The sequence below is a fragment of the Triticum urartu genome, chromosome 4 (genome assembly GCF_003073215.2).
Source record: "Triticum urartu cultivar G1812 chromosome 4, Tu2.1, whole genome shotgun sequence".
In the NCBI taxonomy this organism is placed as follows: domain Eukaryota; kingdom Viridiplantae; phylum Streptophyta; class Magnoliopsida; order Poales; family Poaceae; genus Triticum; species Triticum urartu.
The window spans coordinates 403930860-404002948 of record NC_053025.1 but is presented as its reverse complement, the minus strand read 5'-3'; the positions used below and the strand labels follow the sequence as shown (position 1 = coordinate 404002948).

General features: G+C 44.2%; 1 long non-coding RNA gene across 1 annotated transcript; it reads right to left on the bottom strand.

Moving 5' to 3' along the window:
- Positions 1–14950: 14950 nt before the first annotated feature.
- On the bottom strand, positions 14951–18807 carry LOC125551792. Its single transcript, XR_007303222.1, has 8 exons — positions 18420–18807; positions 17701–17787; positions 17003–17109; positions 16520–16900; positions 16305–16433; positions 16160–16222; positions 15974–16074; positions 14951–15201 (listed from the first exon to the last, which is right to left on the bottom strand). It is a non-coding gene; the product is annotated as an uncharacterized LOC125551792 (long non-coding RNA).
- Positions 18808–72089: the final 53282 nt, after the last annotated feature.

The following is a 72089-nucleotide window of genomic DNA, read 5'->3' as shown; positions in this document are numbered from 1 at the left end:
GATTAAATTGTTGAAGTGGCTCTTATATGCATTATTGTTGATCTGACAAAAGATCCCATATTGCCTTGTCTTCTCCTATTTATTGAATGCTTGCAGATTCCAGCTTTGTCCAATGCACGCGCACTATTATTATTACTCACATCATTCGGTCGTGCAAGTGAAAGGAAATTATGATGATATATGATGGACTGACTGAGATGAGAAAAGCTGGTATGAACTCGACCTCTTTTGTTTTTGTAAATATGATTAGTTCATCGTTCCTGATTCAGCCTATTATGAATAAACATGTTTGCAATGACAACTAGAGATCATAGTGCTTATGCCATGCTTGATTAGCTATGAGTTATAATGGTTTACCTCACGTGCCAACATGCTATTAAAATGGTTATGATGTGGTATGATAGGGTGGTATCCTCCTCTAAATGATTTAAGTGACTTGACTTGGCGCATGTTCACGCATGTAGTTGAAACAAAATCAACATAGCCTTCAAGATATTTATGTTCATGGTGGATTATATCCTACTCATGCTTGCATTCGGTGTTGATTAATTTTAATGCATGTTCATGACTGTTGTCGCTTTCTAGTTGGTCGCTTCCCAGTCTTTTGCTAGCCTTCACCTGTACTAAGCAGGAATACTGCTTGTGCATCCAACTCCATAAACCCCAAAGTTATTCCATATGAGTCCACCATACCTACCTATATACGGTATCTACCTGCCGTTCCAAGTAAATTTGTATGTGCCAAACTCTAAACCTTCAAATAAATATCCTATTTTGTATGCTCGAATAGCTCATGTATCAACTAGGGCTGTCCGTATCTTCCATGTTAGGCGGGTTATTCTCAAGAGGAGTGGACTCCGCTCCTCACTCACGAGAAAGTGGCTGGTAACCAGGATGCCCAGTCCCATGCTTTATGCAAATAAAATCAAAATAATTGCCAACAAAACTCCCCCCTGGGACTCTTGTTAGTTGGAGGCACTCGTTGTTTCGAGCAAGCCATGGATTGATGCTTGTTGATGGAGGGGGAGTATAAACTTTACCATTCTGTTTGGCAACCGCCTATAATGTGTGTAGCATGGAAGATATTGCCATCTCTTGGTTGTTATGTTGACAATGAAAGTATACCGCTCAAAATATTATTCACCTCTATTTCAAAACCGAGCTCTGGCACATCTAAAAATCCCTGCTTCCCTCTGCGAAGGGCCTATCTATTTACTTTCATGTTCAGTCATCATCTCTTATTAAAAAGCACCAGTTGGAGAGCACCGCTGTCATTTGCATTCATTATTGTTAGTTTACAATGAGTATGACTTGACTGGATCTCTTTTACCATGAATTACAATGTCTAGTCAGTCCTTGATCTTTAAAGGTGCTCTACATTTATGTTTTGCGGTCTCAGAAAGGGCTAGCGAGATACCATCTTGTTATATCATATTATGATTGTTTTAAGAAAGTGTTGTCATCCGAGATTTATTATTATTGCTCGCTAGTTAATTATGCCATTGGTATGAGTAAACTTCAGACCTAAGTGTTATTTTGAATGTGGTTAGTCATAATCTTTGCGGAAAACTTGAATGCTCGCTTTACATATTTACAACAACAAGAGCAAACAGAGTTTGTAAAAGTTTTTCGTTATCACTTTCAGTTTATCAACTGAATTTCTTGAGGACAGGCAAAGGTTTAAGCTTGGGGGAGTTGATACGTCTCCATCGTATCTACTTTTCCAAACACTTTTGCCCTTGTTTTGGACTCTAACTTGCATGATTTGAATGGAACAAACCCGGACTGGCGCTGTTTTCAGCAGAATTACCATGGTGTTATTTATGTGCAGAAACAAAAGTTCTCGGAATGACCTGAAACTTCACTGAACAACTTTTCGGAAATAATAAAAAATCCTTGCAAAAGATGAAGACCAAGGGGCCCAGCACCTGTCCATGAGGGTGGGGGTGCGCCCCCTACCTCGTGGGCCCCCTGGAGCTCCTCCGACCTCAACTCCAACTCTATATATTTGGTTTCGGGGAGAAAAAAACCAGAGAGAAGAAATCATGACGTTTTACAATACGGAGCCGCCGCCAAGCCCTAAAACCTCGCGGGAGGGCTGATCTAGAGTCCGTTTGGGGCTCCGGAGAGGGGAATCTGTCGCCATCGTCATTGAGGAGACCGCACCGGCAACCGCTCCGACCCTCAATTCGGAGCCAATTGCGCCATCCATGGACGGGTGGATAGACCCCGCCACGGAGGCTGCATTCTCAGCGTCGATCGAGCCGAGTATCGACCTTACCCTTCACGAGAGTCGTGACGCCAAACTGCCGGATTCTTCCCTGGCCACGGACTCCGAACCGCCTGCGCCCATGCCTATCAAATCCGACTGGGCGCCGATCATGGAGTTCACCTCCGCGGATATCTTTCAGCACTCGCCCTTCGGCGACATACTGAACTCATTAAGGTCTCTCTCCTTGTCAGAAGAGTCCTAGCCGAACTATGTCCGGCAGGATTGGGATGCGGATGACGAAGAAATTCGCCGCCCACCCACCACCCACTTAGTAGCCACTGTCAACAATTTGATCGACATGCTCGACTTCAACTCCGAAGACATCGACGGTATGGACGATGATGCAGGAGACGAACAAGAACCACTGCCCACAGGGCACTGGACAGCCACCTCATCATATGATATATATATATATATATATGGTGGACACGCCCAAAGAAGGCAATGGTGACGGGACAGCGGAGGATGGCCCCTCCAAAAAGCAACCCAAGCGCCGACGTCAGCGCCGCCGCTCTAAGTCTCACCAAGGCAAAAGCGGTGATACCGGCACATGAGATAATAGCACTCCAGACAGTGCCGAAGATGACGACAATCCCCTCCAGCAAGATTTAGAGTAGGAGGATTTAGAAGCCAACCCTCCCGAGAGAGCGGCAGATGGAGAGGCAGAGGATGATAATTACATGCCTCCCTCCGAAGATGAGGCAAGCCTCGACGGTGACGAATTTGTCGTGCCTGAGGATCCCGTCGAGCAAGAGCGCTTCAAGCGCTGGCTTATAGCCACGGCAAATAGCCTTAAGAAAAAGCAACAGCAGCTTCAAGCTGATCAAGATTTGCTAGCTGACAGATGGACTGAAGTCCTTGCCGCCGAGGAATATGAACTTAAACGCCCCTCCAAGAGTTACCCAAAGCGCAGGTTGCTACCCTGACTGGAGGAGGAAGCATTAAAACCTACATCTCCAGCGTATGACGCGGCTGATCGGCCACCTCGTGGCCGCGACAGAGAGGCATTTCAGCCAAAAGCTCAGCCCGCACCCCGACGCCACTCAAATAAAAATGTCAAGGCATGGGGAAACACGCTAGACCTGCGAGACGTATTGGAGGACAAAGCAAAACATGTAAGATCGATCTACGGATCACGAGGGCGCACCACTACGCGAGACGATAACCGTCACGCCGGATACAGTAAAAGTAAATCCGGCCAGGCCGAACACAGCGAAAAAGACTCATTTGAGCTACGTCGCGATATAGCCCAGTATAGAGGCGCCGCACACCCCCTATGCTTCACAGACGAAGTAATGGATCACCAAATCCCAGAGGGTTTCAAACCCATAAATATTGAATCATATGACGGTACAACAGATCATGCGGTATGGATCGAGGACTTCCTCCTGCACATCCACATGGCCCGCGGTGACGATCTACACGGCATCAAATACCTCCCACTCAAACTCAAAGGACCAGCTCGGCATTGGCTCAACAGCCTGCCAGCAGAATCCATTGGCTGTTGGGAAGATCTGGAAGCCGCATTCCTTGACAACTTCCAGGGCACTTATGTGTGACCACCAGATGCCGATGACTTGAGCCACATAATTCAGCAGCCAGAGGAATCGGCCAGGCAATTATGGACACGGTTCCTGACAAAGAAAAATCAAATCGTCGACTGTCCAGCTGAAGAGGCCCTAGCAGCTTTTAAGCACAACATCCGTAACGAGTGGCTCACCCGACACCTTGGCCAGGAAAAGCCGAAATCTATGGCAGCCCTCACGATGCTCATGACCCGCTTTTGCGCGGGAGAGGACAGCTGGCTGGCTCGCAGCAATAACATATCAAAGAACCATGGTACTTCGGATACTAAGGATAGCAATGGCAGGTCACGTCGCAACAAACACAAGCACCGCATCAACAGCGACAATACCGAGGATACGACAATCAATGCCGGATTCAGAGGCTCTAAACCCGGTCAGCGGAAAAAAGCCATTCAAAAGAAGCACTCCGGGCCCATCTAGTTTGGACCGTATACTCGATCGCTCGTGTCATATACACGGCACCCCCGACAAGCCAGCCGACCACACCAACAGAGAATGTTGGGTGTTCAAGCAGGCCGGCAAGTTAAATGCCGAAAACAAGGATAAGGGGCTACATAGCGATGACGAGGAGGAGCCCCGGCCGCCGAACACCGGAGGAAAAAAGAGGTTCCCCCCACAAGTGCGGACGGTGAACATGATATACGCAACCCACATCCCCAAGAGGGAGCGGAAGCATGCGCTAAGGGACGTATATGCGTTGGAGCCAGTCGCCCCAAAGTTCAACCCATGGTCCTCATGTCCGATCACCTTCGATCGCAGGGACCACCACACTAGTATCCTTCATGGCGGATTCGCCGCACTGGTCCTAGACCCAATCATCGATGGATTTCACTCACTCGAGTCCTTATGGATGGCGGCAGCAGCCTAAACCTGCTTTATCAGGACACAGTGCACAAAATGGGTATAGACCCCTCAAGGATCAAACCCACAAAAATGACCTTCAAAGGCGTCATACCAGGTGTAGAGGCCCATTGCATAGGCTCAGTCACACTGGAAGTTGTCTTCGGATCCCCGGATAACTTCCGAAGCGAGGAGTTAATCTTCGATATAGTCCCGTTCCGCAGTGGCTATCACGCACTGCTCGGGCGAATCGCATTTGCGAGATTCAATGCGGTACCGCATTATGCATACCTCAAGCTCAAGATGCCAGGACCTCGGGGGGTCATCACAGTCAATGGAAACACAGAGCGCTCTCTCTGCATGGTGGAGCACACTACGGCCCTCGCAGCAGAAGCACAAAGCAGCCTCTTAAGGCAATCCACTAGTTTGGAGATTAAACACCCGGACACCTTCAAGCGCATCCGGAGTAATCTGCAGCAAGACCGGATGGCACGTTCCAAGCTCGCATAGCAATGCGGCCCCCACCCCAGTCCCAGCCAAATGGCGAAATCCGTGCCACACGTACATAATTACGCATTGAAAATACCATGGGCATAGGTGGGGGGCATGACTGCGACATGCCCCAAAACGCGGCTCAACCGCACTAGGGGCTTCCCGCTTTGTTATTTTTTCTCTCTTTCAGGACTTTACTCTCTGGAAACCCCGTTCGGCAGTACGATTGCTGGACACACGATACAACAACCAAGGAGGCATAAAGCTACGTCGCACCATGGAACTCCCAGGTGGTCTCTAATAATGAGTGAAATACCTGCTTTAAATACCATTCCGCAGCTTGCCCTTGGAGGGGACATGTCAAATAGTCCTACTTTTTGCTTATCGCAGACGCACCTTTTTGAATAAACAATGCATAGCACTAGTCTATTACCGCATTCTCTATTCTTTTTCATATATATGTTCATTCATGACATTCAGCACCCGTACACTCTGGTATGGCCAATACGCCAGGGGCTTAAGCGTACCCCATAATACGACGTGAGAAGTCCAAACACTTTCGACAGTGTGGCACCCCGAACTTATAGCATTATATGCATCAGCTCCGAATCATGTCTTGGGTCAATAGTTGGGTTTGCCCGGCTCCCATGTTTTGGTACCTTACGTTCTGCTATATCGGTTAAGGTAGCACTGGGAGAACTACTGTGATTGTGCCCCGGTTCATCTGGGCAAGCACCTCAGTAGAGAAAGCTAAAACTTACTATCATGATAAGGCGAGAGCTGGTCGCTGTTCGAGAGGTCTCGAGTCCCTAAAGACTTACGCCACTTAGGGCGAGGAGTCGGCTTTGTCCGGCTTAGGCGTGTATAGCACCCCGAATTCGGCCTTCCGAATACTAGGGGCTTCGCCAAATTTAAAATTGTAGACTTCTATGGCTAAGTGAGAGTGATAAAGCATTATAGTCCGATTGCCTTGTTCGTTGCGCTGAGCACCTCCCTCGAAGGACCCAACAATGGGAAAAAGAGTGCTCAAATTTATCCCGAACACCCCAGCACTCGTGGCATGGGGGCAGAAGCCGACGACTGGCCATCTCTCAGATTTGATAAACAGCCGCACAGAAGGTAATATTTTAAATTCAAACAAGCATTGCATAGCGCACATGAACAAGTTTTCATAATACATGATCACACGAGCAAGTTCATTCAAAAATTACATCCTTCGCACACTCGTCCGCCACAAGACGGGCACCCTTCAGGACACCCTAATAATACATTTCAGGGTGGCGATGCTCCTTGCCCTGCGGCGGCCCTTCCTTCACCAGCTTCTCGGCGTCCATCTTGGCCTAGTGCACCTTCGCACGGGCATGGTGTGCACCTTCGATGCAGACAGACCGCTTTATGACTTCCAGCCATGGGTAGGCATCCACAAGCCGCCTCACCAGGCCGAAGTAGCTGTTGGGAAGGGAGTCGCCAGGCCACATCCGGACTATAAGGCCCCTCATGGCCTATTCGGCCGCCTTGTGCAGCTCAACCAGTTGCTTCAGCTGGTCGCTCACAGGCATCGGGTGTTCGGTCCCAGTATATTGAGACCAGAACAACTTCTCCATCGAACTTCCCTCCTCGGCCTGGTAGTACTTTGCGGCATCAGACACGCTGCGAGGCAAATTTGCGAATGCTCCTGGAGAGCTCTGGACTCGGGTAAGTAACAAGTAATTTACTTTCACATGCTTGCTTTGCATAATGAATGCCTTACCCGTTGCTATCTTCCTCATCGCCTCAATTTCCTGGAAGGACTTTTGGGCTTCAGCCTTGGCACGCTTTGTGCTCTCGAGGGCCGCGGCAAGCTCGGACTCTCGCGTCTTCTAGTCAAGCTCCAAAGTCTCGTGCTTCTTCATGAGAGCCTGGAGCTCTTGCTGCACCTCGCCCACCCGTGCCTCCTGTTTCTCCCGCTCGTTGCACTCCTTGGCTGCTTTGTTTTCAGCCTTGGACAGTGCTTGCTTCAGGGTCACCACTTCGGTTGTGGCCCCTGGCACATCCATGATGATCCTATCATTTTGCAACCACATCTTTTTTTATATATATAGACAAGGTATTACTTAACTTTGTTCTCCTTGAGCTGCCTCTTGGCAAGGCCGAGCACTTTCTCGGACCGCTCGAGGTTCTACTTCAGTGCGGCGACCTCCGCAGTCAGTGCGGCAGAGGTCAGCAGCAAAGCCTGCATACGGATATAGACATACTTGTATTAGACTCCTGCAGATATTATTTGATCCTCTATTCGGCTTTTCTTTGTGAACACCAAACAGAGCATCAGGGGCTACTGTCTATGTGGTAATATTTTCCTATATTTTAAATACTTACCTCAAAGCCTGTTAGAAGGCTGGCACAGGCTTCAGTCAGTCCGCTCTTGGCGGACCGAACCTTCTTGATCACCGCACTCATAACAGTGCGGTGCTCTTCGTCGATGGAAGCGCCGTGAAGTGCTCCCAACAGGTTGTCCGGTGCCTCTAGATAGACAGAGGTCACCGGCACGGGTGGCTTGCCCCTCTTGGTAGGGGGCCGCCTGCCGGAGTTCGGAACCACGGGAAGTTCCGGCGCGGTGTTCGGCTGAGGGCCGAACTTGGAGCCCTTGGGAGTCTTGCTCCCTTTGCGCCCGGAGTCCGGAAGGTCGCCTTGAGGCGCCTCCAGGACTACCTCCCCTCGGTTCGGTGCCCCTTGAGACAATACCTCGACATTGTCCATAGGGCGAGGAGAGGAGGTGGTTGGAAGTGATTCGCTATTCATATCCGACGAGTCCAAGGAACCGTCCGACGAGGATACGTCGATACGGGCTCGGGGCGGACTGCATAATCATATTCAACGTTAGGAGAAGCAGTGCAACAAAAGTATGCTATGAGTTACTCTGGTATCCGAATACTTATGACTTCGCCAGGGGCTTGGCCCTGAGTAACCACTCGTCTTCGCTGTCGGCGGCGGTGGTGGAACAGTCCGGAAGGAGAGTCCTTCCCTTCTTGGACCCTCCGGCCTCCCCGGTTGGGGCGGCCTTCCTTTTCTTATCTCCCCCGGCTGGAGGGGGAGAATCTTCATCTTCCTCCTCCTTGTTTTCACGGAGGAGTTTGTCTCGGAGTTATCGAACGATGAGTCCGATACCACCTGGCGTCGGGAACTCTTTCGGGTTCCCGTGGCCTTCTTCTTGATCTTCTTCTCCGGCACCTCATAAGGAGCCGGGGTCCGCATCTCCGTCAGGAGAGCGTCTGCAGGGTCTTCGGGCAGAGGGGCCTGGCAGTCAATTTGCTCCGATGTCTCCACTCAGTCCTGTCAAAGGCATGGGAGCTCAGATCCCGCACTGGAAAATAAATACCCTATGAGATGTACAGAACTTACTTGATTCGCAGGGCGCGTCGCGCTTAGCCCGCAGTCCTCGGTAAGGGGAGGGGGGACCTTGGCGCCCTTGAATAGAACCTTCCAGACGTCCTTATGCGTCGTGTCCAAGAGCTCGCGTAGAGTCTGGTGTTGGGCCGGGTCGAACTCCCATAAGTTGAAAGCCCGTTGTTGACACGGGAGGATCCGGCAGAAGAGCATGACCCGTACTATGTTGACAAGCTTGAGTTTCTTGCCTATCATGTTCCGGATACACTTCTGGAGTCCGTCCAGCTCCACCGATGAGCCCCAGGATAGGCCCTTCTCCTTCCAGGAAGTGAGCCGCGTGGGGATTCCGGATCGAAACTCGGGGGCCGCCACCCAGTTGGTGTCGCGTGGCTCGATGATGTAGAACCACCCCGATTGCCACCCCTTTATGGTCTCCACGTAGGAGCCCTCGAGCCATGTAACGTTGGGCATTTTGCCCACCATGGCTCCGCCGCATTCCGCTTGTTGGCCGCCTACTACCTTCGGTTTGACATTGAAGGTCTTCAGCCACAGGCTAAAGTAGGGCCGGACGCGGAGGAAAGCCTCGCACACGACGATGAACGCCGAGATGTTGAGGATGAAATTCGGAGCTAGATCATGGAAGTCCAGCCCATAATAGAACATAAGGCCGCGGACGAATGGATGGAGGGGAAACCCCAGTCCGCGGACGAAGTGGGTGAGGAAAACCACCCTTTCGTAAGGTTCCGGGGTAGGGACGATCTGCCCCACGGCTGGCAGCCGGTGCGCAATATCCGCGGCTAATTATCCGGCCCCGCGCAACTTTTTAATATCTCCCTCCGTAATGGAGGAGACCATCCACTTGCCTCCCGCTCCGGACATGTTTGGAGAGGGTTGAGGAGAAGGATGTGGACTTGGGCACTGGGGCTCGAGTGCGCGAGAATGGATGAGCAAGGAGGAAGAAGGCATGGGTAGAAAATGGTGAACCCTTATCCCTTTATAAGGGCAGACTAAACTATGCGCCCCCACCAGCCTGGTAAAACTCGCATATCTCCCAAGCGCCGTAATTGATGGCGCGGTTGGGTTACCCACGTCCGTGTTGATGAGAATCCCGTAATAAGGGGACACGATCTCTGCTTCGACAAGACGTGCCAAGGAAACCGCCTCGCGAAACACGCTGAGGTTGGTTGTGAAAAACGATTCGAATGGTGACCTGGCTATGGTGTGATGTCACACTGCGGAATGCATCGACAGATTAGATCTGTGAAAATATTATTCTCTCTATGGTTGTATGTGGAACTTGTTTTGCAGAGCCGGACACGATCCTCGTGTTCCAAATCTTCTATGAAGTATTCGGAGGAGGAACCCGCCTTGCAATGCCAAAGACAATCTGCGCGCCGGACTCATCGTCATTGAAGTCTGGTTCAGGGGCTACTTAGGGAGTCCTGGATTAGGGGGTATCCGGACAGCCGGATTATATCCTTTGGCCGGACTGTTGGACTATGAAGATACAAGATTGAAGACTTCGTCCCGTGTCCGGATGGGACTCTCCTTAGCGTGGAAGGCAAGCTTGGCAATACGGATATGTAGATCTCCTTCCTTGTAACCGACTCTGTGTAACCCTATCCCCCTACGGTGTCTATATAAACCGGAGGGTTTAGTCCATAGGACCAAGAACAATCATACCATAGGCTAGCTTCTAGGGTTTAGCCTCTTCGATCTCGTGGTAGATCAACTCTTGTAATACTTATATCATCAAGATCAATCAAGCAGGAGTAGGGTTTTACCTCCATAGAGAGGGCCCGAACCTGGGTAAAAACATCGTGTCCCCCGTCTCCTGTTACCATCCGCCTAGACGCATAGTTCGGGACCCCCTACCCGAGATCCGCCGGTTTTGACACAGACAGTCATCATCAATGATCCTCCATCACCAATTTCATGATGCTCACCACCGTGAGTATCAGTAATTCCATCGTAGGCTTGCTGGACGGTGATGGGTTGGATGAGATCTATCATGTAATCAAGTTAGTTTTGTTAGGGTTTGATCCCTAGTATCCACTATGTTCTGAGATTGATGTTGCTATGACTTTTGCTATGCTTAATGCTTTTCAATAGGGCCCGAGTGCCATGATTTCAGATCTGAACCTATTATGTTTTCATCAATATATGAGAGTTCTTGATCCTATCTTGCAAGTCTATAGTCACGTATTATGTGTTATGATCCGTTAACCCCGAAGTGACAATAATCGGGATACTTACCGGTGATGACCGTAGTTTGAGGAGTTCATGTATTCACTATGTGTTAATGCTTTGGTCCGGTACTATATTAAAAGGAGGACTTAATATCCCTTAGTTTCCGCTAGGACCCCGCTGCCACGGGAGGGTAGGACAAAATATGTCATGCAAGTTCTTTTCCATAAGCACATATGACTATATTCGGAATACATGCCTACATTACATTGATGAATTGGAGCTAGTTATGTGTCACCCTAGGTTATGACTGTTACATGATGAACCGCATCCGGCATAATTCTCCATCACCAATCCATTGCCTATGAGCTTTCCATATATTGTTCTTTTCTTATTTACTTTTCCGTTTCTATTGCTATCATCACTACAAAATACCAAAAACATTACTTTTGCTATCATTACCTTTTGCTACCGTTACCACTATTATCATATTACTTTGCTACTAAATACTTTGCTACAGATACTAAGTTTCCAGGTGTGGTTGAATTGACAACTCAGCTACAAATACTTGAGAATATTCTTTGGCTCCCCTTGTGTCGAATCAATAAATTTGGGTTGAATACTCTACCCTCGAAAACTGTTGCGATACCCTATACTTGTGGGTTATCAAGACTATTTTCTGGCACCGTTGCCAGGGAGCATAGCTCTATTCTTTAAGTCACTTGGGATTTATATCTGCTTATCATTATGAAGAATTTGAGAGATCCAAAAACCAAGATTTATCCCTCAACTACGAGGGGAGGTAAGGAACTGCCATCTAGCTCTGCATTTGATTCACCCTGTTTTGAGTAAGCTTGCGACACCTAAACCTGCTTCTGCTATTCGTTCTGATATGTCGCATGTTATTGATGATGCCACTTCTGCTATGCATGATACTTATGATGAAACTACTTCTATGCTTGATACTACTGTTACCTTTTGCTACCATTACCACTACTATCATATTACCATGCTACTAAACACTTTGTTGCAGATATTAAGTTTCCAGGTGTGGTTGAATTGACAACTCGGCTGCTAATACTTGAGAATATTCTTTGGCTCCCCTTGTGTCGAATCAATAAATTTGGGTTGAATACTCTACCCTCGAAAACTGTTGCGATCCCCTATACTTGTGGGTTATCACATAACATAATTCAAAGATATGATGACTAACTAAACAGGATCACATGACATAATTCACATACATGTTATCTAAGTAATCTGGATCGCATGGTTTAATTCACATATGTGATTTATATGCTAAGTAGACGGCATTTGCATATATGATGTCTGAACTAAGAACATGGTGTTGAATATTGTGTATATGATGTCTGAACTATGCAATGCAAGAGACCATATGCATGATATGAGAAGTATAACCATGCCAAGTTAGAGCATACAACTTGGTGGGGGAATAGGACTAGTCATCTGTCTCCGAATCCATCTCTGAGGATCTATCGGGACCCAGCAAGAGATCTGCTTCGACAGGTAGCACTGTCTGCTCTGAAGGCCTTGTTTTCACTCCGGATTTTTCCATCACCCACTCAAATGGCTGCTACCTCTTGAGCACTACGTTGGATTTCCCCGAAGAGGAGAGGATGATGCAGCAAAGTAGCGTAAGTATTTCCCTCAGTTTTTGAGAACCAAGGTATCAATCCAGGAGGAGGCTACGCACGAGTCCCTCGTACGTACACAAAAACAATAGCTCAACGCAACCAACGTGCTTAGGGGTTGTCAATCCCTTCACGGTCACTTACGAAAGTGAGATCTGATAGAGATGATAAATAATATTTTGGTATTTTTGGTATAGAGATGCAAAGTGAAAAGTAAAAGGCAAAGTAAGAGCAAAGCAATAATAAAGTGATGAAGATTGATATGATGCGAAAGAGACCCGGGGGCCATAGGTTTCACTAGTGGCTTCTCTCAAGAGCATAAGTATTCTACGGTGGGTAAACAAATTACTGTTGAGCAATTGACAGAATTGAGCATAGTTATGAGAATATCTAGGTATGATCATGTATATAGGCATCACGTCCGAGAAAAGTAGACCGACTCCTGCCTACATCTACTACTATTACTCCACTCATCGACCGCTATCCAGCATGCATCTAGAGTATTAAGTTAAAAACAGAGTAACGCCTTAAGCAAGATGACATGATGTAGAGGGATAGTTTCATGCAATATGATAAAACCCCATCTTGTTATCCTCGATGGAAACAATACAATACGTGCCTTGCTGCCCCTTCTGTCACTAGGAAAGGACACCGCAAGATCGAACCCAAAGCTAAGCACTTCTCCCATGGCAAGAAAAACCAATCTAGTAGGCCAAACCAAACTGATAATTCGAAGAGACTTGCAAAGATAACCAATCATACATAAAAGAATTCAGAGAAGATTCAAATATTATTCATAGATAGACTGGATCATAAACCCACAATTCATCGGTCTCAACAAACACACCGCAAAAAGAAGATTACATCGAATAGATCTCCACGAGAGAGGGGGAGAACATTGTATTGAGATCCAAAAAGAGAGAAGAAGCCATCTAGCTACTAACTATGGACCCGTAGGTCTGAAGTAAACTACTCACACTTCATTGGAGGGGCTTGGATGATGATGTAGAAGCCCTCCGTGATCGATGCCCCCTGCGGTGGAGCTCCGGAACAGGCCCCAAGATGGGATCTCATGGATACAAAAAGTTGCGGCAGTGGAATTAGGTTTTTGGCTCCGTATCTGATCGTTTGGTGGTACGTGGGTATATATAGGAGGAAGAAGTACGTCGGTGGAGCAACAGGGGGCCCATGAGGGTGGAGGGCGCGCCTGGGGGGGCAGGTGCGCCCCCCTACCTCGTGGCCTCCTGTTAATTGGCTTGGCGTAGGGTCCAAGTCTCCTGAGTTGTATTCGGTGAGAAAATCACGTTTTCGAAGGTTTCATTCCGTTTGATATTCCGTTTCTTCGAAACCCTAAAACAGGCAAAAAAACAGCAATTCTGGGCTGGGCCTCCGGTTAATAGGTTAGTCCCAAAAATAATATAAAAGTGGATAATAAAGCCCAATAATGTCCAAAATAGTAGATAATATAGCATGGAGCGATAAAAAATTATAGATACGTTGGAGACGTATCAAGCATCCCCAAGCTTAATTCCTCCTCGTCCTCGAGTAGGTAAATGATAAAAACAGAATTTTTGATGCGGAGTGCTACTTGGCATAATTTTAATGTAATTCTTAATTGTGGTATGAATATTCAGATCTGAAAGATTCAAGACAAAAGTTCATATTCACATAAAAATGATAATACTTCAAGCATACTAACTAAGAAATTATGTCTTCTCAAAATAACATGGCCAAAGAAAGTTCATCCCTACAAAATCATATAGTTTAGTCATGTTTCATTTTCGTCACACAAGAATGCTCTCATCATGCACAACCCCGATGACAAGCACTACAGGAAACATCAGTTTTGCCGTCTGGCGATTACAGACGGCAAAGAGCGAAATACAGACGGCAAAGACTTTGCCGTCAGCTGGTTGACGGCAAAGTTAGACGGCGAAGCATAAATCGGCAAAGCAAAACTTTGCCGTCAACTTTTTGTCGGGCAGACGGCAAAGACTTTGCCGTCAGTGAAAGCAGTTTGCCGTCAGCCATACAGTGTAGACGGCAAAAAAAAGTCACCTAACGGAGACGGACGCCGGTACAGGTTTGCCGTCAGGCTTTAAGCTCGGCAGATGGCAAAGTCAGAATGTTTGCTGTCAGGTTTCCGTCCACGTAGACAGCAAAGTCTAGCGTTTTGCCGTCAGGCGGGCCAGGAGGCAGATGGCAAAGTCTAGCGTTTTGCCGTCAAGCGGGCCAGGAGGCAGACGGCAAAGTCTCCAGGTTTGCCGTCTAGCGACAAAAGGCAGACGGCAAACCCCTCGGCTAGGCTGCAGCCCAATTGCGCAGGCTTCCGCCACGTGGGTACTTTTGCCGTCTACAATCCCATTTGAATGACAGCAAAAGCTGTGCACTTTTTCTTGGCATTATATATATTAATTTGGCACACAATATATATCATAATTTGGCACAGTTTGTATACACAATATATATATCATAATTTGGCATAGATATAAATTGGCACAGTTTGTATACACAATATATATCATAATTTGGCACAGATGACACATAATTCATAGCACTGTTCCATAGAAAATATGACACAGTTCATAGCACTGTTCCATAACACATTCATATCAAATACCACACAGAGTATACCAAATGCCCATAGCGAGCTAGTCCATAGCAAATATAAGAGTACAAAGTTTTCCATAGCAAGAGTACAATGTGTTCCATAGCAAATGAACAAAGCAGGCATCAGTACGTAATATTTGGCACTACAACAAATGTCTTCATGTCCATATCATAGTCCAAAGAGCATCTGTGTGGCAACCTACAAGATGAAATCATCAACATGTCAAATTTTGGCATAATAAAAAAGGGCTTTAAATCATCAAGATGCTGAATAGACAAAAGAAAGTACTTGCAGACCTTGTCCAATTTTGAACATGTCAATTTAACATTCTGGATCATGAAGATCTTCAAGAATGGTCTCTAAATCATGAAAACAAATAGCTACTTGTTTCTACTTATAAGATTGATTCATTTTAACACTCTAAATCATGAATATCTTCGAGTGCTCTCTAAATCATGAAAAAAAATAGCTTCAGCTGGTCTCTAAATCATGAAAATAAATAGCTTCAAGAATGCATATAGCTAATTAAGATCATGGTTGAAATGGTTCAAATCTATCATGGTTTCAAATGGTCTCTACTTGTCTCTATTATAAGTTTGATCTTCAAATGGTTCAAACGGTCTCTACTTACAAGTTTCTAAATCATGGAGATCATCAAATGGTCTCTAAATCGTAAAAATAAATAGCTATGTGTCTCTAATTATAAGACTGATTCAACTTAACACTCTAAATCATGAATAAAAAGAGCTTCAAGTGGTCTCTAAATCATGAAAATAAATGGTCTCTACTTGTTTCTACTTAAAAATTTGATCTTCAAATCGAATGGTCTCTACTTGCAAGATTCTAAATCATGGAGATCTTCAAATGGTGTCTAAATCATGAAAATAAATAGCTGCTTGTCTCTAAATCATGAATATATTCAAGTGTGGTCTCTAAATCATGAAAATCATGGAGATATGTAGGCACTAACCATACTCGATCTCAAAAGTTCGGAGAACCACCATGGTCATTGGCATTTGGGCCTGGTGCATGTGAAGATCCATCATTATTTGACCCATGGCTTGATTGATGCTGCAAAGCATTACATGGTTAATTAGCACAAAACTTAGATTAAGAAATGCAATAATGGTGCATGCAAGTATTTTAGATAACTAACCATAGGGGGCAAAGCAATGTCAGGCATTTGCATAGCGGGCATACCATTCTGGGTACAATAAGCCTGCAAATTATGTTTGAGGAGTGAAAGTTAAGTACTGGTAGTAAAAGACTAGATGTACGTGCAAGGCTATTAAGGAACTAACCGCAAACATTGCAAAGTTCAGTTGCATCCTCTCATCCGCTAGTCGCCTCTCCTCCGCCCTCTTCTCATCCGACAGTCGCCTCTCCTCCAACTTCTCATCTAGCAGTCGCCTCTGCTCCTCCAGTCGAGACTACAGAATATGGCATTGCAATCACATCTTCAAATCCAACACTAAGAATTAGAATAAGCATACATAGAAGGACTTGGATAGAATACCTCCATCGCAACCATTGCTGGAGTCGAGCGTTGACATATAGAAGATGTTGAGATACCTGACCGAGCTTTGTACTCAGGGAGAGTGCGACGGGAGGACCTAGGAAACATGCCACCTCCAATCGCTTCCTTGCCATGTTTCCTACCACCTCCAGATATCATAACCACCTCGTGGTCAAGGAGCTCTGATGTCACATCATACTCAGGCCCTCTCATCTCTTTTGCCTTCCTTTTAAATTTGTCCATTCGATCGTAGGCGGTCTTGCTGGTGTAGGCAGGTAATGTGTCATTCTCATCATAAGGCGTGGCAGATCAGAACGATCCCTTATGGGCCAAAGCATACGCCACAAAAAGGTTGGGCTCCGGAGCCTTATTGTGAGACGCCTGCAACCAAAGCAACATGATTAAGACTTCATCACAAGGATTGGCAACATGTATGACAAGAAAAAGCTTATGAAGAACAAATCGATGGGAAGAAAGACATACCCAATGCTCACCGAACCCCTTAAGGTTCAAGTTGCCTTGATGGTGTGGTGGATCCTCCATTGCGGCTCGTCGATTTTTATAATATAGGTTTTTCACCCATACTTGCACTAACAGTAGGTACACCAAATTTATATTCATCAATTTATGTAAAATGTAATTGCGACTAGATACACAAGTAATTACTTTTGTCATATTATTTACGCCTTAGTTTTATTTTTTACCATACAAAAGAGAAACAGGCATTCATGGGTTGAATCCTATCTCTAGTAGGTAAAGATGGGTCCTAATCCCACCCGAGTGCGTGTAGATTGGGTTTGTTTCCCGTGCTCTACTCCGGTCTAAGGAAAAATTTCGGCAGCACCTCCCCGCTGTTCTCCAGATACACGTATCGGCAACAAGCCAAGAGAATGTGTACCCGGAGAACAATGGGGAGGCGCTGATGAAATTTTTCCTCGGACCCAAGTAGAGCACGGGAAACAAACCCAATCTACACGTACTCGGGCTGTCCATGGATAACCTGGACAATTCGAAAGGACGACGGTTATAAATATGCAAATACATGCATATTTATAAATGCCACCCTTTCGAACGGGAGACGCCTAGGTTACGCGACTTAACATGAAAATAAAATCTAGTGGCATTGGCACGACGACCGGAACATAGTAAATAAGGGGAGTGGGGATAATAGTTGAGCTCACCCCTAGATGATCCATAGAGGAGGTAGTGGACGGTGATGGCGACGGCAACAGGACCAACAGTGCTCCTAGAGGTGAAAAGATTGATCCCTGTACATCAAAGCACCAGCACAACCAACATAAGCACTCGCGGAAAATTTGAACAGAAACAAAGATGAACAAGTATAAAGAAAGGATGCATCAATCTTCTTCATATAATTGGTTTACCTGCAGATCTTATGGACAAGCATTTGAACAAAGGCAACACTCATAAAAACAAAGATATATAGTATCTACATTTTAGTTACAATATGGATCAGATTTACCTATATTTAATCCACATCATTATTGTAAATGTACTACGGCAGTAAGCATGAAATCCTTGTGGCCATTAATTATTTTATATGGTAGGCAACAATGTTACAGATACAATTTTCACTTGAACTTTTGACATACTCTAATTGCTCAAACAAGATTTCCTTTAGTTATAACAACAATACTATTTCCATGCTAACAATCATCAACAGAACTAGATTACAGATTCTTTTTCCCCATCTCATCATGCTAAGGAGTGCAAAATCATCAACAAAATAGAATTTCTAACAAATGCGTGTAGAAAAAATGAGCACATAATATTTTCTCCAATTACAACATCCATTCATCCATCCATCGATCAATACATCCATCCATGTAGCCATGCATCCATCCATCTGGGGCAGAGGGGTAGGAGAAGGAATGCTCACCGTGGGGGCTGATGGGGCAGAGGGGGAGATGGTGCCCGGCGGCCGTGCAACTGCCTCTCCTTTGCAGTCCAGCAGCGACGGAGGTGGTGCCCTGCGGCGGCGGCGGCAGCGGAGGTGGTGCCTGGCAGCGGTGGTGCCGGCGCGGCGGCGCTAGGGCACGGGAGGAGATTCCGGCGACGGTGCGGCCATTGGAGGAGGGTTAGGGGCGCGGTGTAGGAGGGGGCGGCGGCGGCGCTGGAGAACGACGGCGGCAGCGCTGGAGAACGGCAGCGGCGGCGCTGGAGAACGGCGGCGGCGCTCGAACCCTAGCGCTGCTCTCTGTTCTGGTGGTGCGGGGCGAGGGGAGGGGTGGGGCTGCGATCTGTTTTTTTTTCGGCGCGTCCGACCGGGCTATCAGTGGGCTTGGGGTCTCGCGATCTGTTTTTTTTGGGCGCATCCGACCGGGCTATCAGTGGACTAGGCTGTTTGCCGTCTGCCACTGGTCTCGCTGACGGCAAACCCTTTTTTTCCTCGGGGCCATGTACTGCGTGGCCGTGTTTTTTTGCCGTCTGCAAGTTAGCGAAGCTGACGGCGAACTCACAATCTTAGCCGTCAGTTAACAGATGAGATGACGGCAAAGTACACTGTAACTGACGTCCGTCCAGGTGCCGTCTTTACCGTCAGTAGTGTCAGAGATGACGGCAAAGAACACGTCTTTGCCGTCTGCCTCATTTTTGCCGTCACCTTTTGCGTACGTTCGCCGTCTGTAATTCTTTGCCATCTGTTATTCGTCTGTTTTACCGTCAGTTATTCTTTGTCGTCATCCACTAACGGCATAACAGCTCTTTATCGTCTGCCCCGACGTTATGCTGACGACAAAGAACCTCACTGACGGCAAACTAGCTTATTCCTGTAGTGAAGCCAAGCAATTGTTTCATACTTTAGTAATCTCAAACATATAAACTTTCACGCAATATATGAGCGCGAGCCATGGACATAACACTATAGGTGGAATAGAATATAATGAGGGGGTTATGTGGAGAAGACAAAAAAGAAGGAAGTCTCACATCAACGAGGCTAGTCAATGGGCTATTGGGATGCCCACCGATTGATGTTAATGCAAGGAGTAGGGATTGCCATGCAACAAATGGACTAGAGCTATAAATGTATGAAAGCTCAACAAAAGAAACTAGTGGGTGTGCATCCAACTTGCTTGCTCACGAAGACCTAGGGCACTTGAGGAGGCCCATTGTTGAAATATACAAGCCAAGTTCTATAATGAAAAATTCCCACTAGTATATGAAAGTGATAACATGAGAGACTCTCTACTATGAAGATCATGGTGCTACTTTGAAGCACAAGTGTGGTAAAAGGATAGTAACATTGTCCCTTCTCTCTTTTTCTCTCATTTTTTTGGGCCTTTTCTTTTTTTATGGCCTTTCTATTTTTTGGGCCTTATCTTTTTTTATGGCCTTTCTCTTTTTTTTATTCCTCACTTGGGACAATGCTCTAATAATGATGATCATCACACTTCTATTTATTTACAACTCAATAGTTACAACTCGATACTAGAACAAAGATGACTCTATATGAATGCCTCCGGCGGTGTACCGGGATATGCAATGAACCAAGAGTGACATGTATGAAAGAATTATGAACGGTGGCTTTGCCACAAATACTATGTCAACTACATGATAATGCTAAGCAATATGACAATGATGAATGTGTCAAGACAAACAGAATGATGGGAAGTTGCATGGCAATATATCTCGGAATGGCTATGGAAATGCCATAATAGGTAGGTATGGTGGCTGTTTTCAGGAAGATATAAGGAGGTTTATGTGTGAAAGAGCGTATCATATCACGGGGTTTGGATGCACCGGCGAAGTTTGCGCCAACTCTCAATGTGAGAAAGGGCAATGCACGGTACCGAAGAGGCTAGCAAGGATGGAAGGGTGAGAGTTCGTATAATCCATGGACTCAACATTAGTCATAAAGAACTCACATACTTATTGCAAAAATCTACAAGTCATCAAAAACATCGGCACTACGTGCATGCTCCTAGGGGGATAGATTAGTAGGAAAAGACCATCGCTCGTCCCCGACCGCCACTCATAAGGAAGACAATCAAATAACACCTCATATTTCAAATTTGTTGCATAACGTTTACCATACGTGCATGCTACGGGACTTGAAAATTTCAACACAAGTATTTCTCAATTTCACAACTACTCAACTAGCATGACTTTGATATTATTACCTCCATATCTCAAAACAATCATCAAGCATCAAACTTTTCTTAGTATTCAACACACTCATTAGAAAGTTTTATTATTAATCTTGCATACCAAGCATATTAGGATTTTGAGCAACTTACCATGCTATTAAGACTCTCAAAATAATCTAAGTGAATCATGAGAGTTCATCTATTTATTCAAAATAAAACTACCACCATGCTCTAAAATATATAAGTGAAGTACTAGAGCAAACAACAAACTACTCCGAAAGATATAAGTGAAGATCAATGAGTAGTCGAATAATTAGGCAACTATGTGAAGACTCTCCAACATTTAAGAATTTAAGATCTTGATACTTTATTCAAACAGAAAGCAAAACAAAATAAAATGACATCTAATAATAGCAAACATCATGTGAAGAAGCAAAAACTTAGGATCAACCGATACTAACCGATAGTTGTTCAAGCAGAAAGGTGGGATGCCAACCGGGGCATCCCCAAGCTTAGACGCTTGAGACTTCTTGAAATATTATCTTGGGGTGCCTTGGGAATCCCCAAGCTTGAGCTTTTGTGTCTCCTTAATTCCTCTCATATCACGGTCTCCCTAAATCTCAAAAGCTTCATCCACACAAAACTCAACAAGGACTCATGAGATAAGTTAGTACAAACCATTGCCAAAACCTTATCATACTCTATTGTGGCAAATTACTAAAATTATTATTCAACATTGCATACTAAATGCCTCTGCATATTTAATAGTCCTATCATTAAATAGAATCATTAAAGAAGCAATCATATGCAGACAATGCAAACATAACAGCAATCTGCCTAAACAGGATAGTCTGTAAAGAATATAGCAACATCCACACTTCCCTAGCTCCAAAAATTATGAAATAAAATTCCCACTGTATTAAATTTATCAGATCATAATATTCAAAAGGTTTCAACATTTTATCACATTCTGACTTTTCTAGGGAATTATTGCAACAGCGGTAAACTTTCTGTTTTCAAACAGCGACATGTATACTTGTAACATAGGCATAGTAAAGGCTATCAATGCCACCTTTATTGGAATAAAAGATGCAAAAAATTGTTCTAGATAACAGCAAGAAAATCCTAACAAAATAAATTGACGCTCCAAGCAAAACACATATCATGTGGCGAGTAAAAATATAGCTCCAAGTAAAGTTATCGATGAACGAAGACGAAAGAGGGGATGCCTTCCGGGGCATCCCCAAGCTTAGGCTCTTGGCTATACTTGAATATTACCTTGGGGTGACTTGGGCATCCCCAAGCTTAGGCTCTTGCCACTCCTTATTCCATGATCCATCGAATCTTTACCCAAAACTTGAAAACTTCACAACACAAAACTTAAAGTAGAAAACTCGTGAGCTCCGTTGGTATAAGAAAATAAATCACCAATTCAAGGTTCTGTAATGAACTCATTCTCTATTTATATTGGTGTTATACCTATTGTATTCCAACTTCTCTATGGTTTATAAACTCTTTTACTAGCCATAGATTCATCAAAATAAGTAAACAACACATGAAAAACAGAATCTGTCAAAAACAGAACAGTCTGTAGTAATCTGGATCAAACGTATACTTCTGGAACTCATAAAATTCGCACATAAATTGCTGGACATGAGGAATTTATCTATTAATCATCTTCAAAAAATAATTAACTAAATAGCACTCTCCAAATAAAAATGGCAGCAATTCTCGTGAGCGCTAAAGTTTCTGTTTTTTACAGCATGATCAACAAGACTTTCCCAAAGTCTTCCCAAAGGTTCTACTTGGCACAAACACTAACTAAACACATAAAACCACATCTAAACAGAGGCTATATGAATTATTTGTTACTAAACAGGAACAAAAAGCAAGGAACAAGAATAAAATTGGGTTGCCTCCCAACAAGCGCTATCGTTTAACGCCCCTAGCTAGGCATGATGATTTCAATGATGCTCACATAAAGAATGAGAATTGAAACATAAAGAGAGCATCATGAAGAATATGACTAGCACATTTAAGTCTAACCCACTTCCTATGCATAGGGATTTTGTGAGCAAACAACTTGTGGGAACAAGAATCAACTTGCATAGGAAGGTAAAACAAGCATAGCTTCAAAACTTTAAGCACATAGAGAGGAAACTTGATATTATTGCAATTCCTACAAGCATATATTCCTCCCTCATAATAATTTTCAGTAGCATAATGAATGAATTCAACAATATAACCATCACCTAAATAATTCTTTTCATGATCTACAAGCATAGAAAATTTACTACTCTCCACATAAGCAAAATTCTCTTCATGAATAATAGTGGGAGTATACTCAACAAAATAATTATCATGTGAGGCATAATCCAATTGAAAACTAAAATCATGATGACAAGTTTCATGGATATCATTATTCTTTATAGCATACAAGTCATCACAATAATCATCATAAATAGCAACTTTGTTCTCATAATCAATTGGAACCTCTTCCGGAATAGTGGATTCATCACAAAATAAAGTCATGAACTCTCCAAATCCACTTTCATCAATATAATCATCATAAATAGGAGGCATGATTTCATCATAATAAATTTGCTCATCAAAACTTGGGGGATAAAAATTATCATCTTCATCAAACATAGCTTCCCCAAGCTTGTGGCTTTGCATATCATTAGCATCATGGATATTCAAGGAATTCATACTAACAACATTGCAATCATGCTCATCATTCAAATATTTAGTGCCAAACATTTTATATATTTCTTCTTCTAGCACTTGAGCACAATTGTCCTTTCCATCATACTCATGAAAGATATTAAAAAGGTGAAGCGTATGAGACAAACTCAATTCCATTTTTTTATAGTTTTCTTTTATAAACTAAACTAGTGATAAAACAAGAAACTAAAAGACTCGATTGCAAGATCTAAAGATATACCTTCAAGCGCTAACCTCCCCGGCAACGGCGCCAGAAAAGAGCTTGATGTCTACTACACAACCTTCTTCTTGTAGACGTTGTTGGGCCTCCAAGTGCAGAGGTTTGTAGGACAGAGGTTTGTAGGACTTGTAGATATCAATAGTTTCTATAAAATGAATCCACCACCGTGCTCTAAAAGATATAAGTGAAGCACTAGAGCAAAACTATAAAGCTCAAAAGATATAAGTGAAGCACATAGAGTATTCTATCAAATTCCAAATTATGTATGGCTCTCTCAAAAGGTGTGTACATAAAGGATGATTGTGGTAGGCTAACAAGCAAAGACTCAAATCATAAAAGATGCTCCAAGAAAAACACATATCATGTGGTGAATAAAAATATAGCTCCAAGTAAAGTTACCCATAGAAGTAGACGAAAGAGGGGATGCCCTCCGGGGCATCCCCAAGCTTTGGATTTTAGGTGTCCTTAGATTATCTTGGGGGTGCAATGGGCATCCCCAAGCTTAGTCTCTTGCCACTCCTTGTTCCATAATCCATCAAATCTTTACACAAAACTTGAAAACTTCACAACACAAAACTTAAAGTAGAAAATCTCGTGAGCTCCGTTAGCGAAAGAAAACAAAACACCACTTCAAGGTACTGTAATGAACTCATTATTTATTTATATTGGTGTTATACCTAATGTATTCCAACTTCTCTATGGTTCATAAACTATTTTACTAGCCATAGATTCATCAAAATAAGCAAACAACACACGAAAAACAGAATCTGTGAAAAACAGAACAGTCTGTAGTAATCTGTAGCTAGCGCAAGATCTGGAACCCCAAAAATTCTAAAATAAATTGCTGGACGTGAGTAATTTATCTATTAAACATCTTCAAAAATAATTGACTAAATAGCACTTTCCAAATAAAAATGACAGCAGTTCTCGTGAGCGCTAAAGTTTCTGTTTTTTACAGCAAGTTCAACAAGACTTTCCTCAAGTCTTCCCAACGGTTCTACTTGGAAAAAACACTAATTAAACACAAAAACACAACCAAAACATAGGCTAAATAATTTATTTATTACTAAACAGGAGCAAAAAGCAAGGAATAAAAATGAAATTGGGTTGCCTCCCAACAAGCGCTATCGTTTAACGCCCCTAGCTAGGCATAACAAGCAAGAATAGATCTAGGTATTGCCATCTTTGGTAGGTAATCCATAAGTGACTCTCATGATAGATTCATATGGAAATTTTATTTTCTTTCTAGGGAAGTGTTCCATGCCCTTTTTTAAAGGAAATTGAAATCTAATATTCCCTTCCTTCATATCAATAATTGCACCAACCGTCCTAAGGAAAGGTCTACCGAGAATAATAGGGCAAGAAGGATTACAATCTGTATCAAGAACGATAAAATCTACGGGCACATAATTCCTATTTGCAACAATAATAACATCATTAATTATTCCCATAGGTTTCTTAATAGTGGAATCCGCAAGATGCAAGTTTAGAGAGCAATCATCAAAATCACGGAAATCTAGCAAATCACACAAAGTTTTGGGAATAGTAGAGACACTAGCACCCAAATCACACAAAGCATAAAACTCATAATCTTTAATTTTAATTTTAATAGTAGCTTCCCACTCATCATAAAGTTTTCTAGGGATAGAAACTTTCAAATCAAGTTTTTCTTCATAAGATTGCATCAAGGCATCAACGATATGTTCGGTACAGGCTTTATTTTGACTATAAGCATGAGGAGAATTTAGCATGGATTGCAACAAGCAAATACAATCAATCAAAGATCAATTTTCATAATTAAATTCCTTGGAATCCAATATAGTGGGTTTAGCATCATCTAGGGTTTTATTTCTTTTAATCCCACTTTTATCAATTTCACCATCAAGATCTAAATACTATGAATTTTTAGAACGCCTTCTAGGCAAAGGTGGATCATATTCAGTCCCATAAATATTAAGATTAATATTTCAAAACAAGGATTTAATAGGGGACACATCAATAACTTTTAGATCTTCATCATTATTTTCATAGGAAGTAGAAGAACACGCTTTAATAAAGGCATCTTTCATAGCACGCGTCCTAGCGGTTCTTTCCTTGCACTCATCAATGGAAATTCTCATGGCTTTGAGAGACTCATTGATATCATGCTTAGGAGGAATAGGTCTAAGCTTTAAAGAATCAACATCAAGAGAAATTCTATCAACGTTCCTAGCCAAATCATCAATCTTAAGCAATTTTTCTTCAATCATAGCATTAAAATTCTTTTGTGAAGAAATAAATTCTTTAATATTATATTCAAAATCAGAGGGCATCTTATTATAATTTCCATAAGAATTGTTGTAGGAATAACCATAATTATTAGAGGGATTACTAGGATAAGGCCTAGGATTGAAATTTCCTCTATACACGTTGTTACCAAAATTGTTCCTACCAACAAAATTCACATCCATAGATTCATTATTATTCTAAATCAAAGTAGACAAGGGAATATCATTAGGATCAGAAGAAACGCTCTTATTAGCAAATAATTTCATAAGTTCATCCATCTTTCCACTCAAAACATTAATTTCTTCTATCGCATGCACCTTTTTATTAGTAGATCTTTCAGTATGCCATTGAGAATAATTAACTATAATATTATATAGGAGTTTAGTAGCTTCTCCTAAGGTGATTTCCATAAAAGTGCCTCCCGCAGCCGAATCCAAAAGATTTCTAGAAGCAAAATTCACTCCGGCATAAAAATTTCGTATAATCATCCACAAATTTAAACCATGAGTAGGGCAATTATATATCATTAATTTCATTCTCTCCCAAGGTTGTGCAACATGTTCATGATCAAGTTGCTTAAAATTCATAATATCGTTTCTAAGAGAGATGATCTTAGCGGGAGGAAAATACTTAGAGATAAAAGCATCTTTGCACTTGTTCCATGAATCAATACTATTTTTAGGCAAAGATGAAAACCAAGCTTTAGCATGATCTCTAAGCAAAAAAGGAAATAGCTTCAATTTAACAATATCATTATCGACATCTTTATTCTTTTGCATGTCACACAAATCAACGAAGCTATTAAGATGGGTAGCGGCATCTTCACTAGGAAGGCCGGAAAACGGATCTTTCATGACAAGATTCAGCAAAGCAGCATTAATTTCACAAGATTCGGCATCGGTAAGAGGAGCAATCGGAGTGCTAAGGAAATCATTATTGTTGGTATTGGTGAAGTCACACAATTTAGTATTATCTTGAGCCATCATGACAAACAAGCAATCCAACACACGAGCAAACAAAAAGAAAATGGGCAAAAAGAGGCAAATAGAGAAAGAGAGGGAGGATAGAGAGAGAGGGCGAATAAAACGGCAAGGGTGAAGTGGGGGAGAGGAAAACGAGAGGCAAATGGCAAATAATGTAATGCGGGAGATAGGGATTGTGATGGGTATGTGGTATGTTGACTTTAATGCAGACTCCCCGGCAACGGCGCCAGAAATTCTTCTTGCTACCTCTTGAGCACTGCGTTGGATTTCCCCGAAGAGGAGAGGATGATTCTTGGTGTCAAAACCGGCGGATCTCGGGTAGGGGGTCCCGAACTGTGTGTCTAGGCCGGATGGTAACAGGAGGCATGGGCCATGATGTTTTACCCAGGTTCGGGCCCTCTTGATGGAGGTAAAACCCTACGTCCTGCTTGATTAATATTGATGATATGGGCAGTACAAGAGTAGATCTACCACGAGATCAGAGAGGCTAAACCCTAGAAGCTAGCCTATGGTATGATTGTAAGTTGTGGTTGTTGTCCTATGGACTAAAACCCTTCGGTTTATATAGACACCGGAGAGGGTTAGGGTTACACAAGGTCGGTTACAAAGGAGGAGATATCCATATCTGTATTGCCTAGCTTGCCTTCCACGCCAAGTAGAGTCCCATCCGGACACGAGACGAAGTCTTCAATCTTGTATCTTCATAGTCTAACAGTCCGGCCAAAGGATATAGTCCGGCTGTCCGGAGACCCCCTAATCCAGGACTCCCTCAGTAGCCCCTGAACCAGGCTTCAATGACGATGAGTCCGGCGCGCAGTATTGTCTTCGGCATTGAAAGGCGGGTTCCTTCTCCGAATACATCACAGAAGAATTTGAATACGAGGATAGTGTCTGACCCTGCAAAATAAGTTCCACATACCGCCGTAGAGAGAATAATATTTTCGCAAATCCAATTTGCTGACTCGTTTTGGCAGCATGACGTTATGTCATGGCCTGGTGATTATTCGAACCATTTTTCTTCAATCAGCTCCACACATAACGCAAGGCGGTTTCTTGACACGTCTTGTCAAAGCAGAGATCGTGTTCCCCCAATTACGGGATTCTCATTAATACGGGCGTGGGTAACCCAACCGTGTCTAGGACTCCTAGATTATAGGCAAGTCCCAAACGGCTACGGAGAGGATGCTTGATATTCATCCTCTTTATAAAGGGTAACCCAATCTAACCCTTCCCCTTCCTCAAGTTCTAACACCCAAAGCCCAGGTCAGGTGCTCCGGATCTTCAATCATGTCCGGATCCAGCCTTCAAGGCCGATGGATGCCCTCCTCCGTTACGGAAGAGGATATCAAGAAGTTGAGGGAGGCCAGATACCTGACCGCCGAGGTTTCGCATCGGCTGCCTGCTCGAGGGCAGGTCGTCCCTACTCCCGAGCCCAACAAGAACGTTGTGTTCATATCCCACTTCCTCTGAGGAATAGGCCTCACTCTGGATCCCTTCGTCAGGGGTTTGATGTTCTATTACGGGCTAGATTTCCACGATCTAGCTCCGGACTCCTTTCTCCACATCTCGACATTTATTGTCGTGTGTGAGTCCTTCCTCCACATTACTTTGGCCTGTGGCTCAAGACCTTTGAAGTGAAGCCGAAGATGATCGAGTGGCGACATGCAGCGTGCAGAGGTGCATCAATAGGCAAGATGGCAGGAGCTCCATGGCCGAGAGGTTCCTTTTCAGAGGTGTCCGAATTATGGCAACGGGAGTGGTTTTACGTCACGACTCCCAGAAGTGCCAAGTGGGCGGCTGCCCCCACTTTCCGCTCGGGCCCCCCACCACAACTGATGTCATGGATTAGCAGAGGTCTGAGCTGGGGTCCAGCCAAGGACGTGCCTATACTGCAAAGCCACATTCAAGATCTCTTTGAGGGAGATTTTAATTTGGTTGTGGTAATGCAAGTTATGCTGGTTCGTCAAGTCCAGCCTTGCAAACGCCGGCCCCTTCGCTTGTGGGAGTTCAACCCAGAAGGACCGCGTGCCATTCAAAGTTTCCTCGGCCTGACGCACGAGGAGATGTACAAGTCATTCTTCGGACCTCAAATAGAGTGTCCGGATACTATCGAGGACGTGGGCCTGAGCAGTAACCACACCACCGAACAAGTAAGGAATCCTCTAGCCGAACACACCATCTTTTATTCATCATGAAGTTATTTCTGAGAGTTCGCTCTTTGACCAGGACTGGCTAACAAAGGCGAAGATGATTCGGTGTTTGGCCCCCCTCCCTAAGGGTTTGGAAAATCCGGTATTGGAAAAGATGCTCAAGCTCGCACCTTGCCCGGAGCCCTCGAAGGAAGATACAGGGGAGAATAATACGGGCAGACGCGGGCCCCCATCACTGCTAGTTCCAACCGTGGGAATGAGCGCCTCCATGAAGGAGGATAACCGGGGGAGGAAAAGGACTGCTTCCGAGGATCCGGAAGCCGAGGCCTCCAAACGGGAGAAGAAGTCTCCGACAGAGGGTCCTGCCTCGGGGGGTGTTTTTGCCACACAAAACCCGCGGGGGATCAGCCCTCCAACGAGTCATAAGTGATCCAAAAAATACTTTAATAGTGAAGGTATACTATCTTTCTTCTGAGAAAATAACCGCCGCATATATCTTGCAGTTTGGGTCTTAGCCCTTCTCAGCTGAGCTCGTCTTCAGGGGATCTTCTTCCGGAGATGATGGAGAGCGAAATGCCTCCCCCGGACTCCTCCGCTCAAGAAGCGGGCGACCCCGAAGTGCCGTCACGGAGGGCCTCTCCGGATCCGGTGAGGCCAAAAGATAATCCCATAGACCCGCGAAGTCCCCAGCGTCCGGCTCTCGAGGAGAGCGAACAAAAGAGTCCGGCACCGTCTGGTATGCGGTCGGACGTTCTGAGGGAGTTGTTGGGGCGAGCGACCATCTCATAAGAATACCGTACGCTGATGGGTACGGTGATGGAAAGAATTTCATCCGCCGAAAGCGGATTACATGAAGCCTTTATGAGTCTACTAACAGGCTTTGAGGTACGTGAGATAATATATGATAGTACCACACATGTTAGATGTGCCTTGTGTAGATAGTAGCCCCTGAGACTCTGGTTGTCATCGAGAATGGCGGCGAACAGAGGATCATAGTCCCAGGCCATAACCCGACTGCCTTTATGTGCAGGTGGTGGAAGCTCCGGTGGCTAGCCGGACTAGTGAGTTTGCCGAATTAAAACGGCAACTTGATGCGGCAGACGCCGACATCGAGCTTGTTAACAAGCGGCTTGACGAATCACAGGGTAAGTAATGTTTTCTGGTGAATGTCACACAATAAGAGCAGCATGATGCCAGTATCTTTAATGTGTTGTGACTGCAGACAGAGCTGCCACCGTGGAGACCCTTCGAGCGGAGCTCGCCCGAGCCAAGGAACAAGCGAGGATTAGTAATGCGGCTGCTTTGAAGGAGGCCGAAGAGTTGAAAGCCGAGAAGGCCGCACATTGCGAGAGCCAAGAGAAGATGGCCATAGAATTAAAAGGCACTAACGACCGTTGCCGGCTCCTTGAAAAAGAAAACCGAGCGAAGGCAACGGACCTTGAGAAGGCCACGATGGCGGACAAAGACACCCGCTCTGCTATGAGAGCGAAGAAGGAGGAGCTGCGGGAAGCCGGGGATATTGCGGCTGGGAAGCTCTTCATGCTACGGAGGAAGTTCAGAGATCCACGGTATGCCCCTCTGGATCGGCTGTGGAGTTCGGCAGATGCGTATATGGACTTGGCGGCGAGCGCTGCCGATGCGGCCAAATACTTCCAAGGTCAAAGAGATCGTGAGGTGGACAAGTTGTTCTAGTCACAATTCAATGTTCCAGAGCGTCCGCTTCCATTTACTGGTCAGCTAGCCGAATGGGCCGAACTAAAATAGGTTGACCGGACTCGCCATGAGGTCTATCGTGGATCAGCTATGGCCGGAAAAGCCAAAGCCGAACAACTATTTTAGTTTAGTGCAGCAAGTCCTTGGTGCGGTGCCGCGCATTAATGCGATGAAGAGGTCGGCGTGCATAGAAGGCTCGCGGATGGCCCTTGCCTGTGTTAAAGCATAATGGCCGGAGATGGACGCTACCACTGTTGCGGCGCAGGGTTCGGCCATAGGCCGAGTGGCTGCCGAGCACTATTTCGAGGAGGTTCTCGAGGGTGCTTGTTTGATAGAGTCCTGATGCTCGAAGAATATTATGTTTGAGTGATATGTATTCCCATTGTAAACACAATGTTTTTATGAAATTTAATAGGAGTGTGTTTATACTTTTGCCTGAAAGTAAAATGATGCCTCCTGTGCGGCCGTTTATGTATACATGTGTATAACCTGAAAGATTGCAGTCGTCGGCTTCAGCCCCCATGCATATAATGCAGAGGTGTTCACAAAAAATGCGTGTTCACACTTAACCCAACGTCTTGGTCCTATTAAGGAGGTGATAGCGCAGTGAACGAGGCAACCAGACTATAATGCTTTAACACTTTCACTTAGCCACAAGAGTTTGACAGTGGGGCTACTAGATAGCCCCTGGTGGCTCCGCACTCTCCCGATCTCGGGGTGCGTACATGCCTGGCCGGAAAACGGCCCTTCATTAAGGCGGAGGAATTCTAACATTCCGATAGGTCATCGAGTGGTTGACCAGTCTCACGCTATATCATGACAGTCAGTTTTCGGCTTTCTCTACTAAGGTGCTCGTCCGGATGAACCAGGGCACAATCGCAGTAGTTCTCTTGGTGCTGCCTTAGCCGATAAAGCGGAACGTAAGGCACCAAAACACAGGAGCCGGGCAAACCCAACATTTAACCAAAGACAATGATTCGGAGCTGATGCATATAAGGCCAAACTCGCGACGCCGAACACTCCCTAAGGTATTCGGTCTTTACGGTATAAACCGGGCCTAAATAGTGCCCTTTGTAAAAAGCCCCTTGTGTCCAGGTACGTGCATTATTCTGACGTGGCCACATGCCAAGACGTCAGCATCCTTCTCAATTGTTCTGAGAATTCGGTGGATGTGTATCAACAAGAGACAGTAAAAAAGGTTTACGCAGGGTCTTAATTTAAAAAGAATCCTTGGAACGGGTCCCTGCTGCACGTCTGCGCATGTGTCTCCGTTGTGCCGTATCCTGGACGGGTGTAGCACGATGGTCATCTGTAAAAGAGAGGAACCTAGGTGAAAAAGTTTTCGTGCAAAAAGTTGGTTTTTTAAAGAAACCATGTATAACTAGAAATGAGTAGAAATTGCCACTTGTCTGCGCGCGTTGAGCCCCTTGTATTTCTAATAGGGGTGTGGCCATCAATCCGGTACAAATTACATATGGCAGCGCCGGACTCGTCTAACCGCGTCCGTGGTCTTGACGGCCTATCAAATGCTTTAGTTGGTGAGGCCGTTTTTAGTGTGCGGCTGCCAAGGCAGTCGCATTCTCTTCGGCGCACAAAGATCAATTAATACTTCCGTTCACTGTAAAGATGCCACGTGGACCGGGCATCTTGAGCGTGAGGGAAGCGTAATTCGGTATTGCATTAAAGCGAGCAAAAGCTTCGCATCCAAGTAGTGCTTGATAACCGCATTGGAATGGAGCAATGTGGAAGGTTAAGTGTTCGCTACACGAGTTATCGGGGAAGCCGAATATAACCTTTAGTAGCAGGGAGCCCACACAGTGAACCCCTGGGCCTGGCGTTACTCCTTTAAAGGTAGTGTTGCTATGGCAAATTTTCGTTGGGTCTATCCCCATTTCGCGGATTGTATCTTGGTATATCAGGTTTAAACTGCTGCCACCGTCCATCAGGACTCGTGCAAAGTGGTATCCGTTAATTATTGGGTCTAATACCAGGGGAGCCCATCCTGCCCGCCGGATACTTGCTGAGTAATCACGATGGTCGAAAGTGATCGGTTGAGACGACCAGTGGCAGGGTTTCGCGGTGATAGGCCCTTGGGCGTATTTATCTAGGAGGGCTGCTTTGCTTCCCTTGATCACGTGTAATACGTTGACTGTTTTGACTTCTGATGGAAACTTCTTTTGTTCCCCAGTGTCTTTCTTGAGAGGCTCATCCTCATCTTCGCTTGGTGTATCCTCCCCCCTATGTACGGCGTTGAGCTTGCCGGACTGCTTGAAGACCCAACATTCTCTGTGGGTATGATTAGCGGGTTTACCAGGGGTGCTATGGATCTGACATACCTGGTCCAGAATTTTGTTCAGGCTGGACAGTTCTTCTCTGGCGCCTTTAGAGGGCGGCTTTTGTTGACCTGGCCGAGAGCTTCGGAATCCGGCGTTTACCGCCGTGCTCTTCGGGCTGTCTTCTTTATTCCAATGCTTATTATCTTTGCTGCGTTGTGATTTCCCGTTTTCATCTCTAACTTCGGATGGGCTTGGGTCGCTGGTGCTGCATCTGGCTAGCCAGCTGTCCTCACCCACGCAAAAGCGGGTCATGAGGCTTGTTAATGCTGCCATTGTTCTCGGCTTTTCTTGGACGAGGTGTCTGGCAAGCCATTCGTTGCGGACGCTATGCTTAAAAGCTGCCAAGGCTTCGGCATCCGGGCAGTCAACTATTTGGTTCTTCTTAGTAAGAAACCTGTTCCCAAGCTTTCGGGCTGACTCTCCGGGCTGTTGAGTTATATGACTCAAATCGTCCGCGTCCGGGGGTCGGACATAAGTCCCTTGAAAATTTGCCCGAAAAGCATCTTCGAGCTCTTCCCAGCTTCCAATGGAGTTTTCGGGGAGGCTTTTAAGCCAGTGCCGAGCTGGCCCTTTGAGCTTGAGGGGTAAGTACTTGATGGCGTGGAGATCATCTCCTCGAGCCATATGGATATGAAGGATGTAGTCCTCAATCCAGACCCTAGGGTCTGTTGTCCCGTCGTATGCCTCTATGTTTACGGGTTTGAATTCCTCTGGAAATTCATGGTCCAGCACCTCATCGGTGAAACATAGGGGGTGTGCGGCACCCCTGTATCTGGGCGTACCGCGTTGTTCTGATGTTTGTTGTGTTACATCATATGCTGGGGCGCGCTTGCATGGTCCATATATGGATCTGGTTGCGCCGTCCTTTGGTGCGAGCCCTCGTGTGGATCGCTTATTGGCTTGTGAGTGGCGTTGTTTGCCGCCCCATGTTGGCCGTGAGGTCGTCTATCCGGCCAGGTGGCCGTTTTGATTTTTGGTTGTGGGGGATCTAAGGCCTCCTCATCGAATTCGGGTAGCAACTTCCGCTTTGGGTAGCTCTTGGTGGGTCGATGACCACCATACTTCGCTGCTGTGTTGAGTACTTTACTCCATCTGATTTGGAGTGTGTCCTGCGTAGCCTTGAGCCTTTGCTTATGCTTTTTCAGACTCCTCGCGATGGCAACAAGCCTTTGACGGGCATTCTGCTGCTCCGGGTGCCTGTCCGGCGTTATGTCGTCCGGACTATTATCTTTGACAGAATTGGTTTGTTCGGTTTGATTCTCCGTATTGCCGTGGTCCGGCAGTGGCTCGCCCTGCTCCAACACTGGGTCTGTATGATCGCTATTTCTGCCGAGGCGGGATTTGGGGCGGCGCTTACGCCGCCACTTTGACTGCTTCCCGAGGGGACAAGCCTTCGTTGCGTCCTTCCTTTACTCGTCGTCGTCTTCTTTTGGTGTGTCTACCATGTATACGTCATATGATGAGGTGGACGTCCAGCGCCCTCTGGGCGGTGGTTCCTCTTCACCTCCCGCATCTTCATCCATACCGTCGATGTCTTCGGAGTCGAAGTCGAGCATGTCGATTGAGTCATCGACAATGGCTACTAAGTGGGTGGTGGGTGGGCGTCGAATTTCTTCGTCGTCCGCATCCCAATCCTGTGGGCCATAGTCCGGAAAGGGCTCTCCTGACAAAGAGAGAGACCTTAGTGAATTCAGAATGTCGCCGAAGGGCGAGTGCTGAAAGATATCCGCGGCGGTGAATTCCATGATCGGCGCCCAATCGGATTCGATTGGCAGGGGCGCGGTCGGTTCGGAGTCCGGAAAAGAGTCCGGCACCTTGGAGTCACGGGCTTCGCGGAGGATTAGGCTGGTGTTTGGCTCGATCGCTGTTGAGACTACAGCCCCTGAGGCGGTGTCTAGCCACCCATCCTCGATTGGCGCAGTTGACTCCGAGCTAAGGGTCGGAGCTCATGCGGGCGCGGCCTCTGGGGTACTGTTCGGCGGCAGAGTTAGGTCATACCCATCGTGACAGTGCGGCGTGCCCGGCTGTGGCTTGAATCCGTCGAAGATCAAGTCTCCGTGGATGTCGGCCGTGTAGTTCAAACTTCCAAATCTAACCTGATGGCCAGGGGCGTAGCTTTCAATCTGCTCCAGATGGCCAAGCGAATTAGCCCGTAGTGCAAAGCCGCCAAATATGAAGATCTTTCCGGGGAGAAAAGTCTCACCCTAGACCGCATCGCTATCGATGATAGTAGGAGCCATCAAGCCTAACGGCGATGACACAGAGGAACTCTCAATCAAAGCACCAATGTCAGTGTGAAAACTGGCGGATCTCGGGTAGGGGGTCCCGAACTGTGCGCCTAGGCCGGATGGTAATAGGAGGCATGGGACACGATGTTTTACTCAGGTTCGGGCCCTCTTGATGGAGGTAAAACCCTATGTCCTGCTTGATTAATATTGATGATATGGGCAGTACAAGAGTAGATCTACCACGAGATCAGAGAGGCTAAACCCTAGAAGCTAGCCTATGGTATGATTGTAAGTTGTGGTTGTTGTCCTATGGACTAAAACCCTTCGGTTTATATAGACACCGGAGAGGGTTAGGGTTACACAAGGTCGGTTACAAAGGAGGAGATATCCATATCGGTATTGCCTAGCTTGCCTTCCACGCCAAGTAGAGTCCCATCCGGACACGAGACGAAGTCTTCAATCTTGTATCTTCATAGTCTAACAGTCCGGCCAAAAGATATAGTCCGGCTGTCCGGAGACCCCCTCATCCAGGACTCCCTCAATGATGCAGCAAAGTATCATAAGTATTTCCCTCAGTTTTTGAGAACCAAGGTATTAATCCAGTAGGAGGCTACGCGCGAGTCCCTCGTACCTACACAAAAACAATAGCTCAACGCAACCAACGCGCTTAGGGGTTGTCAATCCCTTCACGGTCACTTATGAAAGTGAGATCTGATAGAGATGATAAATAATATTTTTTGGTATTTTTGGTATAGAGATGCAAAGTGAAAAGTAAAAGGCAAAGTAAAAGCAAAGCAATAATAAAGTGATGAAGATTGATATGATGAGAAAGAGACCCGGGGGCCATAGGTTTCACTAGTGGCTTCTCTCAAGAGCATAAGTATTCTACGGTGGGTGAACAAATTACAGTTGAGCAATTGACAGAATTGAGCATAGTTATGAGAATATCTAGGTATGATCATGTATATAGGCATCATGTCTGAGACAAGCAGACCGACTCCTGCCTACATCTACTACTATTACTCCACTCATCGACCGCTATCCAGCATGCATCTAGAGTATTAAGTTAAAAACAGAGTAACGCCTTAAGCAAGATGACATGATGTAGAGGGATAGTTTCATGCAATATGATAAAAAAACCCATCTTGTTATCCTCGATGGCAACAATACAATACGTGCATTGCTGCCCCTTTTGTCACTGGGAAAGGACACCGCAAAATCGAACCCAAAGCTAAGCACTTCTCCCATGGCAAGAAAAACCAATCTAGTAGGCCAAACCAAACTGATAATTCGAAGAGACTTGCAAAGATAACCAATCATACATAAAAGAATTCAGAGAAGATTCAAATATTATTCATAGATAGACTGGATCATAAACCCACAATTCATCGGTCTGAACAAACACACCACAAAAAGAAGATTACATCGAATATATCTCCACGAGAGAGGGGGAGAACATTGTATTGAGATCCAAAAAGAGAGAAGAAGCCATCTAGCTACTAACAATGGACCCGTAGGTCTGAAGTAAACTACTCACACTTCATCGGAGGGGCTTGGATGATGATGTAGAAGCCCTCCGTGATCGATGCCCCCTCCGGCGGAGCTCCGGAACAGGCCCCAAGATGGGATCTCGTGGATACAGAAAGTTGTGGCGGTGGAATTAGGTTTTTTGGCTCTGTATCTGATCGTTTGGGGGTACGTGGGTATATATATGAGGAAGAAGTACGTCGGTGGAGCAACAGGGGGCCCACTAGGGTGGAGGGCGTGCCTGGGGGGGGGGGCTGGCGCACCCTCCTACCTCGTGGCCTCCTGTTAATTGGCTTGACGTAGGGTCCAAGTCTCCTGAGTTGTATTCGGTGAGAAAATCACGTTCCCCAAGGTTTCATTCCATTTGGACTCCATTTGATATTCCTTTTCTTCGAAACCCTAAAACAGGCAAAAAACAACAATTCTGGGTTGGGCCTCTAGTTAATAGGTTAGTCCCAAAAATAATATAAAAGTGGATAATAAAGCCCAATAATGTCCAAAACAGTAGATAATATAGCATGGAGCAATCAAAAATTATAGATACATTGGAGACGTATCAATGGCTGATTCATAGGAAAAGTAGTTTAATGTACAAACATTATCGTCAAATGGAAATGTAATAAAGAAACGGATGGGAAAGATATCATTCAAATATATGATGCCTGGTTAACCAAGATGACATTGCACATTTCACATATATTATGGTTGGCTAAAATACATGAGACTGCATAATTCCCATAAATGATATTGAAACTAAACAGGTGGCATTACAGAACATGTCTAAACTAAGCAGATGACATATATGATGTCGAAAGTAGGCACTGCAAGGCAACATATGCATGATATGACTAACATCATCATTCCAAGTTAGAGCAAACACCTTGGGGGTAAATAGGAGTGGTCAGCTGCGTCTGAATCCGCCTCAGAACAGATTTCTTCCTCTGGATTACAATCTGGAGAGGGGGAGGGTTTGCCATTGAACCCACCATGGAGCGATGTCTGCATGACATTGTATTGCCGCGCAAAACTCTTCTCCTTTTCTCTACATGTTCAGCATGGTTGTGTACAATATCTGACATGCATACAAAAAAATATAGTGAGATTATGTAAGGAGAGCATGAAGAAATCTAAAGTAATGGTAACAACCAGTGGATGGATCCCAAAATAATGATAGCGGGATGTTGATTGCTTTAATTTAATAAAAAACAGATGATGATTGCTTTACTATTTGTTTCCCACCTAAGATGAACAACATAGGCATACCCTAGGTGAACTAGATATTAGACCAAGATACTATTCATTGCTGCCTTGATATATGCCCCATAACTAATTTAGAACTCAAGTTTGAACATCAATTTGGACTTGACTTAGAGTCTAAGTGGTGAACGGGACAATAAAGTAGCATGTAATATTAAGCAATGCATAACATAAGCAGAAACAAAAGAGTGCGACCTCTCTTGTGGTCCCGTGTACTCCTCAGGTTCATCTGCTGAGTCGATGATGGTGATGCCGTTGCGGTGGGTGCCGGCGGCAGGGAAGGAGATCTGAGGCGGCGAAAGATGGTCAGGAGTCGTGATGTCTGGTTTGGTGGATGCTTCTATCGATGGAGCAGCTCAGGTGAGGTGGACGACATCACGCCAGGAGCAGGACAAACCACACAAAGTTTTCTTCGACACCTACCTATAACTGAAGTAATTCTGTAAGGGCTCATTTGGCTTGCATGATTCTAAAAACGTAGATATAGGAGGAAAAACACCAGAATAGGTTAGGAATGCACATGGGAAATAGAGCATTTGTGAACATAGGATTTCTGTCAACTTGGGTGTTTGGTTCACAGGAATTGGAGGAGTAGAGGAATGCAAAGAAACATGGCCAAAATAAACTAAAACCATATGAAATCATGTACATTTAGAATGTTATTCTGCCACTAATGCACTTGGTCTTGTTTTCATGCATAGGATTTTGAGAAGTAGGTCCAGGTGGATATTTTGCTCCATTCCTTTCAATAAAATGCATGAATAATTGAATAGTAGAGTACCGTAGGAAAAATTCCTATTGCTATGTTTTTCCTTTGAACCAAAATAGCCCTAATGGATCGGCATGAATGTAGAGTAATAAGTGATGCGATAAGCGTACAACCTCTTTGCCATAGCCGTGTCGACCTCAACATCATTGGGTTGGTCGCTGAAGAAGTTGAGGCAGAGGTGGCTGTCGGAGGTGTGGGGGAAGATCTGAGGAATCTGTAGACGGCGTCTAGGGCACTGCTCTGTTGTGATGGATCGTTCCATCGTTGGAGCAGCTCCGGTGAGCCGTAAGACGTCGAGGCTGAAGTAGCACAAGACAGACATCATTAATCTCAAGTGGGATTCTAATAGAATCTCCTATAGATGATGTAAAATACATTACCACCAAAAACCACCTGACTACAACAGATGAGATAAAAACTATTGACTCTGAATTTAACTATCGAAACTGAAATTTACTGTGGAATCTGAATGTTACTGTGGAAACTAAACACAATGGTAGCAGAGAGGCACTTCACATGTAGTTTAGGGAGGGCCTGCAGTTCATCTTCAACCTACACCCCCCTGAGCCGCCAGCCACCACCGGCCTCGCCACCAGCCCCCGCGCCACCTCGCCGCCCCGAAACAACTCCCCACTGCCGGTCCGCCACCTCGCCGCCCGGAAACAACTCCTCACCGCCGGTCCGCCGCCCCGGCGCCCCGCCAACCCCCCGCCCCCCCCCCCCCCCCCCCTCCCCCCCCCCCCCCCCCCCCCCCCCCCCCCCCCCCCCCCCCCCCCCCCCCCCCCCCGTCGAGCTTTTTCTCCGGCATGCGGTCCCCACGCCACCGCCCCCCATCACCCCCACCATGAACCCTAAGATAGATAGTGGGTACCTCTCCCGCGAGCCCCCCCTCCCCGCTGCGGGTGGTTCTTCCTTAACTCCGACGAGCACCCCACCCCCTGAAAATCGACTGACCCAAAAGTCGATTCGGTCGACTGAAGTGTATCTAACTCGGAGCAGAGCAGCAGCACGAGCAAGGGGGAGAGGAGCAGCAGCGCGAGCGAGTGAGTGAGCGAGAGCTGGAGTGGTAACACCAGATCTGGCTGGTATGGACGCCGCCGCTGAAGGGGCCTCGCACTGGGGGAGAGCCACCATGGAGATGACACTCGCGGCACCGGCTTTGAGGTAGCCGCTCCATGGGGGTGCAGGATGGAGCACCGTTGGTGCCGGGAGGTCGAGTTAAGGAGAAGGTGTGATGCGATGAGTGTACAACCTCTTTGGTGGCACCGAGTTGGCCTTGGCTTTGTTCGAGGAGTCGTTGAGGATGCAGCAGTTCTAGTGGAGCAGGTTAAGGCGGTGTCGTGGGGATGGAGCAGCCACGATAGACGAGGCGATCGTTGGAGCAGCTCCTTGGAGGTGGAGGACGGGGCGGCTGAACTAGCGAGACGACTAGATGGACGACGGATCCTCATCCGAGGAGGTGGATGAGGGACATCGAGCTATTGCGGTGGATGACATCGTCGGGGAAGAGGCTCCGGTTGGGCAGCGGTGAGGTGGCGGACGGAGGAGGGAGGGGTTTCATGGCTAGAGCGGAGAGGTTATGGCGGCCTGGGATTTCGAATGGCGAAAAGGAGGCGATTGGAGGGGGGAACCATGACTTAGGGACGCGCTTGTCCAAAATGTAGGGTGTGTTACAAAAGTACCCCCACCAATTTGAACTAGTGGCCCTTTCGGCTCATGGTTAGAAGGGGAATTTCACGTGTCGGGATTTGGCAGCTGGAGGGAGTTTTCGCGCACGTTGTAATTTCCGGATAGCAAGGCGCGGGTCGTGAAGGCGCTAGTTTTGGGAGCACCATAGCTGAATTTTTGGGATATAACAAGGCGCAGGTTGAATTTTAGGAACAAGCCTAACGTGTAATAATGTACTTGTATGTACCAAATCAATTCGCACTTCCCTCAACGAAAAAAATAAAAAATAAAATTATTTACACCACACAAAGAGAGAGTCTTGTCCCGTTTTGATATACAAATGCTATTCAAAGGTACTCCCTCCTTCCATCTATATAGGCCTAATGCGTTTTTCGAGGCTAACTTTGACAAAATATTAGAGCAATAATATATGACATGCAACTTACACAAAGCACACCGTTAAATTCGAGTATGAATCCATGTTATGTCCAATTAAATTTTTTCGCTGGCTGTATAATGCATGTAACCTACTCATACCAACATTTTAGTGCATTCCAAATGTCTATACTACCGCTGAAATTGGAACTAAATTTGAATTCGTTTCTCTATTTCAATAAGAATCTACAATCATGATTGTTGCCAACTTCAACCGTCATTCGTGTATTACCTGAAAACACACCACATGATTACTATAGAGATAGATATGAACTATGTGTACTAAATGAACTCGAATTCAATTTTTTGAATACACTTGATGTTGATTCCAAATAATAGTACATTTGATATACTAACTATATATTCATAATCTAAACCATGTTCCATACGTACACCATGTTTATCACACAAAGTATAGTACCCTGCCCCCTACATTATGACAAGTATTTAGCCCTGAGCTGCAAAAGCCACACATTAGCTCAAATTATAATCAATGTTCTACATTATGATATCTTCTTCAAGTATCCGTATCCACTTTTTTATAATGAATTATGATCTCTGTTCATCTTTTACACCTTCATGATCCTCTTCTCTTTGTAGCTAGCTAGCGCTAACTTTCTATCGTGCATGCACACGCCCACCCCCTCTCACCCTCCCTCAGTGTCCCCTCCATCGCGCACGTTCGTTATTTCTCTTTAGGTCGTTCACCCGTGGTGTGTGTAGGCCCCCTGGCTCCTTCTTTCCAGCACACACCGGTCGATATACCTCTCTAGCCAAGTGTGCCCACCACAAACACATACTTCCCCTCTTCTCTTCTCACCGTCCATGCCCCCCTATGTCCAATACGGTTCCACGCAGGTGCACACTCCCACCCCTCTTTTCATCGATCTCATACTCGCACACTCCTCCCCCTCGACATAGTAGGCCTCTCACACCACCTCCTAGCCACACCCCTCTCCCCTTGTCTATCTCTCCGGACCTTATTTTCTTCTAACACATGCATGCATGTATACGTACCGATCTCCCTACATATAGCTAGGTCGACTATAATTCTTTTTCCCCACGCACCGATAGACTTACCTCGCTAGTAATGTATCTCCATTTCTCGGACACACGATGGCTGATATTCCTATGTAGTTACGTATGCTTACCACAACCATATCGTCTCCTCTCATCATCCTTGCATACCTCCCGACCTGTCTCTCACACGCACATGCATAGACAAACAGACATCCCTGACCCTCTCTTATTGATATTGGGCTCGTACCGTCCGTTTGCCTAGCAGGCCTCTCCCACCATTTGTGAGACGCCACTCCACCACCAACCCTCCGACACTCTACCTTTGTCTTTCTCCCAACCTTATTCCTCTGCTACACATATGCATGGATGCTGATTGATCTCCCTCAATACATAGCTAGGTCTCTCTCCTTCTCCACACACATACTAGTCAATCTACCTCTCTGTAGTTAGGTCTCTGCCCCTCCCCCCTACACACACCGATATTCGAACGTTGTAGGTAGGTATCCATGCCATAGAGAAAAACTACACCTCTGCCCTCTCAAATTCCAGTAGGCCAGCCACCCTATATCTTTGACGTGGACAAACACAAATTCGATGGCACTCTTAGTCGATCGCGTGGCCACACACTTCATCCCTATTTTTGATTCTATTGATATCTCACGCCAATGATCCCTCCACTCTCTTCTCATGGATCGCTCCCTCTATATATGATATATCCATGACTCTGTTTCACACACATTGCATATGTTATGTTTTTTTGTTTGAGATATCATCGACACATTGCCTCTGTTTCGCACAAACCATCTCTCTCACACCAACCCACGTACATACCTGCACCTAAATAAGAGGTGCACGCAGGACGCACGTACTCACGTCTCGTTCCCGGCCACACCCGCGCGGGTCCACGGTGGAGTTCATTTCTGTACAAAAAGGCACCCACGTGATAATTTGATGCGTGTAGCGGTTGTTTACTCGAAGGAGGGTCGTGTACCACGCGTAGACGGAACAAAGTTTGACTTGACGCGTTAGTATTAAATAAAGTTATATATTCCCCAATTGCACATACAGAATATAAAACGATTGTCGTGGGGAAAATGTAAAAATCCGCTCCACTATATACAACGGAGCCTGCCTGCCGGGGTTTGTCTCTCGTCACACCATCTCACAGAAGGTGGTGGTGGCCTCTCTCTCTCCCCGTTGGTCAGCGATCTGGCCGCATCCCGTCCGCCCGCGGAAGGGGAGGATGTGCATCATTTCTCCGTTCGACGGCGTTGAGGCAGCACGTCACGATCTGCGGTACCCGCCGTTCTCTCTGACCAAGCTCCGGCGCGGCAGGGCCTTCGCCACATGCTCGCTGCCACAGTATGGGCAGATCCCGGCCGTTGGTGCCCTCCTAGTTTCATCCCGATGACCCTCAGGTACAGCTTCCTCCGACCTTTATCCATTGCCCATCTTCCCACGTTGCTGCATGTGGATCTTCTTTAGTTGTTTGCTTAAAACGTATCTCGGCCGACGTACTTTCCATCTTGCAATCTCATCCTCAAACCATTTTTGATTAACCACCATGCTGCTATCTTTCCCTTATTACATGGAATATGCTTCTTTTTTGTCGGCATATGTGTCTTCCACTCGTGTTATTGGGCAGTAATTGTTTCCTTTGTACCTCCTTTTGCAAACAAGGTTGTCCATTTCACCTCGTTGCTATTGCGACCTTTTGGTGAACTGCACAAATCACTTTTTTCTTAAGAGTGTTTTGTGCAGTTCCGCCAAAATGTCTCACGGGCAACGTTTTTACATATCTGTGGGACTGCAGAAAGGGAGATTGGTTTTGCTATCCTCCTCATCCAACTCCGTGCCTAATCTTCTCCAACAAGTAGTTAGTCCTAAAGAGAGATCGCAGAGGTGATTGGCTTCTATTTGTGTGTGTTATGTTTCATCATCTAGTTCCACTATTATTGTAATCACACTGACTGGATATTTTTGCAAACAGGGATGGTCAGCTCAATTTTAGTGGAGCTGGACAAAATGATCGGATTGTGGTGTCCTCCATACACCTCTTTTTTGGCTACAGAGCTGGGTGAAACTAGCTGCCAATCAATGAACACTGTCTTCATTTATTTGTACACAGATCGGAAATGGAGCCATGCCTACGAACAACATCGATCAATTATATATTTTTCTTTATTTGTACACCTTCTCACAACTTTGTCTTCAGTTGTGATGTGAATATTGGCGCTGATCTGTGAACCATTGAGATGCATTAGCAGCCATGGTAGTTTCATTTGTATTTGATGGAATGTTGTAATGAGATAATCTTGAGGCAAGAGGACACATGAATCCTAAGTTGAAACCTTTTTTTTCCTGCGGGGACCGAAGTTGAAACCTTCATAGCATCATAGTACAATTTCATTAAAATTATGCCTACATATAAACAAATCCTGAAGGATTGCTAGCAATGCCAAAAACAATTCAACTTCGTTTCGCTGACATGTGGGACATCCTTCATCCGGCTCCACCTGCCATGCAACAATATTGAGTGCACAACTATAGGGAAAGATTCACCCCGGTCGTTGCACCACGGTAGTAATGACTAGTGAGCAGTCAAATTACAGAGCCCCACCTTCACCACAGTAAGTTGCTCGGACGAAGCAACCATCATTTCTCTGTTTGTTGAATCCGCTGGTACTCCCATATTCCCAAAGTAATAAGTTTCTTGAGTGAAGCAACCATCACTTCACCTTTCCCACAGTAAGTACCGGTACCTCCTTTTTTTACTCTAGAAACAACCACATGTGAATATTGGACGGTAGCAGCATAGAAACTGAATAAAAATCAAAACCAACCAATGAACTACTACGAATGGTGAGCGTTTGCTAGTATCATTTACTCCGTCTATCCATGTATATAGGGCTTAATGCGTTTTCTGAGACTAACTTTTGCCCTGTTTGGATCCATGGGTTAGAGTTAGTTTGAGATAGTTGGGGCTCAAATAGTCCTAAAGTATCCAAGCATGAGGGTTAAATTGGAGCAAGTTGCACCGAACCCATCAAAAAAACTATTCCACCCAAGAGGTGCTAATTGGAGATAGTTCTCATTGGGCCCACTGAAAAATCACTTTTCTCTCTCCATCAAGTGCATTTATTGTCAATCTAACCCTGTCACCCAAACACTTCTTTGGCTACAGTTAGTTCAGGGTTAGTCATGAGTTAGTCTAACCTCTAGCTAAGTTAGAGTATCCAAACAGGAGCAGTATAGGACATCCAAGTTGCTCAGAGCATATAGTCAAATTCGTATGTGAAAGGATCTTTTTTTTTAATGGAACGTGAAAAGATCTTCGAATGATATAATTTTCAAATTATATAAAATCTTATCAATAGTCAAAGGCATCCTCGAAGAATACATTAGGCCCTATATAAAATCTTATCAATAGTCAAAACCAAGTGTTACTACTACACCAAACAAGTTCAAAACGAGAAACTGGACCCACTCACGGCACGGCACACCTGTCTCGTTTGGTCCGTCGGTCAAAGCACTTCCTCTTCTCAGCATAACAATAGAGTACAGTAATTTTTTACAATGCTCTTGGCATGTCGCTAACATGTGATGAGTTAATCGACCTCAGTAGAAGGCAAAAACGCCAGCCCACCGCACTTTGAGAGAGATGAGGAGCGAGAAGCGATACGGGCTGCTGGACTACTAGAGCTAGGTGTCGCACGGAGGCCAAGAAATATGGTGATAGCGTGGGTTAGCCATGTAGTATGATGTAACTACACTGGGCTGCCGTGTTTCGTACTCTTCCGGTCTACTATGGAGATGTTTGGTTGATTTTATATCACTGAATAATATAAAATATTATGAGTGCAGATGCTCCACCACGAGGTTCCTTGCTCCTTCTCGGTCGTCGGGCATGCATGTAATGCTATTAATTAGCAAATAAACATTCTTGTTTCTTGTCATATCAACCAATAAGAGATGTGGGCGTGCATGTTTTCAATGACTCGAGACTACCAAACACGACATGCAATGGTTAGTTCATTGCATTCAATGCTATTAATTAGCAAATAAAAATTAAGTTCTCTTGTTTTTCCCTCCTTCTTGGTCACGGTGCACAACCAAAGATGACTTATTCACTTGGACGGAGGGAGTAATATAAAATATTATGAGTGCAGATGCTCTACCGTGAGGTTCTTTGCTCCTTCTCGGTCACCAGGAATATATGAGGATAGAATCTATGAAGTGAGTGTTTATTTCAAGCCACACCTTAGTCAAGCCACCTTAGTACTAAATAACTTTGATGTGTCCCATCAACTCGTAGAACGACGAGCTCCCTCGCCAACGCATGCGCGGTAGCTCGCAGCATGAGGAGAAACTTTTGCTTACAAGCGATGGACGTGGAACAGTTCATTTGGTGTCAGATTGCCATAAGTACTACTGTAGTACCTACTGACCTAGTACTACTAAATGAACTATTGCAGATTAATTAATATAGGCGGCTATTGCAGCAGCACATCATTAACACAGTGCTCTTGCAGCAGCAAGTACTCTCTTCGTAAAGAAAAATAAAGGATTGGAGTGGCATGTCCATTTGAATCCCATGGCATTAACACATTGTTCCCCTAAAAAATAGAGTGTTTGACACAGGAAAAACAAAGGAAGTGAAAAAAAGTTGGGTGGATGCTAGATTGCCAATTAACACATGATTACATGGGAAAAAATCTTATAGCATTCTATCCTATGAATCAAATGACCAATGTAGGTAGCACGATGCTGCCTCTCATCGACCTCCTCTGAAGTAGTTTTTCTTCTAGTAGTGGTGGAGCTTAGGCCAAGGACACAATTGATTTTCATTTAGGGCTCGATTAACTCAACTATGTCTCCTAGCTAGCAGCGCCCACCTGCAAATGAGCGCCACCGTGAGCTGCGCGACAATGATAGAGGCTCTAGGAGGACCAGAGGTAGGCGGGCGATGAGCCGACGAGGTAGCCTGACAACCCCTTGAGCTTGAAAGGCACCCGCATGATCTCCTCTCCTCGTAGGGAAGGTCGAGGTCCATTGGGTACATCTCCGACAACAACCACGGCTTCTGACGGCGTCGTTGTCATTTCATTAGTGTAAATAATTAGTCAATTCCTAGTCAACAATCAAAACCTCCTAAACTCTAACATGTGAACACTAAAACCACTCAAGGGGGTGATATACCTGGTTTTAGAGATTTGAGGGTAAAAATCGTACCAAAATTGACTATGGGGGGTTATTTGTCCATCAACTTACATTTGAGGGTAAAAAATATACTTCTTTCAATGGTCCACTAGTTAGAGTATTCTTTTTAGATTTATAACATGTGGGACCGAGTGTGAGCGAACCGACCTCAATCGACGGCAAAATCGCCTGCCGGACGCACTTTGAGAGAGACGAGGAGCAAGAAGCGATACGAGCTGGTCGTGTCATGCAAGCAAATGGATGGTCTCGTGTTTAAAACTTGTTGTACTATAGTAGAGGTAGATGTAGATGTAGATGTAGTGTAGACGTAGATGCAGATGTAGATGTACATGTTGAGATGTAGAGATAAGTGAGACTCACCAACGGTCACCAACATAGGCCGAGTACATGCAAGAATCACCCACAAAAAAAGGAGTACGTGCACGAAGAGAAAAATTGCACGCACGGATGCACGTACTCTGTGCCTCATTCCCTAAAACACTTTCATGGGTACACGGTGGAGCTCATTTCTGGATGAAGAGGCAGCTCACATGATAATTTGACGCGTTTGGTGGTTGTTCACTTAGTGGAGGGTCGGGAACCACGCGTGGACTAATCAAAGTTCGACCATGACGCGGTGGCGTGTTTGTTTTTCATTTTTTTCTTCAATGGAACATACACAATTTTTTTTCTTGAATGGCATGTGAATCGTGCACATACTCAATGATAGAGCACGGGATGGGATGGTAGCCATGGACATGGTCGGCCCTTTTTGGAGACTACTACACTAGTACTTTGATGTACATTTTGAAAAAAAAACTACTACTTTAATGTGTCATTTCAACTCGCAGAACGATGAGAAGCTTGCTTACTACGCCCTCTACATAGCCCACACTTTGTACGACTAGTTTATAGTGGGAGTAACTTAGCGCACTCCAAGAAAATTTTGCTTATGTGGCAATTAGTTAATGAGAAGTGGTAACATAATATGTCACTGTAACATACCGTTTCCCACGACAAGATGAGTCTACAAGCTAATAAATGAAGCCATCTATAACATTATTATACTATGTTACTTTGCACTATGAAGGTAGTAACATAGACTAGTGTCATATGCATGAAACTATTGAGTATGGGAGCACATGATATTTCCCCATCCGAACCGATCCCAAGTTGGCTTCTCACTTTCTTGGCCCACCAACCCCCCCCCCCCCCTGCGCCCTTCCCGCCCCGGGCCCGCCGAGCCTGCCGCTCCACATTGATGGCAAGTAAGGGCGACGTGACCTCTCACTGCTTCCGCCGTTGAAGCGGCGCACCGACCGAGGGCACCGCCCGTTGCACGCCCGACATTTTAGATTACATAGTGGAGAGTAACTTTAGAGCAAGTACTAGAATTTGATGACATAAGCAGGCTATAAGGATTTCAATATAGTATTTGTGCTTAGTTGAAGGAGAGAGAAGAGGAGAGAGAAGAGAAGCGGGTTGTAAACTTGTAGCCGGTTGTAGCAGGAGCTCCAACATACTTTGTGAGACAAAAGGTGGGGCCACTATTAATGATATAGTATTATACTAAAGGGACTAACTATTGTACTAGCAGGCTGTTAGGTTGGTTCTAGATGATGTGTTAACTTCATATAGCCGGATGTTGGCTATACTATTAACCATGCTCTAAGTGTGGTGTGAGTGGGACTAAAGTTTAGTCCCATACTGCTAGTAGGTGAGTGAGTGTGAGTTGCACCACTTTATAATGTGATCTATTCTAGCATTTTCATGAGCATGATAATAGGAAACCTACACGCGCACTCTTTGGGAATGAGCCTGTCCAAGGACAAAAGCTATGCACGTGGTCTATATTTTTGTTGGTCGGAAAATTTATTATGTCATCAATTAATAATTAAAGGATGCCTTAATTACTCAACCGTTTCTGATTCTTTTGGATAGTGGGGCTATTATTGACTTGGACGTGGGGTTTGGGTCAAAGGCCTACTCCCTCCGTCTCATTTTTTAGAGGGCATGCGCGTAGTTCCAGATCATCCATTTGACTAACTAAATATGAGTTATATGTCACCAAAAGTATATAATTGGATTCTTAAGCGGATGTAGTTTCTAAACATATATTTTTCATCACATATAATTCATATATAGCTAGTTAAATTCTCAACCTAGAAAGACATGCATGCCCTATAAACCGAGACGGAGGGAGTACTATTATACTTGGTCTTACTCGCATGACCGACCTGACAGGCTCTACCCTAGCCGCCGCTGTATCATATGGTTCCGCACCGTTCCAGATCTTAGCGCCGCCACGCAATTCTTCTCCATCCCTTCTTCCAGCATGCACCGCGAGAAGGGACAGCAGTCCTCCGAACCCCGCCTTTCGTGATGCTGTATGGGAGAGGGGCGATCAAGTTTTTGGGGAGCACACTCCTGTGACTGCTAGCAGCGACGACTTCCTCAATGACAACCTTCTTCCCCGACCTCGGTAACCTCTTCATCAACGACATGAGTGACAACATCAACCATAGCAGTTCTGCTCCCGCTGTACAGTATGTGATTCTGTCCTCCTGGTTTAGTCCGCAACATTACTTTGATCTTTGCAATTGTCTTCATGATCTATTTACTATTGATTCGAATTAAATCTCATAATAAATTGCTCATATATTCAACAATCCAATCCAAAAACCTGATTATAGGAAATTTACTCTGAGTGGTTTTGCTGCGCTTTTGAAGCCGCCTACTTTTAAGGGGGTGCAATATAAAAGGTGGCGCGCAAGAGCATTATATTGGTTTCGGATCATGTACTGCTATGACGCCACTAAGGGTAAGCCTAAGGGCGATCTTAATCCTACACAGCAGGAAGATTTTGAGAACATGGATACCCTCTTCAAAGCCGCCCTGTTGAGTGTTCTTGACCCATTGTGGATTCATATATGTTGTTTGACAGCGGCAAAGACATGTGGGCTACGCTCGAGGCCACATTTGGGGCCTCGGGCGCTGGCAACGAGTTGTACGTCATGGAGCAATTATGTGACTACAAGATGACTGATGTGCGCTCTGTTGTTCAGCAGACTCATGAGATACAGTCACTCGCCAAGGAACTTGAGTACTTTAAGTGGTAGTTGCCGGACAAATTTGTTGCTGGGACCATCATTGCCAAGCTTCCACCTTCATGGAACAATTTTGCTACTTCTCTGAAAAACAAGAGACATGAGTTTTCTGTTTTGGATCTCATTAGCACTCTTGATTTTGAAGAGAAGGCGAAAGCAAAATACACACGTGCCCGGGTCACTGAGGGAGCTTCTAGTGCCCACATGGTACACGAGAAGAACTTCCAGCCCAACCAGCCCCAAAACAACAAGAACAAATCTCAGGGGAAAGGCAAGTTTGATGCAAAGAACAAGTCATCACATTCTACCAACTTCAAGAAGAATTCTCATAATGGGAAGGTATACAAACCTCAATTTTTGTAGCACCGCACAAAATTTATATGGCTGCATCTACCTACTGTCAGCTAACCTCATGGTGCTCCAGGTATTCGTACATTCGTAACTAGGTACAATGACCACCAGAAGATGAAATAAGCTTATTCATACGTTGACTTGCTGATTGCAGTGCGGAACGATCATGTCATGTTTGTAGGAGCAAACAAGCAGTACAACTGATGGTGGAAATCAACTAAGGACTTATGAAATTATATATAATCTTCCTCAAGCGGGTCAGTATCCCCTTCGTCCAGATGATCGTGTTTTGTCATGCTGAGCTATTGATATGTGCTACTATTTTGCAACACAGTTTAAGTATAGCTATTGTTTTCCTATCTTTTCAGATTCAGGACAATGAAGATGATTTCAGGGGAACTACACAATATGGACTCATGTTGAGTCATCTCTATTATCGCATGTGTTTGCTACAAATGTGTCAGCATCAATTGCAAGATGAGGCAGCTAGCTAGCTGTGCAGTTGCCAGCATGCTCAAAGTGCTCGCAACATTGAGAAGAAACAAGCATGCCCGAGAAATTAATGCCTGCACAGGGAGGCCCTTTTCTCAGAGAAGCATCGACCGATTTTCTTTATTTCCACAACTTCTCACAACTTTGTATTGGTTATAGTATGGTGAATCATTGAGATGCATAAACATGCTGAACTTTTGTTCTTCTAAATGTTAGTATGCATGTCGTATCTTCTGAAGCTTAGTTTAATGTGAATGTTGACTAGCCTGTGAACCTTCACAATCTAGTAAGTATATTGTAGGCCTGTTATTTGACACCTCACTCTGCCGCGCTATGCGACCAGTGTGAGTGTCCGCATCCAGTACCGCATCCTCTAATTTGGTGGATGCCAAGTTGAAAAATGTTACAGATGAGAAGCCATAATTAAGCTGGAGGCGTCTCTTTTTTTCTTTCGAATGGGCAATAAGCTAGAGAGCTGGAGAGTGTCTCTAATGGGCTGCCTCTAGTGCTAAGGCCCTCTAGTACGAAACACGGGCAGCCTACTGGGCTGATACAAAAGCATATCCATCTTAAAGCCCATTTTTTTGTTTTTGTGAGGAGAAGCCCATATTTCTTGAAGAGGGGGTGATCCTAGAAAACCCTCCTTCCTCCTCGTTTCCACTTATACTTCAGCTCGCTGGACTCTCCCGCTTCCGTCGCCCCCCCCCCCCAATTCCCCCCGCTCCCCATCTTCCTCACTCGTCCAGAAAAAACCCCGTTCACCTTCTTCCTCACTCATACAGAAAACACCTGCTCCTCTTCTTCCACTCCTACAGAAAACCAAAGCCCTCCTTCTTCCCCACTCGCACTACCACTAGGCTCTCTGGCTACTCTACTCAAACCCGTGAGCTCAGCAAGATGCCCACAAGGAAAATGGAGTCGGTTGGCCCCAGCGCCAAGAAGATGAGGCTCTTGCCAGCGGTGACGCCGGTTGTAGATTCCGCACCAGGTAGCACGGGGAGAAGCGGTGAGCCCCCCCCCCATCCGAATCTGATGAACTGGTAGAATCTCTAGTGGACCGCATCAGCGATCTCCCGGACGTCATCCTTGAGGAGGTCATGTCGCTTCTCCCCACCAAGGATTGCTGCCGCACACAAGTCCTCTCAACTCGGTGGCACCCTCTATGGCGCACCGCGCCCCTCTATCTCGACCGTCATCAGATATCTGTCCTACCTGAATTTGATCTCCCCAGAGCCATTGTCTCCTCTCACCAGCAGGGTCCTGTTCAACGTCTCTGCATCTCGACACGCTACCTGCTGTCCATACCCGGCATGGTGGACGCTTGGCTCACATCCCCTGAATTCGGAAAACTCCAGCAGTTTGAGTTCTACCATTACCACGAAACTTTCATACCACGAACACACCAAGAATACATGCCCACGCCACTGTTGTCCATCTCGCGGTTTTCCTCCTCTCTCTCCACACCGCCACCTTCGCCCGGTTCCATCTACCAGACGATCTGGTACAAATGCTTCGACTCCCACTACTAAAAAAACTTTCGGTTGTGGTGGTCTATCTGTCGGAGGCCTCACTGCAGAGCATCCTCCACTCTAATTGCCCTGCCCTGGAGTGCTTGCTGATTGTTTTGGGAATAGAAATCCCTATCAGTTATCTCCAAATAAAGTCGCCTCACCTGAAAAGCATTGGATTTTGTTTTAAAGGACAATAGCTCATCATCGAAGATGCCCCTTCACTTCAAAGGCTGCTCCTTGATGATTGTTATAAACCTTCACAAATAACTGTCGTCTCTGCGCCCAAACTAGAGACCTTGGGTCTAATTAGTGCACTGTTTGATGATCACAACAAGTTGGTGTTTGGCTCCTCACTTTTTCAGGTACCGTATATTATCATCTACACGTTTGTATTCATAAGCTGCATTTTTCATTTGTGCGCATAAGTTTTATATCATCTTGGAGTACACTTTGGGTACTAATATTGTGTTATATGCTCAATGAAGAGTTCGTCCATGGATAGCCTATCAATGCTGCTGGATTCTGTCAAGATCTTATATATCGGAATGTTTAGTTATGATCTGAACATAATTATTGGCTTTCTGCAATGCTTTTGGTCTATGGAGAATTTATATATAAAGGTGATGATTTCATGCACATTGAAATACCATATATAATGTACTAGAATTAACCGTTCAGCTGTTGCTCTTTCGACATACTCTTTTTTCAGACCTTAATTGTTTTCAAATCTTCATGTCTACTTAGGTACTGCAACAAAATGGAGAAAAACGTATAACCAATTGGTGGCCTAATAAGCACCAGGATTTTCTCAGTTCTCATGACATTCATTTGAGGACAATAACGATGGAAGGATATGCATCCAACCAGGCAACAGAAGCTTTGTCACATTCTTCCTGTTGAATGCGAGGTAACTATTGTCCATGAGGTTTAAGTTTTACCGCAAGAGATTTCTCACGGACGGACACGTTGAACGGCAAAAAAAGAAGTTTCGGGTGAACAAATGGGCTTCTAAACGTGCTCGGCTTCTATTTACAACAAGTTGTAGTCCTCTTGAAATAATTTTTTTGCACAGGATGTTGATTTTATGGATCAGAACGATCCATTTGTTTGTGACTACGAAAAAGAGTGGTTGGCTTAGATGTTACTGCCATGTTCAATTTGGGTTTTGTCTAAAAATTTGATGAACAATTAATCCTTGGGCTTTTTGTACAGTTTGTAAGCTTGAGTTGCATGTTGTTGCCCTTGTACTCCCCTCCCCCTGCCACTACACTGCCGCATCTTCCACGACTACTGTTCGTTGCAGTCCGAGGCCTCGCCGTCGTTCTCCACCTTGGTTCACTCGCCGTGCTCGCCGCCGTCTAGCGTTGTCAACATGGTCAACAACCCAGAGGAATCAGGAGATGACTGTACATGGAGAGGCTGACAGTAGGGACCCACCAGGGTCATTGCATTACGCAAGCAGGTGCCTTGTTATTACAAGCCAAAAAAATACTTCCTCCTAATTGTTTGACAACTAGGTCCGACGCCATTGTCAATGTAGTCAATAAACGAGAAAATTACACAACGAGCGGATAACACCAGGGACCCAGCAGCTCACCCAGTTGTTTTTTAGTTTCATATACGGAGCTCAACTGCGCGTTGTGCGGGGGCTGTGGCCCGTCTAGCCCATGCTTGCGCTTTTATTTGCAGAAATACTAATGCCCACACATGTGGCATCTTGCACATCACCCACACGCCTCCATCACCAGTCATTTCACCACATATGAACAGATAACATCAGCGGGAATCTTTTTGGTTTTCGGCTTAAAAATATTTTATCTCCTAATTAAAAAATTGATTTAAAAATCCGTTTGCACCATTAAATCCGTCTCGACGAGATCTTCAAAACTAGACACCATGTTGATATGTTTCGACAAAAAATTTTTTGCCCAAAAGTTGCATGAAGTTTACACTGTAGTTGCCATAGTGCTTAAACTAAAGTTGCCATGTGGTAATTTTAGTTTGTAGAGCATGGCAATTTTAGTTTTTTGATGATGGGAAGTCGAGTACTTTGATCATAAAAAATATTTTTTGTATGAATCATGGCAATTTTAAGTGCATGTATCATGGCAATTTTAGTTTATGGCTCATGGCAAGTCTAGTTTCTTAATTCCTCGTTTTATAATATGTCAAAATTTACTTTTAAATGTAGAAGAAAATAGCTGAAACATATGATGGCAACTTTAGTATAAACATCATGGCAATTCATGTGCAATAGACATGGCAACTTTTAACCCAAAAAATTCGTCGAAATATATAGATATGAGATCTAGTTTCGAAGATCCCGTCGCGAGGGATTTAACGGTGAAAATGGATCTTTAATCGGATTTTTTATTTAAGAGATAAAACATTTTAAAAACTGAAAATCCAAAAAGATTCCCACATTCATGCATGCGGTGACATGGCGCAGTCTATGTGATATAGGGCATGTGGGCGGGTTTGACTTCCACCACACGTGTGGGCGTTAGCGTTGTTCTTTATTTAAGCACATGATGAGCCCAGTTGATACCTTTTTTCTTTCTGAAAATGGCTAGCACAGCTCTTTTTTTGGAGAATACCAAAATCGAGGCCTACTTGCTTTTCTCAGTCCTGCTGGGCTTCAAATCTTTCAAGAAGAGGAGGGATGTAAGTAGTAAGAAATGGGCTTCCCCAGAAAATGGGCTATAAGTTGTAAGAAATGGTAATTACATTAAAATATCATTTTTTTTTCTTGATTTCTCTACTCTCCACTCTTATAAAAACCAAACCCAACTGGTAATTACATTAAAATATCATCTTTTCTCCCACAAGATAAACTACTCATACAAATGCATCTTCATGTTCCGTGCAACGCACGGGCATCTTGCTAGTTAAGATTTTATATTTCATTCATTTCTTTTGCGGAGAATTGTTTTTTGAAATTTATTTTGATATAATTTTTTGAAAATTATTTTTAATGTGACTTGAAATTTCGTGATTAAAAGAGTTTGGACCCCACCGAAATATGAAAAAATTCATTGAATTTTTAGCAGTGCCCAGAATATATGGTCTGTAATGCTAATAAAAAGAATATGAGCTTCAAATATCCTTAAGAATCAGCAAATGGGCTCTAAATTATTGAAAATAATGGATAATGGGTTGTATGCTGTTTTCCATAGATTTGGAGGCTGACTTCTTGGCCTACTAGATTCATGATGACGCTGTCCTCAAATGTTTTTGACGCGTACGCAAGGCTTTGTCAAATTAGTCAACACAGAGCAGTGACTGCTGGATGTCCATCCAGCGGCCGCTGTACTTCTTCAATCTCTGAGCTTCCTGCTCCAGCCACCCAAACCAGCGCAGGTGGGACTGCCTGCTCCCTCCTCCCGTGGCTGGCTGTGCTACCGCCAGGCCATCCCTCTACCCACCCGCACATCCTGTTATTTTCCGGCGACGTCAGCCTCACCCCGCAGCCGACCAGTCAGCGCTCGTACTCCCCTTAGCGTGGGCATCCATTGTCGCTTCTTCCCCGTCTCTGTGTCGTTCCCTTCCTAGGCCTCGCCGTCATCCACCACTCTGGTGCTCTCGGCGCAACGTGGTCAATGAACGGCATCCATCAGAAGTGGACAGTACGTGGAGAGGCTGACAGCTGGGTCCACGGCCGCACACAAGGAAATGCCTCCTTATTACGCGCAAAATAATGATTCCTCCATCTGATAGTTGGGACCCACCGAAAGGGCCTCTGTATTTCGCGAAAAAACGTTCCCCCCGCTGACAGGTTGGACCCACCAGCTATATCTTCGCACGCAAGGAAGTGCCTCCTTATTACGCACAAAAAATGAGTACCCCCTGCTAGCTGGGACCCACCATAGTGGGAGGCTGACTTGTGGGCCTACTAAGATGACGGGGACGAAGGGCTTTGTCAACTTAGTCAATATGAACGATTCTAGCTCCAGTGACCGTACGATGTCCATCCAACGGCCGTAGTGCGTCTTCAACCTCTGGTCTTCTTGCTCCAGCCGCCCAAACCAGCGCCAGTCATGCCGCGTGCTCCTTCCTCCCGTGGCCGGCTATGATGTCGCGAAGGCCTCACCGCCCCCTACTACTCGCACCCTGTTATTTTGCGGTGACGGCAGCCTCACAGCGCAGTCGAACCAGTGAACCCTCGTACTCCTCTCTGCGTGGGCTTCCACTTCCGCGTCTTCCCCAGCTCCGTGTTGTCCCCTTCCTAGGCCTAGCCGTCATCGACCGCCCTGGTGCTCTCGGTGCGGCGTGGTCAATGTGGTCAAGGAACGACTTCCATTGGAAGAGTACTGTACGTGGAGAGGCTGACAGCTGGGTCCACGGCAGCAGCAAGGAAGTGCCTCCTTATTATGTGGAAAATAATGGTTCCTCCACCTGATAGTAGGGACCCACCGGACGTGCCACCATATTTCATGAAAAAATGTTTCCCCCTGACTTCTAGGCCCCACCAACTACATCTTCGCACGCAAGGAAGTGCCTGATAGTCGGGACCAACCTGGTTGAAGCGTACGCAATGTTGTCATTCTGGTCGCGAACGTGTACGTACATACTGGTCGACCGGTCTGTCTGCAGGCTGCAGCGATGAACCGTGGCCGTGTAAGGAAGGGCATGTGTCGTAGTAGAGGCGTGCATGTAGCATGTCACATAGTCCCGTTAATATCGTGTACATGTATGTACAGCGGCCAGGGTGCAAGAAAGTAAATACGGCCACTTGCGCATACGTACGGCCAGGGATCGTGTACATGGTTGGGTCGGAACAGAGAAACTGCATCGTCGTCGTGTTCATCGGGAGCCAACTGGCTTGGACAGAACAACCGATTGAAACGAGGCCTGGTGTACCACAGACCGGAGGAAACGGCCTTGTGTTAGACCGGCCACGGTCGAAACGGGATCCTGTTCATCAGGAGGGGTCTGGCGTACCGCAAAACGGTGGAAACGGGCTTCTCTTGGACCTCCTATGGTCGAAACGGGGTCCTTTTGATCGGGAGGGGTCCGGTGTACCGCAAAACAGAGGAAACGGACTTGTGTTGGAGCACTACGGTTGAAACGGGAGTCCTGTTCATCAGGAGGGTGTAACGTACTGCAAAACGGGACTCCACGGGATACTGTTCATCTCCACCGTCGACCTCCTCCAGCCTCCACGGGCTACCGTTCATCCATCGTCAACCTCCTCCAGCCTCCACCTGCGACTGTTCATCCATGGGCTCCTGTTCATCCAGCCTCCACCGGCTACTGTTCAACCAGCCCTCTCCACGGGGTCTTGTTCAACCACCCCTCCACGGGCTACTATTCAACCAACCCCCCACGAGGTCCTGTTCATCCAGCCCTCCACGGGATCATGTTCATCCACCCCCAACCGGCTCGTTGGGGTCCTGTTCATCCAGCGGCAACGGCCTCTACTACCACGGGGTCCTGTTCATCCAACCCCCCACCGGGAACTGTTCATCCAAACCCCCAACAACGCTCACTGTTCATCCAGAGGCAGCATCGAACGACTTCAGTTAGCAGCAGTAGCGAAGGAATCACTCGATCGGGTTTAGTTCAGAGCCATCAATCGATCGCTCAGGTTCAGTAACGCGTAGCCTGCAGTGCAATCGCTCGAGTTTAGTTAGGCGAACGCCTCGCTCGGGTTCAGTTAGAGCCCAACGCCTTGCACCCACGCGCGTACGTGTACAAGAGAAATGCGCATCGCTCGGCCCCCGACCACCCACCATAACCGGGAACTCCCCGATATTTTCCCCGCCCTTGCTTCTACCATGGTATTTTCCGACATGGACGGCCCAAAGAATGTCATGCAGCTGCGTCTCCGGCCCGCCCAGGACGAAAAGCCCATTTTTTGTCATAATTTTTTGTCATAGAAGTAGGAGCCCACCACATCTATGATGATACCGGGTTTTGTCACAATTATCATCATAGAAGTGTCATAAGCATGACAGAAAAAAATTCGTTCGGCCCAAAATGTCACGGATGTGTCTTTTTTTGCAGTGTACCCTCCAATACCAACCATAGATTCATCAAAATAAGCACACAACACAAAGAAAGCAGAATCCGTTAAAAACAGAACAGTCTATAACAATCTGAAAACTTTGAATAATTCTATAACTCCAAAAATTCAGAAAAAATAGGATGACGTAGGAAATTTGTATATCAATCTCGTGTACAAAAAATAGGATTTTATCGCCCTTCTTTGATTAACTAAAATTGTTTTACTAGGCTCAAAGGTTTCTGTTTTTCAACAAGATCAAATCAACTATCAACCAACATGATCCCAATGGCTTTGCTTGGCACAAACACTAATTAAAACACAAAACACAATCATAATAGTAGCATAATTGTGCAAACACTCAAGAACAGAAAAAACAAAAATAAATTTTATTCATTGGGTTGCCTCCCAACAAGCGCTATCATTTTATCCCCTAGCTAGGCATAATGCAAAGATCTGAGTATTGTCATCTTTAGTACTAGATCCAGAAGGTGCCCTCATGATTGATTCATATGGTGGCTTAATTCTTGTTCTAGGGAAGTGTGTCATTCCCTTTCTTAGTGGAAATTGAAATTTAATATTGCCTTCTTTCATATCAATCACGTCACCAATAGTACGTCAAAATGGTCTACCAAGTATGATGGGACAAGACGGATTGCAATCACTATCAAGAACAATAAAATTTGTGGGCACATAATTCCTATTTGCAAGTATAAGAACATCATTAATTATTCCCAAAGGCTTTTGAATAGTAGAATCCTCCAAGTGCAAATTTAAAGAACACTCTTCAATATTGGTAATACCAAGCACATCACATAAAGATTTCAGAATTGTAGAAACACTAGCACCCAAATCACATAAAGCAAAGCACATACAATTTTTAATCTTGACTTTAATGGTGGGTTCCCATTCATCATGTAATTTTCTAGGAATTGAGATCTCTAATTCCAACTTCTCTTCCAAAGCTTTCATCATGGCATCTATGATATGTTTAGTAAAAGCTTTATGTTTTCATAAGCATGGGGTGAATTAATCATGTATTGCAACAAATAAATACAATCAATCAAAGAACTGTTATCATAATTAAAGTCTTTGTAATCCAAAAGAGTGGGCACATCACTAGTTAAAGTTGTGACCTCTCCAAACCCACTTTTATCAATTTTTATCAAGATGTTCACCCTCCAAATTATCAGGACGCCTTGTAGCTAAAGTTGACTCTTCTACATTCCCTTTATCATCAATCTTAATTTAACTAAACAAGGAATCAATAGAAGAAACACCAATCATTTTGAGATCTTCAGCATTTTTATGAAAGCAATCACTAGAAAACACATTTTCTAAAAATTCTCTTTTAGCTCTAAGCATGGCAGTTCTTTTCTTACTTTCATCCATAAAATGATAGAAACATATAAAGATTTAATTGATTCCTCAACCTTAGGCACAAAAATTGTCAACTTGAGATTTTCTACATCATCAGAAATTCCATCAATGCTTCTAGACATGTCATCAAATCTTACTCAACTTTTCTTCTATCGTAGTATTAAAATTCTTTTGAGCATTGATAAATTCTTTAATATTATTCTCAAGATCAGAGGTGTTCCTATTATTATTATAGGAAGGATTACCATAGGAATTACCATAATTATTAGAGGAATTTCCAGGAAAAGGCCTAGGATTAAAATTACCTCTATAAGCATTGTTATTGAAATGGTTTCATGAGACAAAATTCACATATATGGGATCACTATTTTGCTTAATCAAAGTAGACAAAGGCACATCATTAAGATCAATAGGAGCACTTTTATTAGCAACCAATTTCATAAGAGCATCAACTTTTTCACTCAAAGTACTAATTTCTTCAACCGAATTAACCTTTTTACTAGTAGGTGCTCTCTCAGTATGCCATTGTGAATAATTTTCCATAATATTATCAAGCAATATAGTAGATTCACCCAAAGTAATCTCCATAAAAGTACCACCCGCGGCAGAATCTAAAAGATTTCTAGAGACAAAATTCAATCCTGTATAAAAAATTGTATGATCATCCAAAGATTTAAACCATGAGTAGGACAATTTCTTAGCATCCATTTCATTCTTTCCCAAGATTGTGCAACATGTTCATGCTTAAGTTGCTTAAAATTCATGATTTGTGTCCTAAGGGAAATAATTTTCGCGGGTGGAAAATACTTAGTAGTAAAAGTGTCTTTGCACTTGTCCCAACAATCGATACTATTGCGAAGCAAAGAAGGAAACCAAATTTTTGCACGATCTCACAAAGAAAACAGGAATAATTTCAACTTCACAATATCATTGTCCACATATTTTTTATTTTGCATATCGCATAATTCTACGAATGTGTTTAGATGGGATGCGGCATCCTCATTAGGAATATCGGAAAACTGATCTTTCATAACAAGATTCAACAAAGCGGCATTAATATCACAAGATTCCGCACTAGTGGCAGGAGAAATCGGGGTGCTAATAAAATCATTATTGCTGGTATTGGAAAATCACACAACTTGGTGTTCTCTTGAGTCATCGTGACTATGCAAACAAGATTGTACACAAAAATAGATCTAACGAGAAAACGGCAAACGAAAAGGAGGGCGAATAAAACGGCAAATTTTTTAGAAGTGGGGAGATGAAAATGAGAAGCAAATGGAAAATAATGTAAATTGCAAGGATACAAGATTTGTGATTAGGAACCTGATAGATGTTGATGATGTCTCCCCGGCAACGATGCCAGGAATTGGCGAGTTGTCGGGAGACTATCTTGACTTAATCCTTCCCGGAAATGGTGCCAGAAATTCCTTTTGATGTGGCTTGCACTACATCGGTATTTCCCCAAAGAGGAAGGGATGATGCAGCACATCTACGGTAGGTATTTACCTTAGTGATGAGACCAAGGTTATTGAACCAGTAGGAGAACCAAGCAACACTATGTAAACGGTACATGCACACAAGGAACAAATACTTGCAACCCAAAATGTAAGAGGGGTTGTCAATCCCTCCTGGGTAAAAGATAGATTGGTTTGTAGTAGATTGGATAAATAGATCTCACGGAAACACAAAAAAATTACAGTAAGGTATTTTTGGGTTCTTGGAATAATAGATCTGAAAATAAAAGCGAATAAAAATAGACCTTGAAGGCAAATATGATAAATAATACACCCGGGGGCCGTAGATTCCACTAGTGGCGGCACTGGTACAACGATGTCCTAAACAAATGGTTTAAAACCCCTTTCCGCGATGGCATTTGGAACCATCGCCAAGTGAGTGTGGGCGATAGGGGGGTCCTTCCCACACGACCCAGAAATCGTCGGGGATAGGCCCTCCTGGGACTCAGGCTGGGGCCGTGTGCGATCGGACGAGGCATGGAAACCCAATCATTTCCGTAGGTATGTACATCCCACACGGTGAATCCCATAAATCATTTTCATAGGTATGTACATTCCACACGGTGAATCCTAGAAATCATTTTCGTAGGTATGTACATCCCAGACAGTGAATCCCAGAAATCGTTTCCGTAGGTATGTACATCCCACACGGTGAATCCCAGAAAATCATTTCCGTAGGTATGTACATCCCACACAGTTCTTTGAGTGGAAACATTTGTACAAGGTGGCCTAATGCAAACAATTCGCTGCCGGAAGTCGTGTGTGATTGTTAGTTGATTGAACACGCCTACTTTCTAGAAACCGTGTAGGTTGTTTGAGTTCATCGCCCACGGTGCTGTCTGAGTAACTGTTTGCAATAGAAAACCCCAATAAGCAGGGTAATTAGCCTATTATTGATAATCCATGTACTAATCAAACTGATATTTCTTATAAAACACGCCAGATATTTCATATCCGTATAAAAGCAACCAGGATTTCATAATCGAATTACATCAGATAGCTTTGGCGCTCAGTTACGCCATTACACAACATCACCAAGTTTCACATGCAGCATCAAAAACCTTTGGAAAGTAGCAGCATACACGGTAAATAGACAGATGAATCTCATCTGGGAAACTGCAGAAGCAGAAGGCAAATATTGAGCCTTTAGTGATGTTGAATGTCCTTGCAACTTTAGGCCAGTGGCTATGGATAATTTCCTGCCCAACCTTCATCCTCTTCAGCAAGACTTCAATATTGTGCCATGGGTGTTGAATGAATACCTTCCTCGCCTCTTTACCATGCAGGTGGTTTGAGAGGTAATCATCGGTGAACTGCTTTGAAAAGTACTGAAAACAAAGCTATGCATAAATCGATGTTGTAAATTTTGAAATGGCGCAAGGGGTAAAAGCAAGGTAAAAGAGTCGGTACCATCCTATAGTTGAATGATGTCTTCTTCATTGTGCAAACAAAGATCTTGCTGTTATTCGTCGCAAGTTTCTTCATCCTAACAATCTTTCTGAGTTTCTTAACTTGACTGATACTCATGGTCATCTCATTTCCCTATATGCAAAATGGGTCAAAAAGTGGGCCTAAGCCTCTGACAGGAGGACCTACATGTGCAAGAACAAATTGTAAGAAACCTAAATATTAGAGTGATTCCTGTAACTGCACAATAATGTGCTATTAGCCAAAAGACCCTGCTTGAACAAACCTCAATGGTAAACCGCAGTGTCTCCCATTGTTTCCCTGCAACACACATAAGGAAGATCTTGATCAGGTTAACTGAGAGTTTCCATACTATCATTAGAATATGTATTGAGTACAACCAAATTCGATTGGTGTCACATGCATAACAATACAAAATTGTACCCACATCAAATGAAAATCAAATTGCAGAACTGAAGCAAATAGTTAAATGGACAGCAGACCAAATGAACCAAAATAGTTAACTGAGCATGACATTGCAGAATAGAAACATGTACTAGAAGATAAGACAGTTAACAAAACAAAGAATGCTTGAGAACAGTACTACGAAATGTAGCAATTGTTGGACCAAAGTGTTAACTGGACATTACATTTCAGAGGACCAAACTGTTTACTGAACATCAGATTGCATATTAACATTACAGAGGACAAATCACTAGAAGGCACTGGCGGTGGACTCAAGAAAACATCACGAACTGTATTTTAAAGTAGACAACCATGCGGCGGTGTCGACGGTGGCCTCGAAGACGAGGTGCTCCTCCAAGATCTGGCGGTCGACACACATGGCAGCCATAGCGACCTCGTTCACGCGTGTGGCCACATGCTACTCAGCTCCACGTTATACTGCATGTAAAATAGCTGTGGGCGGTGCTTAATTGGAGGAGGGGGCAGTGATTTCGGTGGAAGGTGTCGCTCCGTCAGTCGGGGCATGTGGGACGGGAAAGGACGAGGATGGTGTGGGTGGGGTGTGGATTACTTGACCATATCGACGAGGCCGCACAGCAAGAAGAAGGGTCGGCGGAGAGCAGGCCGCGCAGCAAGAAGAAGGGTCACCGGGGAGGAGGCGGCGTTGCAAGAAGAAGGGTCGCCAACGAGGAGGCTGAGCTGCCAGTAAGCAACAATGAAGGTTTAAACTTGGAAAGCAAGGAGGAATGGTGGAAATGTGGCTTTTGGTAGGAGGGAGGTGGCGGGGAGATAGATATTTCCGCGGTGGCAATTTTTTTTGCTCGGTGCCGTGAGAAACCGGCGCGCAAGTGTGGTTCAAACGGGGGTGGTGGACTATAGACGACGAAGCTTCCTGCGTAAGCCCGACAAGATAGTGCGCCAAGATATTTTATATCGCATCCCACACGATTCTTTCTAGTAAACTGTATGTGGTATACCTGATTTTTTTCATTATGTTTTGAAACACAAAATGGTGTTACGGAGGGAAAGGATGGTGTTTGAATTGCTAGAACATTTACGTACGGTGAACATGCAACTAGTACATGAGTGTCGTGTTTAAATTTGGAATTATTTCAGGTTCGTTTGGCAATTTTATGCATTAATTGAGCTTTTGGGCATTTAATGTGCATAATTCAAATTTGAACCACAAGCACATGCTCCAATGCACCAAAGTTTGTAGAAAAATCACATGTGTGTCTTTGGGTGAATTTATAGGTCCCATGCAAGAAATGAGAATAAAATTCAAACATCTGGGTGTCATGGCTCGGCCAGAATGATTGAGAAACTTGGTTTTTTAATTCCTGTAATTCCAAGACACGCTTGAAAATCATGAAACTTGGCATGGTGTCATGACATGGCACCAACATGCTGTAGTAATTTTTTTGGCCGAACTAGGACAAGCTTTGGTGTAAGCTTCTTGCAAACCGGAGCTTCCCTCAAGAAGGCTCCTGGTTCTAAGAGGGAACGTGTCACCTCCGTGTGCGAAACGACATACGTACACTGCTTTCTTCCGCCTTAATTTTCGCACACTGGCAGATTAGACCAAATACAAGTATCATGCTAAATTTTGGAATTATTCCGTGTTCGTTTGACCTTTTTTATACATTAATTGAGTTTCTGGGCATTTAATGTGCATAATTCAAATTTGAACTACAAGATCATGCTCCAGTGCACCAAAGTTGTTTGAAAAATCACATGTATGTCCTTGGGTGAATTTCTAGGTCCCATGCAAGAGATGGGAGTGAAATTCAAACATCTGGGCATCGTGGCTCGGCCCGAAAGATTGAGAAACTTGGTTTTTTAATTCCTGTAAATCCAAAACACGCGTGAAAATCATGAAACTTGGCATGGTGTCATGACATGGCACCAAGATGCGGTGGTAATTTCTTTCGCCAAATTGGGACAAGCTTTCGTGTAGGCTTATTGCAAACCGGATGTTCCCTCAAGAAGGCTCCTAGTTCCGAGAGGGAACATGTAACCTCCGTGTGCGAAACGACATACGTACACTGCCTTCTCCCGCCTTAATTTTTTTACACACGCAGATTAGACCAAATAGAGGTATCTTGCTAAATTTTGGAATTATTCCGTGTTCGTTTGGCCTTTTTTATACATTCATTGAGTTTCTGCGCATTTAATGTGTATAATTCAAATTTGAACTACAAGCACGTGCTCCTGCGCACCAAAGTTGTTTGAAAAGTCACATGTGTGTCCTTGGGTGAATTTCTAGGTCCCATGCAAGAGATGGGAGTGAAATTCAAACATCTGGGCATCATGGCTCGGCCAAAAAGATTGAGAAACTTGGTTTCTTAATTCATGTAATTCCAAAACACGCCTGAAAATCATGAAACTTGGCATGGTCTCATGACATGGCACCAACATGCCACGGTAATTTTTTTGCCCGAATTGGGACAAGCTTTGGTGTAAGCTTCTTGCAAACCGGAGCTTCCATCAACAAGGCGCGTGGTTCCGAGAGGGAACGTGTCACATCCGTGTGTGAAACGACATACGTACACTGCCTTCTCCCGCCTTAATTTTTTACACAGCCATATTAGACCAAATAGAAGTACCATGCTAAATTTTGGAATTATTCTGGGTTCATTTGGCTTTTTATACATTAATTGAGTTTTTGAGCATTTAATGTGCATAATTCAAATTTGAACTACAAGCACAGGCTCTAGTGCACCAAAGTTGTTTGAAAAATCACATGTGTCTCCTTGGGTGAATTTCTAGGTCCCATGCAAGAGATGAGAGTGAAATTCAAACATCTGGGCATCGTGGCTCGGCCGGAAAGATTGAGAAAATCGGTTTCTTAATTCCTGTAATTCCAAAACATGCCTAAAAATCAATGAAACTTGGCATGGTCTCATGACATGACACCAACAAGCCGCGGTAATTTTTTTGGATGAATTGGGACAAGCTTTGGTGTAAGCTTCTTGCAAACCAGAGCTTCCCTCAAGAAGGCTCGTGATTCCGAGAGGGAACGTGTCACCTCCGTGTGCGAAACGACATACGTACACTGCCTTCTCCCGCCTTAATTTTTATACATAGCCAGATTAGACCAAATAGAAGTATCGTGCTAAATTTTGGAATTATTCCGGGTTCGTTCCGCCTTTTTATACATTAATTGAGTTTTGGGCAATTAATGTGCATAATTCAAATTTGAACTACAAGCACAGGCTCCAGTGCACCAAAGTTGTTTGAAAAATCACATGTGTGTACTTGGGTGAATTTCTAGGTCCCATGCAAGAGATTGGAGTGAAATTTATAAATCTAGGCGTCGTGGCTCGGCCGGAAAGATTGAGAAACTTGGTGGTTTAATTCCTGTAATTCCAAAAGACGCCTGAAAATCATGAAACTTGGCATGGTGTCATGACATGGCACCAACATGCTGCGGTAATTTTTTCGCTGAATTGGGACAAGCTTTGGTGTAAGCTTCTTGCAAACCAGAGCTTCCCTCAAGAAGGCTTGTGGTTCTGAGAGGGAACGTGTCACCTCCGTGTGCGAAATGACATACATATGCCTTCTCCCGCCTTAATTTTTTTATACAGCCAGATTAGACCAAATAGAAGTACCGTGCAAAATTTTGGAATTATTCAGGGTTCGTTTGGCCTTTTTATACATTAATTGAGTTGTGGGCATTTAATGTGCATAATTCAAATTTGAACTACAAGCACATGCTCCAATGCACCAAAGTTGTTTGAAAAATCACATGTGTGTTCTTGGATTAATTTCTAGGTCCCATGCAAGAGATGGGAGTGAAATTCAAACATTCGGGTGTCATGGCTCGGCCGGAAAGATTGAGAAACTTGGTTTTTTAATTCCTGTAATTCCAAAACACGCCTGAAAATCATGAAACTTGGCATGGTCTCATGACATGGCACCAACATGTTGTGGTAATTTTTCTGTCCGATTTGCGAAGGCGCACACATTAACAATCAACAAGGTCATTTTGGAACAAGTGATGTCACGTTACAAATCGGAAACACAAGTATTATTGAAACCGTGGGCGTTCGACTTACCAATTGCATGCAGCCACGCATCCCCTTTTTTATTGGCTAGGAAGTGCCGTGCGGGGTAGCTATTTGAGTACGGGAGGCGTGCGAGCAGACCCCTGCGCGTGCTCATCGGGAGGAGAGCCCTTTTGACTGCTACCCCCCACGCACCTCCCTCCCAACGTCTCCATTAATGGCGCCCGAGCACCTATTCTACGACGTGGCTACATGTCTCACTAGACTGAGATTTAAGAGAGATAAATGAAAATCTAAAAAGAAAGTTTTGCACGGATCTTGATGTAAGATCCGACTGACCTATATAGCATTGACTGCGACATATAGCAAGCATGATGAATATAAGGACAATGACATTGGATAATAATTATCTTACATACTTATAAACATAATTAAAAAAAGCCACATGCGGCAACGCCCGATATACACAAGGGCAAAAGAAGAAGGAAGCCACAACATGAACTAGTCTCCATGGCGGGCGGCGACTGATACGTCTCCAACGTATCTATAATTTTTGATTGTTCCATGCTATTATATTATCCATCTAGGATGTTTTATATGCATTTATATGCTATTTTATATGATTTTTGGGACTAACCTATTAACCTAGAGCCCAGTGCTAGTTTCTGTTTTTTCCTTGTTTTCGAGTTTTACAGAAAAGGAATACCAAACAGAGTCCAATTGACGTGCCAATTTTTGATGATTTTTTATCGACCAAAAGAAGCCCCCGAAGTAAAAGAGTTGGGCCAGAAGAGTCCCGGGCCATCCATGAGGGTGGGGGCGTGCCCTACCCCCCGGGCGCGTCCCCCTATCTCGTGGACGACACGTGGACCCCCTGACTTACTCCTGATGCCAAAATTTCCTATAAATACATAAACCTCCAGAAAATAACCTAGATTGGGAGTTTCGCTGGCGCAAGCCTTTGTAGCCACCAAAAACCAATCGGGACCCTATTTCGGCACCCTGCCGGAGGGGGGATCCCTCACCGGTGGCCATCTTCATCATCCAGACGCTCTCCATGACGATGAGGGAGTAGTTCACCCTCGGGGCTGAGGGTATGTACCAGTAGCTATGTGTTTGCTCTCTCTCTCGTGTTCTTGATTTGGCACCATCTTGATGTATTGCGAGCTTTGCTATTATAGTTGGATCTTATGATGCTTCTCCCCCTCTACTCTCTTGTAATGGATTGAGTTTTCCCTTTGAAGTTATATTATCGGATTGAGTCTTTAAGGATTTGAGAACACTTGATGTATGTCTTGCATGTGCTTATCTGTGGTGACAATGGGATATTCACGTGATCTACTTGATGTATGTTTTGGTGATCAAATTGCGGGTTCCTTGATCTTGTGAACTTATGCATAGGGGTTGGCACACGTTTTCGTCTTGACTCTCCGGTAGAAAGTTTGGGGCACTCTTTGAAGTTCTTTGTGTTGGTTGAGTAGATGAATCTGAGATTGTTTGATGCATATCGTATAATCAAACCGCCAGATACTTGAGGTGACATTGGAGTATATAGGTGACATTAGGGTTTTGGTTGATTTGTTTCTTAAGGTGTTATTCTAGTACGAACTCTAGGATAGATTGAACAGAAAGAATAGCTTCGTGTTATTTTACTACGGACTCTTGAATAGATCGATCAGAAAGGATAACTTTGAGGTGGTTTTTCTACCCTACAATAATCTTTTCGTTTGTTCTCCGCTATTAGTGACTTTGGAGTGACTCTTTGTTGCATGTTGAGGGATTGTTATATGATCCAATTATGTTATTATTGTTGAGAGAACTTGCACTAGTGAAATTATGAACCCTAGGCCTTGTTTCAACGCATTGCAATACCGTTTCGCTCACTTTTATCATTAGTTACCTTGCTGTTTTTTATATTTCATATTACAAAAACCAATATCTACCATCCATATTGCACTTGTATCACCATCTCTTCGCCAAACTAGTGCACCTATACAATTTACCATTGTATTGGGAGTGTTGGGGACACAAGAGACTCTTTGTTATTTGGTTGCAGGGTTGCTTGAGAGAGACCATCTTCATCCTACGCCTCCCACGGATTGATAAACCTTAGGTCATCCACTTGAGCGAAATTTGCTACTTTCCTACAAACCTCTACACTTGGAGGCCCAACAACGTCTACAAGAAGAAGGTTGTGTAGTAGACATCAAGCTCTTTTCCGGCGCCGTTGCCGGGGAGGTTAGTGCTTGAAGGTATATCTTAGATCTTGAAATCGAATCTTTTAGTTTCTTGTTTTATCACTTGTTTAGTCTATAAAAGAAAATTACAAAAAATGGAATTGAGGGTGCCTCATATGTTCATCTTTTTAATATCTTTTGTGAAAATAAGGATTCCAATAATTGTGCCAAAATGCTAGAAGAAGAATGCATTAAAATGTTTGGCACCAAATATTTGAATGATGAGCATGATTGCAATGTTGTTAGTACGAACTCTTTGAATATCCATAGTAATAATGATGATTTCACTAGTCATGATGAAAATGTCTCTTATATGCATGTAAATTTTTGTGGAGTGGATAGAGCTTGGAAGCACACACCAAATAGGGAAGATAGATTTTGCAAGAGGCATAAGTATTTAGAAACTAAATGGTTGCAGGAGAGGCGAAATGCTTGTGCTAAAAATTTAAGATTTATTTGCCATCCTTGTAAACTTTGCAATGAACATGATCATTTAAATCTCCAATGCAAAAAATTTCATGATCGAATCGTGTCCAAAAATTGTGATGACTTGATTTCCCTTGCACATCATAATGAACTTAGTTTGATTGTGGGCTATGAAGAAATGAAATGTATAACTAAGGATCTTCTAGAATTTGTCCTTGATAAAGTTCTTGATTTTGATTTAGAGGAAATTTATATGTATTGTGCAGTGAATTGCATTGAAAATCCTTATATTGCCAATTACATAAAGACAAGAAAACAAATAGAAGATCAAGAGAATACTAATGAAAGGGAAGAGACTTCCCAATATCCTCCTATTATTTCTTATGATGAATCAGGTAACGAGGAGGAGCCTTCTATTCAACCAATCTCATTAATAAGGAGCTCCAAAATGAGGGTTAAACCCACACATAATGTGAAGAAGAAAAACAAAATACGGAGAAGCAAAGGTAAAATGGTATACCTCCCAAATGATGTTGCTCCTATAACTCATTGTGATGATGATAATTGCTATACTATTGGTGCTATCCATACTATTAATGATGAGAGTGGTTATTCTTATGATATGAAAAGGCCGAAGCTTGGGGATGCTATGTATGATGAGAATGACATGTTTGAGAATTTATTTGCTGCAATTAATGTTTGTCCCAAGCTTGGGGATGTTATGTTTCATGAAGATGATATATTTAACCTCCCAAGTTTTGATATGCAAATTTGTTACGGTGATAGCATGCCTCCTATTTATGATGGTTATATTGATGAAAGTGAGTTTGGAAGAGTCTCAACTTTAGGAAGTAATGATCCCACTATTTTGGAGGGTGTTGAATCTTATTGTGACAATTATGAAAGTGGATTTGGAGAGGTCATGACTTTATTTAGTAATGATTCCACTATCTTGGAAGAGGTTTCAATTGATTATGATGAGAACAAACTTGTTACTTATGATGATTATTGTGATGACACTTATGCTATAAAAAGATGTGATGATTATATTTATAAAACTTGTCATGATTATGATTACCCTTTTTCTTAACATTACTCTTTTAATGTGGAAACAATTTATATTATTCGAGTTTCTTATGATACTCCCACTATTCCGAATGAGAGAATTTTGCTTATGTGGAGAGTAGTAAAATTCATATTCTTGTAGATCATGAAAATAATGATTTATGTGATGTTTATATTGTTGAACTCATTCATGATGCTACTGAAAAATTATTATGAAGGAGGAATATATGCTCGTAGGAATTGCAATAATATCAAGTTTCCTCTCTATGTGCTTAAAATCTTGAAGTTATTCTTGTTTTATCTTCCTATGAAAGTTGATTCTTGTTCCCACAAGTTGTTTGCTCACAAAATCCCTATGCATAGGAAGTGGGTTAGGCTTAAATGTGCTAGTCATATTTTTTCATGATTCTCTCTTTATGTTTTAATTCTTATCTTTTATGTGAGCATCATTGGAATCATCATGCCTAGCTAGGGGCATTAAATGATAGTGCTTGTTGGGAAGCAATCCAATTTTATTTTTGTTCTTTGATTTTTGTTCCTGTTTAGTAATAAATAATTCATCTATCCCCTGTTATGATTGTGTTTTTTATGTTTTAATTAGTGTTGGTGCCAAGTAAAGCCTTTAGGATCTTCTTGGGTGATTGTTTTTTTATCTTACTGATAAAAACAGAAAGTATGCGCTCACGAGAATAATTTTCGTTTTTTACCAGAGACAGAAAAAATACCAATTCCAACTTCAGTAGATAAATATACAAATTATTTAGGTCTCAATAATTTCTCAGAATTTTTGGAGTTACAGAAGTATTGGAAACCTCCAGATTGCTACAGACTGTTCTGTTTTTGAAAGATTCTGTTTTCTATGTGTTGTTTGCTTATTTTGATGAATCTATGAGTAGTATAGGAGGGTATGAACCATAGAGAAGTTGGAATACAGTAGATATTACACCAATATGAATTTATAACGAGTTCACAACAGTACCTATGTGGTGATTTATTTT